The following is a 72,089-nucleotide window of genomic DNA, read 5'->3' as shown; positions in this document are numbered from 1 at the left end:
TACCCCTGGAAGAGAACTAGGATTTACAGGTAAGTAACTTATCCTTACTGCTCGTTACTCGGATTCAAGCATGTGAATCTATGAAAGATCCAATACTGGAGAAGAAAATTAGTTACTTACCTGTAACTGCAGTTCTCCAGTATTGGTATCTTTCATAGATTCACATGCGACCCACCCTCCTCCCCTCAGAGGCTCCCCTATTATACAGATATTAAACTTCACACTCCTAATAGAAAATCTGAGGGAATTCAGCCTCTGTTGGGAGTGTTTGGGAGGGGCTGAATCCTGATTGGTTGATACTCAAGTTTGGGTCTTTTCACAAAACAAAGTGGATAGACTGTAAAATACCTTATGAGGCCTACTTGGGCCTACTGGTTTATTTTTACTGACTTACTGCTTTTTATATATTTAAATTTACCGTGAGGCTCCCACCTCGACGACGGGGATGATTCAAGCATGTGAATCTATGAAAGATACCAATACTGGAGAACTGCAGTTACAGGTAAGTAACTAATTTTCTTCATGCTTATTATGCTATCAACTCCTCCCCCACCTTTAGCCCACACATAAAGCTGGGACATATTTGCTGAAAATTCAGAGCATACAAAGGAAATAAAAAGACAGATGTGATTTCACCACAAACCAAAGCTGCCAGTGATAGCTTCAGCACCAGATGAGTGGTCTGTGAATCTCTAAGGGCTAGATGAAGGGTGGTGGAGATACATATGTGGGCCAGCAAAGAGGCAATGAGTGTTTAAACTGGTAGAATAGCCTGTGTGTCTCCCAGATCTTTGAGTTGACATTCCATGTGTGTGCATGTGCAGTGGATATTTAGCTAGTGTTTAGTAATAAGACTGAGTGGTGAAAGTCCAACTGCATGGACCAATGGGATGCATTTCAAATAACGTGATAGAGAGTAGATACTTCTTCCCTAGACAGTGAAAGTGTTTTGATGCATGCCTTTGTTTGGAGGGTAGAGACCCAGACATTGAAGTAGGAAGGATTGATAAAAGGCTACCCACAGAAACCCTTGTTAACAAAAGGGTTGCTGATTAGTTCTTCATGTGTGATGATACAACTTACATGTTAGCAGTTAAGGGTAGGTCAGAGGTTTCTCTTGTTAAAGGTGACATTTCTAAGCAGGACCCCCCTTTAGTATATGTCTGATGACTGCTCAGGAAGTCTGAGGGCATCCAAGTGATGATATCTCATGCTTCATTGTGCCCTTGTTTTGGAGACTCCTGATTTGAGCCAGCACTATTGCTATTGCTGTGACCGCCATTACTTAGCACAAAGGCTGTGTGTGTGACTTAAAGCCAGAAAATGACATCTGAAAAAGAATTACTCTAAATTATTTCTGAAACCTCACAGTGGAGCCACATTCCCCCGTCTGGAAAATGAGCATACAAGTGGAACTGTGAAATGTTTGATCTGTGGGTCACAAGAACCGATGTAACAAAAATTCTCTGTTTAATTAATGTCTCAATTTTTATTATATTTGTAATGACGTCAATGAACAAAATATCTCTGTGAATTTCTTTTTTTTCTGTGTCTTTAAAGCCTATATGTCTCTCTCGGGTTTACTTCAAATATTCATTTATATTCCAATGACGTACAGTTCAATTAATTATAGTCCAATTTCTTTGCTTGTGGCTTCACAGTAGAATACTTCCTGTGGTGGCATTACAGTGTTTACCCTACTTAGGCTAAAACCTGGATGTACAGACAGGAAAAAAAAATATTACCCCAACAACCTTACAGGAGATGCCCAGCTTGGGGGAGAGGCATTAGATTATTTTTGTTTTTCAAAAACAAGCTCCTGCTTTGAAAAACAAAAAAATTGTCCGCCAATGATTTGTGATAGTATTGCCCACCAAACTCTTCCTGCATAGACAGGAACCCCTATGACAACAGTTCCTGTTGATATAGAAAGTTGTCCACAGGGCAACTCTAAATTTGGCTGGTGTAGGTCTCTAAGAGTGGCAGCGATGTTGTATCCCTTCCCCAAACTTTAAATCAGGCCCATAGTTTTTCTTCCTTTCATCATGAGATTCTGATGAAGCCTCTAAATTTTACTGTGTTGGTGACTTCATAAGGGGCTCTATGTGATTGTTTCTATTATCATAGGATCACCCTAAATATTACATGGTATTATGTCACTGAGATATAACATTTCCAGTTCTGGCCTTTTTACAAATCATTATTTTCAGGTGTCTTAGCCTCATTTGTTTAATTGATCTGAACAAGAAGCAATTGTTCCAGAGTGTACAGATTTTCAGTAGAATAAGAGGTGTTTTGATTACATGCAGCCTTTTAGTAAACCTCTACCTGTCCCTGGTATGTTCCTCTGGCATCGTGAGTAACAGCAAATACACAGCTGTAGAAGAGTAAATGGCTTCAACTAGTCTTTCAAGAATCTAATCATGTTTTTCATTAGCCACATCTGCAGGCAAACTTAAAGGAGTATAAGCACATCTGGAGCATGAGGCAACTCCATAAAGGGCTTTCCAAATAGCTGTGACTTAGCCCATGGTGCAGTGGAGTAGCATTCTGTGCCATGTCTGTTAAAATAATTTGGAATCATTCAAACATTGGGTACCTTTAAACCTATAAGTAACTTGAATAATTGGATGTATCAATTCAATTCTATTTTATTTCCGCTATTGCCATAAAAGCAAACATAAAACATTATAAAACCAATACGTCACTAGAACACTAAAATCCATAAAACATAGCAAGTAAAAGTTAAATAGAGCAGGAACATAAAAGAACCTAGCATCTTGTGAAAAAGGCATCAGACAGGGCGCAATTTCCTACATTTGCTTAAACCAAAAGCCCCCTCAAAGAGACAGCATAAAATTTATAAAACTGAAAAGCTGTTAATCAACTAAGTAAACCATTAACTCACATAAGCCTTGGGATAAGGCACTAAAATTAGAACACTCAGCCATTTTCTGTCTATATCTCCACACGTTTAAAAGAAAACGGTGGATAGCAAATACTATTGATTGTGTAGTGTCTGTCTGCAGTATCCTGATAGCAACTTTGTGATTCCTGAATCACAAATTATGGCATACTGGTGCGATCCACTTCTTCCTATAAGCATTATATTGTGAACAAAAATACAAGATATGATTCATTGTTTCGCTGGCGCAGGGCAAAAATGGCAGCTCGAATCTAGCTCAGTATCAACAAGGAGACGCTGCCACTTAACATAAATAATCAAAGAGGCAAGATCCCAGGTGAAACTAGAGGGATCTAGCAGCCGGGGGCTTGTTTGCATCCATGAAGTCTTCCAGACAGTAAGTATATATGAACTCAGGAAAGCTCAAAGTTAGGGTGCCTACCCCCTCTGACCTATATAATTTACCATCTACATGCCTCCAGTAAAGCTCTTTGAGCATAGGCTTGGAAACCCAGCATAACATTTCCGGATGTGCCCAGAAATCCTCACACCCAGTTTCTTTGAAGCAGCACCTAATGAACCACAACCATGGGATCTTAAAGGCTCCACAAAGTTTTATAATTTCTTCAAAACCCACTTAATAGGATAATAAGTCAGGTGACCAGATTCTCCTCCAATACAAAATAAGTCCAAGTCTGACTCTAGAGGCAAGAGGTCATATGCCAAGATCTAATCTAAGTGGCACTAGTGGGGTACTGACAGGGAGGTTAGTGAGGGATCGAAGAAAATGATTTTCAGCTACTTTCAAATCATTGATATTATGGTGCCCCCAGAGTTCCCCAGCATACAAGCTTCTCCCTAGAACCTGAAGATTATAAATCTGCAATGCAGGAGTTAGTGGGTGGAAACTGGAACCTTCAGTGCTCTCAAAATGAGTGTTCTAATCTGAGCTTGCTCTTGTGGATCTGGGGTGACCATCCAAAATGTTTGCGAGGGCAAGCCCCATGTACTCAAAGTTGCAAACTCTCTCTAAGAGGGAGCCATTAATCACTGGATTGGATCTTGCCATCTGGCAGGGTTTCAAGACCATGTATTTAGTTTTACTAGGGTTGCTCTCCAATTCTCTCTGCCTGCAGAAGGCAGCAAACTGGTCTGAAAGATTTTGAATGCACATTGGGGATTTCGAGACCAGCAATTGTAATATGCAAGCAGGAGTGCTAGGACCTTCCTGTTAGCTAGCTGGGTGGCATTGGGCCAGATGTATGAAGAAATGGCTTTGCGAATCGCAAATAGCGATTTTTAAGAAATTGCTATTTCCAAATCGCAATAGGCCATGTACCATAATTGCAATTTGGAATTAGCGATTTCTTACAAATCGCAATTTGTGGTTTGCGAGGCCGATTTACAGAATCGCAATTTGCATTTTCGAAAATTGCGATTCGGTAATTGAAAATCTCAAATTGCGAGAAAGCACACCTGGAGGAGCCTGATGACATCACAAGCAGGAAGTGAGTCATCCCATGCAGTTTCAGGTGCCACACCCAAACCAGCATCCAGAGAGAGCAGCCCAGCCACACTGAGCAACACTCTGAAGGAGGCAGCACACCAGAACAACCATGGACACCTCAGCCCAAGGAAATGAGAAGGGAGAAAGAAAGCGTAAGCTAAAATTTAGCGAGCAAGAGCTGGAGGTGCTGACAGAGGAGGTGGTCAGGAGCCATGACCGTCTTTTTGGCAAAAGCTCACTCCAGGTGCCTGAGAGTGAGAAAAGGAGACTCTGGGCACACATACAAACAAAGATCTGCGCAATTGGAGTGGCACAGCGCTCGGTCGAAGAAATTAAGAAGAGGTGGTATGACCTGTGGTCCCGTGCCAAGGAGAGGGTGGCAAGACGACTGCAGGAGGCCAGGAGCACAGGAGGCGGTCCACCCACAGAGTCCCCATCCACCCCGTTAGAGGACCTAGTGGAGTCCACACTCATCTGTACCAAGTACCAGCAAAGGTAAGTGTAATGTTGAATTGTAACCCCATATGTGTATGCACAAAAGCCCCTTAGGAATTAGCAAGGAATGTAAACCATTGTGAGAAGTAGTCCATTCCACATCTTAGAAGCAGCACAACAATGCATTATGGGAGTGGTAGTCCACAACCCAGAGCTGAAAGTAGCGAATACAATGTAATTAAGTAGAGCGACACCCAGAAGAACACAAAACCCACAACACAGTGAAGAGAAGTACCTGTACCTTTATTACCATTGTGTGACCTTAATTGTAACAAACATAACTGACATGCTGCATATTGTCGTTGCAGGTGGGCCAGGCCCAGCAGCCACAGCATGTGCCAGCTTAGGGGAGACTGACACCCATCCAGCCTAAGACTCCAACACGAGTGGGTCTCTGACCATTGCGCCACTCCGACGCAGGCCCAGGGCACTGCCACTGCCAGAGCTCAGTCAGGACTCCAGTGAGCAGCAGGAAGGCCCACATACACCATCCCCAACTGGCAGATGCACCCAGAGGCAGGAGGCCAGTTTGCAGCAGACCACAGCACCCCGCACAATGGCAAGAAATGCACGTGCACAGGCGTATGAGGCAGGTGAGGGAACCTCCTTCTTTGGTGGCCTGGAATCGGCTATGTTGCAGCAGAAGAGCCTGCAGAATAAAAAGATCACTGCTTTACATAAACAGATGCAGCAACATAATGCCAACATGGGGGGCCTGCATCGCCAGCTGGAGTGCCTGAATGCAAATATTGAACAGCTGCATGAGGAACAGGTCCAGGCATCGCAGGACACAAGGGAGCTAACGTCTGCTGTGCGGGAACTTTGTCAGGAGCTGCCCCATGACAGGGTGAGCCACCGCAGACAGGAGCGACGCTTCATGAACATGTTCAGGGGATTTTGTTGCTCTGTCACTAGGCTGGCTAATTCAACCTCACAAATTTCACGTCGTGCAGTGGCTGCACAGGTGGAGGCAGCACACAGGAGCAAAGATGTGGCTCACGGACTAGTCCAAATCACAAATATGATTGACAACATCATAGGACACAGGTCAGCCACACCTAGCGAGCTTGGACTGGGGGACACGGACACTTTCAGCCTCAGCAGCCTAGCTGTGCCCGCAATGGACACCAGACAGCGCAGTGCCAGGCACAGCACTGCCACTGAGGCAGACAATTGAGGTGCCAGTGAGGCAACTGGGCACCCGAGTGGTGTGCGTGGCCGCAAGAAGTAACTGTAGTGGCCAGAGGGGTAATGAGTACACTGAAGGAATAGTGCTTTACTCTGAACTTCTATTGTTTCTATTTTTTAACTCACTTTTGTTGGTATTCGTTGGACTAACATTACCTGACATTAAGGTAATACATTTACTAACTACTAGTACACATGTTAGTGCATTTGTCTTATTCATACTTACATCTGAAATGGTTGTGTGTGATGTCAACACACCTGTGCCTTCCCTCTGCTGCATTGGTCCTGTCTGCTGGCTGTAGGGGTGGTATGGGATCATCATCCTCATCAGATTCATTATCACATATTTCTACAGGTATGCCCCTGGCGGTAGCTATATTGTGCAAGATTGCACAAGTAGCCACTATTCTACATGTCGTCTCTGGACTGTACTGTAGTGCCCCACCACTTTTGTGGAGGCACCGGAAGCGACTCTTCAGCAGTTCGAAGGTGCGCTCCACCACGTTGCGGGTCGCCCTGTGTGCTGCATTGTATCTCCGTTCAGCAGGTGTAGTTGGATTTAGGTAGGGCGTCATCATGTAGGTGCGCACTTCGTAGGCACTGTCTTCTGGAAGGGACAGAGGGTATAATGAGTAAGTGAGCCATCTGACATCAGCACGCTATCAATGCGCCACTTTACAGAGGGTCAATACCTAGTAGATATCCTTCTCCAAACTCCCCAGCTAGCAGTCTTGTGTGAATGCCGCTATGGCGAAAGATGTACGAATCATGTGTGCTCCCTGCGTACCTGGCCACGAGATCAATAATGATGTAGGAGGCATTGCATATCACTTGTATATTCATGGAATGTTGGTATTTACGGTTGCAGTACACATACACTGTGGCTGATGGTGGACAGATTGCTACATGTGTCCCATCTATGACACCTAGGACGTGGGGGAACTGTGCAATCTGGTAAAAATCAATTTTTCTCTGCTGTATTTCCTGTGGGGCGTGGGGGAATCTGATGTACTGGTGTATCGTGCTCAGCATGGCGTTAATGAATGCATTGAAACATCTAGAGAGGGTACTCTGTGATACCCCTCCAGCTGCTGCTATGAACCCTTGATAGCTCCCTGAGGTGAGTAGGTGGAGGGAGCATAATACCTGCACATGGGTGGGGATACTATGAGTCCTATGTGTTCTGCGCTGCAGTATGGGTTGTAGCTCAGCTATCAGATCAAGTATCATGGCTGAGTTCAACCTATACCTCTCAAAAATGTCCTCCTCTGTCTGGTCAAAAAGTGTAATGCGCACTTTGAAAATGCGCTCCTGTCTCCTCCTCCCTCTCCTCAAACCTGCCAGGATCCTCATCCTCCTCGCCATGACATAGAGTGCTGCCATTGTGAAAAAGAGTCTGAGGCATTCTGGGCCTCTTTATATAGGTTGCACCTGGTTACCACCTAGTTTCACTTAGTGGTATTTTGCATGTGCAAAATGCCATTCTGCGAATATTCGCAATTTGTGATTTTTTGGTACATCGATTTGCGACTTGGTTTTTGCGAATTGCATTTTGCGCCTCACAATTTCCTACTGGAAATACCAAATCGCAAAATGCGACTCGCAAAACCGGATCGCAAAGCAAAAAATCAAAATTTTTTCTATTTATTATTTTTGCTCTGCGATTGCCTTTCATGCATCGCAGACCACGTTTTTGCATTCGCAAACGCCCGATTTTTGCGATTCGCACCGTTTGTGAATGCAAAAAAGTTTCATACAGCTGGCCCATTGTGATTAGAAAGCTCTAGGGTAGATACTAGGGGCGACATGTACGAATATTTTGAATTGCGATTCCATGTGAATCGCAATTAGGAAATCGCAATTCCAAATGTAAGAAACTCCATTGAGTTTCTTTTACGATTCCTGGTGGGTCGCAAATAGACCTGCCTCATTAATATTAATGTGGTAGGTCGCAATTTGCGACCTACCGAGAATCGCAAAAATCACAGGGATGGTGGCTTGCTGGTGTCAGCAGGCCACCATGTCTGTGATTGCTTTTAAATATAGCAATCTTTTTTTTTAAACGCAGCCCGTTTTCCCTAGAGGAAAACGGGCTGCGTTTAAAGAGAAAAAAATAAAACGTTTCAGTTTCATTTTTTAAGAGTAGGCAGTGGTCTGTGGGACCACAGCCTGCTTTTAATTAACGTTTTTACATGCATTCACAAAGGGGAAGGGCTTCCTTAGGGACCCCTTCCCCTTTACAAATGGGTTAGCACCAATTGGTGCTAACTCTGAATGTTTTGCGACCGCGTTCACGGTCACAAAACAATCATACATACCATCTAGATTCGGTATTAGGAGGGGACGCCCTGGACATGCCCCTTCCTAATACCGAATCGCAAAACCCAAATTGCGATTCGGTAACAAGTTTCCGAATCGCAGTTTGGGCTTTGTGCATCCCAAAAAGCATTTTTCTAGTCACAAATGGGCCAATTCTGCGACTCAGACAGTTTGCAACTAGAAAAATGCTTTGGACATCTGGCCCTAGGTCATTAATATACCACAGGAAAAGGGTAGGTACCAGAACGCACCCCTGCTTCACTCCCTGGGACAAGGAATAGGATCTGTCAACAACCCCTCTGGCCACTATCTGACCTAGGCATAATTACCTAGATGGAGCCTCCTGATAACACTGATCAAATATTTTGGGACTCCCATATTCGTTAAGACGGCCCACAGCTCCTCCCTAGTAGCTAGATCAAAGCCTGCCCGTAGATCAACAAATATGACATGCAGGCACCCGCCCTCAGCGAAATGTACTTCCACTAAATAAGTTGAAGTTGAGGCACTTGGTCAGTAGTAATTGTCCCAGTTCTAAATCCTGCTGAGTTGGAAAAGTATTCACTTGTAAAAAGACTTTCCCAATTGTTTCCGAATTCTAAATTGGAGGGTTCATGGAAGGAGTTTCCTACCTCCTCTTTCTAAGTAGGAAAGAAATGTATTGATAGTTTGACTGTCGTTGCTGTTACAAACCATTGGTGATGTAACAACCCCTAAGTTGGGGGTGATAATTAATTTGCAATGGGAAAGGAGTCCTCTTACCCTTTGTGAACCATGTTGACAGCCTGACCAGAGACCGTTTTCCATAACCGAAAACCTTTTTTTTTTTTTTACTAGCTCTGGTTCCTTTGAAGAAAATATGCTGCATTGAAATAGAAAACATTTTCCATTTTGGAATGCACTCATAGAGATAATGGTACTCCACCATCTCTGTTAAAACAACCAGTCACCTAAGACAGCAAATTGGAATCTGACTATTGCGTATTAATTAGGAAGATTGTTCTGCAACCGCCTGACTTTCAGTATTTTGTTAAATGACCAAACATTGCAAATGTCGATTTGCAAAATACTATTCTATTTGCAAAAAGTATGTCCGTAATTTGCAACCACGTTTGTAAATGAAATTATAATAGTATCCTAACTTTCATAAGGAGGTGGATGTCAAATGTGATCACTCCTTGTTTGCAGTCCACCTGCTGTAAGTACCTGTTGAAATCTACATAAGGCATTATACAACATAATGTAAACTGTTTAGACAGCAGCTAGGTAAATATTGAAGTTCCTCTGCTATTTCCATGGCTACTGGCTAGGTTGTGCACACTCTCTATTATTTAGCCAGCTACCAGGTAAATAATGAAATTTATTTCCAAGTTATTTTCGAAGCCACAAGGATTACATTACTTCATTTCGGCTATTTAGCCAGCTGCTGGGTAAATATTGGAAGTTTTTTGCTACTTGCCAGGCTAATGTTCAAACAATATAAACTTTCTCTTATTTAAACATTAGCCACATAAATGATTACGTTTATTTGCTGTTTGTATGACTGCTGACCTAATTGTACATGTCTGTCTTTTTTGCCTGTGGCCGGGTAACGAGTGAAGTGTTATTGTTTGCATGACTACTAGCCAATAAGTGCATAATCTCAGGTGTTTAGCCAGTGGCTCAATAAAGAGTAAACTGTCCTTGCTATTTGCACGACTGCTGTCCAAACAGGGCAGAATCTGTACTATTCAGCCAGCAGCCAGGTAAATAGTGGTATTTTCTGTCATTTGCATGGCTGCCAGCTGTACATTGCAAAACCAGTATGATTTAGCGAGCAAGTGGATAAATAGTGATTTTGTTTGCTATTTTCAAGGCACCGACCAAACAGTAAATCATTTCTATTATTTAGTCAGCAGCCAAGTAAATAGCAGAGAAATTTCATTATTTACCCACCAGCCGGGTAAATAGCTGCTTCCTTTGTCTAGAGGGCTTAAAAATGGCGTGAGAAGTGTTTGCGGCAACTGTATATTTTTTACACAAGGAGAACACTGTAACTTCTTGCTATCAATACCAGAATCTAAATCAGGCCCTTAGTTTGCATTACAATGGCATTGCTGAGCGTGGTGGAAATGCAAATCTAGTAAAATACATCTTGTGCATACTTGGTTGGCAGGTATGTAGTCCAGTGATTTTTTTTTTCTTTTATTATTATTAGTTTTTACTAACGTCGTAAGAAATGCCTGAGGTGCAGTTTCTAGGTGCAGTGTACAGTTGTAACTGAAAACAAACAGTTTCTTTTGTAAACAAAAATAAAATATTGCCTTTTGTAAGGCACACTACAGGTGCCAGGAGATACTTCTGGTAAAGGGAAGGGAAACTATAAATTTAGAAAGAATTAGAGGAAGGTATAGCTGACGGGGAGAAAAGATGAAGGCGATTTGTTTTCTCCAATTAGCAGATATAGTTGATGAGAGATTGAGAGAGGATTGTCTTGTGTGATAGGGCTTTTGTTTGATTATCACAGATGTTACACGCAAGAAAGGCCTGATGTGTAAACATTATTGCCGTTAATGTTAAGGTATGTAAGTATTATGCATAGCTCCTGGAAAAGTTGAGTAATAATTTGATAATGCTGACAGTGTGTGCTTGATCGCCATATTTTCTGTTTAGAAAGTTAATGTTTTTGGCACCATTCAAACTAACAAGACATAAAAGGGAAGCTTTCCACTTCTTTCATTTGGATGGTGTAATCCTCCGTGCAAGGGAGAGGAGAAAAGTAGCATTAACTTCTGTATGCTTCTACAAGCGTTGTTGTGAGTATTTTGTAACAAAGAAGGAGCCGAGCATGCGTGACCACCCCTCGCACCACAAGACTAACCGGAGATAAAGTTATTTAAGGAACCAATGTAGGGCTGGTGTTCAACACACGCACTGGTTGCTGAGTTAGATTCTGAATGGCTGAATTCTGACTGCTAACTCGCTGGCAGCATAAATCATGTATGGAAAGTATACATCCCTCGGCGTAAATGAGGCTTGATAAACTGATACATTAATATGAGTTAGATGGTTGACAACATTTAGACATTAAGGCCCTGATTTAGTTTGGTGGATGGATTACTCCAGCACAGATATCCCGGTGACGGATATCCTGTCCGCCGAAATATAAATTGCATAACATCCTAAGGTATTTAGATTTAGGCAGGCAGGACATCTGTCACTGTTGTGGCAGAGTAACCAGTCTGCCAAAATCTAAATAGTGCCCTAAGTAGGGAACGGACGAATAAAACAGGGCTGAGTGACGAAATATGATCAGGGTTACCCTAACATTTTTCCTAATTTGCATTATCTGCTCAGCTGTTTATAATAACAAGGATCGTTCTGATACACGTAATTTGTATACTAATATCGCAAAGTAAATAATCATAGAATAGTAAAATTCCACCCATTCTGTGTATTTACAACGGTGGAGCTCCACTTTATCATTGCCTGCAGATAAGATATTCTCTGATGCGTTTGTCGGACTTGTAACACTTCTGACACTCTATTTCCCCTCTTCTTTGGAAAAGGTACCATTCCTTGTGGGGCTAAGGGAATCTGTTGAGTGTGAATATAAATATTTAGGTATGTACACAACAGTATGGTACCTTTGATAATAAATGCACCTCTTAGAAGAGGTGTTTCTAATGACCATGTCCCTAAGCCTTCCCCCTCCTTCACCTGGTTCTGGTTCTGGTTCCTGAGTGTTTCATGACTGCATTTGCTACCAGCTGCTCTGTACAGTCTCTCCTCTATTTGCCCGTATGTGGTTAAAAGCATGAACGAGAGACGTTTTTGAAAAAAAAGGAAGAGCATCACACATTGGTTTATCTGGCACGTCCTTTCTGCAAACAGAAGAAGAAATTGTTTTATCTGTCACAGGTCGCCTTTTGTGCTACAGCCTTCATGCCTCATACTTAGCCTTCTCGGTGGTGAGAGGCAGTGATGGGAGCACTGGCTGGAGGGTACTGCAGACTTTGGCGTTGAGCGCCAATGATTAGGCTCCATTGAGTCTGTGTGCTGTCCTCTGTGTGCAGTGGCCATGCTGATGTGTGAGGCCAGAAAAGCTTTGCTGTGCGGGGTAGCCGAAGGAGCATGACAGCAGCTTAAGGTGACTTGACTCCTTTGCCAGGCTTGCTTCTACATGTGACTCGCACCACTGCTCCAGCAGCAAAATGGGAAGAAAATATCTAAACCACATCGAACTCACCTGACCTTCCAGCACCACATTTCTGCAGAGTGGGTCATTTCATATAACGTGAAAGACACTTCCAAACAATTGTTTAAGGTTACCGCCACAAAGCGCATCTCTGTATATATTTAATTGTTGCTGACGAGTACTGGCAAGAAGCTCAACCTATCTTCATGCCACATGTAACTGGCTTGCGTGTAAGCAGCTTTTGATTCCCATAGAAGGTTGTGGCATGTCTCCACAAGTTAGTAGTAGGAGAGAGTGTAGGTTGAAAGTACCAAAACCCATCATAAATATAATATTTACTATTTTCCCCTTCATATTTCAGTGAAATGCTACGCAGTTTCCTTTATCACATCCAAGAAAGCATTCAAGGGGTGAGTGATGACTGTAAGTCTATACGTGCATGTTTAGTAAAGTAAGTCAAGCTGTTTAAATATTCATCCATCTTATACTTTCACTCCCGTTACAAATACATAAGTAGCAAACTAATAGTAATGCGCCTTACATCAAATTTTGGCTGTTTTATCTTTTATAGATTCACATGCTTTTCTGAATTTTGCACATCACACTGGGAATGTTAAATTAAAAGAGTTATATGTACATATGAACATGTATTTTCTAAGTTTACGTGTATTTGAACAAAGCATCTTTCTACAAACCATGTGCGACCAACAGAAACAACATTGCAGTTGTTCCTCTGCCATCTTTAACTACATAGTTTTTGTTGTGTTGATATAGTCCAGTAGAACAGTCGGTCATTGGATTTTGTATTCGGGCTATCTACACTCTGGGTCCATATGGCCCCTTCCTTCCTCAATAGAGGTAGGTGCACGTGAGGATCACAGCACGGAGTGCTAACCTGTAGAGAGGAAGGGAGGAAAGTTAAATTATGGTCGGAGAAGACCCCCTACTTCAGAGCTGGTGGTTGTCTTCTGCAAAAAAGTGTGCTTTGGGTAAATGAAAAGGTAAGTGAGGTAGAGGAAGGGTCGCGAAGTATAGGAGCAAGACAGAAAGATAAGACAGATTTAGAATGCTTCCTTTAGTCCAGTGGTAATTTGGGTGGGGGCATGAGGGTGTAGATGTATACCTAGCTTCTTAGAGGGCAAAAAGGCATTAAAGACCTCATTATGAGGCTGGCTTTCTTCAAACCGCCAACCTCGAGGTGGAATTCAGGACCACCACATAAAGACCCTGGCTCCGCCAGCACTGCCGCAATCCATGATCCCGATGGCCTGGCAGTGACAGAGAGCGTAATCCGCAGGGAAGCGCTGCATGCTGTGCAGACCTGCGGATTACAACCTCTTTCTCTGCCAGCCTTTTCGTGGCAGTTTTACTGACATTAAAAGGCTGGCGGAGAACAGATGCAGGGGGCCACAGGGAGGCCCATGCACTGCCCATACACTTGGCATGAGAAGTGCAGGGGTACCCCTGCCCAGCATCCTTGCAATGTTCACTATCTGCCTTGCAGACAGTGAACATTGCAAGGGTGCAGGTGCACCCTGCGAGCTACAGCATTGCCACTGACCCGATTACGAGCCAGAGACAATGCTGTAGCCTGTTTTTCCACTAGGCCAGTGAGTAGAAACTGAGGTTTCCGCCTGCCGGCCTAGTGGGAAACTCCTAATAGGTCTGGTGGGGTGGTCACCACGAAGGCGGCAGCCACCCTTTCGGGAGTTTAGTGGACAGGCTTTCCCACCTGCCAAATTCAAAATGAGGCCCCTTAGGCCCTCGTGATACATTTTAGAATCCCAACCACATTCAGCTTTGCTATCTCTAGTGCGTTGCCTGTGGCCTTGAAACTCTCAAGTCTGGCGGGCATTTGGTTCATTTAGCTTCCTCTGAGCATAGAGGCTGTAGGAGAAGCTGCTGTCATCTTCATCTATGATTGGGAGCACTGTCTTCATCCTACCAGGACTGCACATTTTACATTAAAATCAGAATTAACTTTTAGGTCCCAGGCATCTGGAGTAGATACCAGTCCAGTCGCTCTTAGTAAGGAGTGTTGGGCAATAGGCCTCATCTCAGTCTTAAACGCAGCCTGAGCCTGCCCATCTCTTTCAGCAAATAGGTTTCCATGTGGCCTTATTTGAGCCTTCAGCCATGTTTTATCAAGGCCTAATAAGGGGATCATGGAGGCAGTAGCATGAGAGCATTTTCTTTCTGATGGATCAATGGTTTAATTGAAGGAGGACCATATTTTTTTCTCTCCCTGCTTGCTGCACCTATCGCCTGCAGTTACAGTGGTGGATAGCTTATCCCCAGAGGCAAAAGTGCTTGGTTATTCAAACTCACTGATAGACCAACACAGGCGTGTATACTTACTGACTTACTCACTCACTTATTTACCAATTCATTCACTAATCATTATGTACTTCCAAAAATATCTCAGTAACATTACACTAGCCACAGTGATGCTTGTGTTTCTGCTTAATACTGAGCATAACCTATTAGGAAGATTGTGCAAAGAAGGAACATGTATGTGAATATCTTGGCAAGTGTGGAAGACATCGTTCCAAGGGTTTTTAGGATGTGGTTAACAGGGGTTCTTCCCTGGAGATGCAGATATATTGAGAGACGTCTGTGCTTGGCACATGTGCTCCTATAGGCTGGCATGTTCCACATCTAACCAAAACTAGTCTAAGGTAGTGAATGTGGTTAAAGATATTGAGTAAATGATCTCAAGGTAGCACGATGGTGCAGAGCGCTTCCCGGATGTGGGGTTACTTGGAAGTGAGGTAAGCTTTGGAGTGAAATAAAAACATCTACAGACAATGGACTGCTCCTTGCAAGTAGGTGGCTACTATGACAAGTGGTCTCATTATAGCAGCAAGGAGTGACACTGGCTGATTTGGGGAGCCAACCTAACATCCTTATCAAACTTAAACCTAAGTTTGTAGATAGTGGGAATTTGGTCATATGTTTGCAGAAAAGAATGAGGTGTTCCACAGGCCAGTTGGACCTCTACCAAAATATTTCAATTTTGGCAGTATTCATTTTATGGGGTTCTCTGTCCGTCCATCCTGTGAGGTCATCATGTAGTCCTTGATGCAAGCCACTGTGTTGATAGAAACGCCGTTCACGCTGTATACAGTTGGGGAGTCATCGGCGTAGGTATAAATGTAAGTGCTTTTGATTTAATCGATCATTCCAAAGCATCACATACACATAAACAACAAACTGGTTTACTGATGACTTGCTCCATGTCTGAGAAATTTGGGAGCCCCTTAATACCTAGGAAACTTAAGGCCTGATTTAGATTTTGGCAGACCGATTACTCTGTCACAGCAGTGACAGATATCCTGTCCGCCAAAATATAAATCCCATAGGAAACAGTGAGATTATATTTCAGCGTTTCAATATCCCTCACTGCTGTGATGGAGTAACCCATCCGGAAAAATCTAGATAAGTCCCTTAGATGTTCATTGCAACTGTGGGTACCAGGCCACCAGGTTTGCGGAGGCTCTGACCTTTGCTGCCCTGGCAGAGCATTGCCCACCATATTTAGAGATCCCTGAAATCCTGGCAGGCATCTCTAAACCAGGGCACAAGTCGGGGGTAGACACGGGCAGACAGTGTATAGCTCACTTTTTTCACAGGGTGAAACCGTCTACCCAGCCAAGGTTTGGTCTCTCAGAAATATGCTAAACTTCTACCGACGTAATTTTTAGCAGCACCTGCACGTTGTCTGTTTTCATTAAGAGCAGCAATGTTCAGGCAGGGAGGAGGCTTATCAGATTCCAGCTGGGTCCATAACAAAGGCCGTAGTTAAGAGGTCATCAGGCCTCCTTTTGTTAGACTTTCCTGGCTGGGAGCTATCAGGAGCCTCACATCTAAATGCAGCCAAGGGGAAACAAAGGCACACCACTTATAACTTCACAGGTAGTTAAGAGAGGCAGGTTTTTGATTTTGTTCAGAGCCTGCACATAAGACATGTGCATGCACTGTAGGAATGACTGATGGGTTGGTCTACCCCAGTATTTACACAAATAACAATTTAAATACCACTAATTTCTTTATTTAGTGTATGGCGCAAGAGCGCTACTCATCCCAGTGCTTTACATCACATGTACATATTATACATTGACAATAAATCATAAATGTGTCATTCACTGTAGAGGATGTGTTACATAAGACAGTGAAGGCTACAAGGTGCAGGAGCCATATGTCCTTCATAGCTCACTATGCTGTATTACAGCGGTTCTCAACCTTTTGACTCCTGTGGACCCCCACTTAATCATTACTGGGACCCCCTATGAATCACTATTGGAATCCTGTGACCCCCACTGAATCATTACTTGAAAAGGAAACCCCAGCCTAACCATTTTCGATTATTTGAACCGTAAAGCAATACACAAAAAATACAAAAACAAGCATTTACCAACAAAAACACAAATTATTTAATCATTTATTTTATTTACAAACACACATAAAAAAAATATCAAAATTTTAATGGGAAGGTTGGACCTTTTTTAAACTCAATTAAGGCCACTAGACATCCACACTTCATTCTGTTTGATGCACTTGCACTGCTTCCATTAATTAAATCAATGAGGATGCTAACTTAATTTTGAACCTCCAGTTTTAAATTCCACACATTTTTACAACATTTAAAAATGTTCAGATTTACATTTTGCTTTTTGTTCTTAAATTATATACCCCTTACTAGCCTGTTAATATTATTAAACTTTCTAAGCGGTCACGGACACCCTGAGTAGGCTGCAGACCCCCAGGGGTCCACAGACCACAGTTTGGGAACCACTGCTATATTAAAAGGATTACAGTTTATGAACTGCAAGTAACAAAAGGTTCCCTTCCAAGGGATCCTCATCAATAGTCAATAGCAAAGGCTGTCCAGGATCAACATCAGCACTGACAGATTGTCTCTCCGGGGATCAAAGCCTGCCTGTGCTGGGGTGCTTTGTCCACAATTACATGCTTTGCACGACAGTTGGGCATGTGTTTCAAGGCCTGTTTCTCCTTAATCAGTGTATGAGAGAGCATTAAAACATTGGCAGAAAACTTGAGGATGGTTTAAGACCCAATCATTTTTACGTTGAGCATTCAAGACCCCTTCTAAATACTTTAGTATGTACTTATATATACTTCTCCAGTATTGGATCTTTCATAGATTCACATACTTGAATCATCCCCGTCATCGAGATGGGAGTCCCCGATAACTTAATAGCAGTATACATATCACTATCATAGGCTATACTGGCAATGAAAAGGTAAGTATAATAGCCCATCATGTTCTTTTTCAAAAAAGGACCAAACTTGAACGATAACCAGTCAGGGGAGGGCACCCTCTAGAACACTCCCAGCAGAGGCTGAGTCTCTCAGATTTTCTATTGCACGTCGTGTGAAGGGAGTCTCCTTGAGCTCTGCTCAGTTCTTCAGTTTTTACTTCTTTTTGGATAATCCAAGACTATTTTTCCTGTTTCATTTCTCTAACCCTGGCACTAATATGTCAGAGCAGCAGTAAACAAAGTAAAAGACTACATAAATATGTCTAACCTTTTCCTCAAAAACTCTCATGTTCTGAAAGATGAGCCTATTGCTGGGATTACAAAATCCTAAATCTGTCACTAATAATGGACAGTGAGGATTCCTTCACCTCACTAGAGAGGTCAGAGGGAGAAGTTACACAGGCTCTCCAGAAGGCATGCAGAAAAGCCATAAAAGACTTACCATGAGTCTTCATAAGGCACTTCTCACAGAGAAAAAATAAAAAGACCCTCAACTCCCTCTTCAACTCTGCCAATTCATCAGAGAGACCTTCATAACCTTACAATGGGGCATTTGAAAACAGCCTGTAAAATCAACATTAACAGGAATTACTTTGAGGTGGTTGGTGACAATGTTGTCTATTATTACCGTGTCTACGAAGGGCCTTGTCTATGATGGCCTCACCTACTAATGGCCTCATCTACGATGGTCATCTATGACGGCCTCATCTATGACGGATGTCTATGACACTCATCTATAGTGATCGTTTACGATGGTCATCTACAGTGATTGTCTACGATAGTCATCTAAAGTGGTCTATGATGACCTCATCTACGAAGGGCTTCATCTACAGTGGCCTCATCTACGATGGTCATCTACTATGGCCTCATCTATGACGGTCGTCTACGATAGCCATCTACCGTGGCTGTCTATGACAGTCATCTACAGTGGTCGTCTATGAAAGCTATCTACAGTTGTAAGAGGGAAGGGGGCAGAGTTCAGGGAACATGAAGGACTGTGAATGCATGTGCCACATGGCAAGGGTAGGGAGGGGGGGCACTTACATCGACTGTGCAGTTGGTAATTACTTCTCTTCTTCCCTTGTGCATGTCATGTAGGTCAGCGGCCACCAGAAGGACATTTGGCGTGCCATCGCCAAGGAAGTCCGGACCCTGGGGGCCCACCAGAGACGGGGCAGCCACTGCCGGAAAAGATGGGAGGACATTCGCCGCTGTAGCAAGAAGACGTCGGAGGCTCAGCTGGGGATGGCCTCCCAACGTCGGAGGGGTGCCCGTCGCACCATGACCCCCCTGATGTTCCGGATCCTGGCGGTGGCCTACCCTGAGTTGGATGGGTGCTTGAGGGCATCACAGCAGACACAAGGGGGTGAGTACACTCTCATTCTGGGGACTTTGCGCGCAGTTGAGGGGTCTAGGTGTGGGAGGAGGGCTGTGGGTTTCCCTAGGCCATGGCGACTTCCATAGGCTAGGGCCCCTCCGTAATGCAGGCCATGTGGCACTCCACCCCACCGCAGTAGAGTGCCAAGTACAGGTATAGATGCCCCTGTGGCATCCATGTGTGCAGATTGCCACCATAGCCATGTAGTCCAGATCCCAGGAATTGCATCTGTAGACGGCAGGAGCACGGCGTAGTGCAGGGGGCTGCTGTGTCTGTATTGTCCGCCAACGGTAGCGGAAAGCCATGCACTCAACCTGTCTTTCTTCTGTCGTGTCCCCCCCCCCCCCTTTTTGTGCTCTGCCTGTTCTTTTGTGCATCAGCATCATCAGGCGGAGGTACAGTGGCACCGGAGCACGAGGGAGCTGCATCCCACATGGCCATGGAGGGCCACACCACGGACTCAGAATGCACCAGTGGGACGGAGGGCGAGGAGAGCTTCACGTCGGCCACCGGATCACCAACCAGCGACACGGACTCGTCCGCCGATGGGAGCTCCCTTGTGGCCCAGGCACCTCAGGCCCTGCCTCAGTCACCCCTGCTGCCCTCAGTGAGGAGGCCATTGACCTCCTCAGGTCACTCACTGTTGGGCAGTCTACCATTGTGAATGCCATCCAGGGTGTAGAAAGGCAGTTGCAACACGGTAATGCATTCCTGGAGGGCATTCATTCTGGTCAGGCTGCCCTTCAGCGAACCCTGCAATCTCTGGCCTCAGCACTGATGGCAGCCATTTTCCCTGTGTCTAGCCTCCCCCCTCCAACTTCCTCCACCCTGACCCAATCTCCTGTACCCCAGCCCATCCCAAGCACACCATCAGACCAGCATGCACACACCTCAACACACAAAAGTGGCTCTGGCAAACATAGGCACCACACATCCCACAGGCACTCACACAAGCATCACCCACATACAGACACAGCAACATCCACTGCCTCCACTGTGTCCCCCTCCTCATTGTCTCCATCCTCCCTCCCAGTGTTGTCTACACTCTCACCTGCATGCACTACATCTACAGGCACTAGGACTCACACCAGAACACCCAGCACCACACCCCGCTCACCTGTACTCACCACCCCCACTACCATTTACACGTCCCCTGTGTCCACTCCCAGTGTGTTTGTGAAGCCCCACCCCCTCCCAAAGTACAGAAACGCAGGCACCCACACACCCAACATCCATCCACCTCACGACAGCCTCCAGTACCTTCACCTGCACCCAAAACACCTAAAGTGACACCAACCACCTCCTCTTCCTCCACTCCCAGACCCCCTCCAGCTACCCATCCCAGTGTTCGTCAGAAACTGTCTGTAATGGTCTCATTTTCCATTATTCCTTGGGACATGTTTCCTTTGGAATATGAAATGTGATGAGGTAATGTTGAGGTCAAGGATGGAATGTGGGAGACGGTGGGAGTACGGAGAGAAGGGAGGTTGGATTGTGACTAAGCTGAAGGTGTCGTGATTCCTAATCTTTTATTGAAAAAAATAAACGTACAAGATGAAAAAGGAATTATAATGAAGTGATTATTACATTGGCGACGAGGGACTGCAGTGTGCAGGCGACCTGTGCAGGAGACAGGTCAGGGAAGACACCTTCACTCCTGGATTTATTGATTAAACGGAAAACCAAAGGTAACAGTTATGTAGGAATCTGTAACAAACTGAACTTCAACTAATAATAATAATTTATTACTTTTTAAAAGCTATTAATTGAAAATGTTAAGGAGTATTTACGGCGAAAACCTGAGCGTTTTAAAGTGCGTGGAACCTTGAACATTTTAAACTCAACAGTATTTCATCGCGTGCACCTCTCGTGCCAGGTTTTCTGTGAGTGAAGCATCGCGTGTCTACGCTCGAGTCGAGTGCATTCAGCGCGTTCAATTACATTATTACATCGTTCAACTAAGTCCGTGTTATGAACAAATAAACAATTCTAAAGAAACTTTCCGGAGCTGCCAAATGTGAATGCAATTAAAGCGATCCCTTTTGAAACCAGACACAGATAGTGAGGTGTCGCGTGTCTACGCTCGAATCGAGTGAATTCAGCGCGTTTAACTAAGCGCGTGTTATGAACAAGTGAATAAATCGATTTTAAACAAATACCTTATAAAGAAACCTTCCGAAAATCCCAATGGGTACGCAGTTAAAGTAATCTTTCCAAAACCGGATGCAAACAGATTGTAGACACTGAAGAAGGACTATATTTTGCAATATAAGAAACTAACAAAGGACTGGATGATAAGGAATAATGAAGAAGGTTACAATTTTAAGTTGTGGTGAAACATAAGAAAAAGAAAAGAAGTAAAAATAAAGACGTGTAAATAAGTAATTACAGTAATATATACTACAGCATAAATTAAATATAAGTTAAAAAAAAAAAAAAAATTACAATAAATAAAATATATATATATATTTATTATATATAATAATAGTAGAGAAATGGGAGACCAAGGGATATCTGCACCACCACCGTTTCTGGCAACTCCTGGAGACCCGCCTATTCCCTGGAAGCAGTGGAAGAAGATTTTTAATACTTATATGTTAGCCATAGGTAGTGACCGATATGCTCCCCCAAGGCGACAAGCTATCTTGTTACATCATCTTGGGATTGAGGGCAGAAGAATATATGAAAATTTACCAGAAGTATCTCTGGGAATGGGAGATGGACAACCTACTAATATCTTTGACATGTCTGTACAAATGCTCGATGAACAATTCACACCAAAAACTAATCTTGTATTGCAACGCCATAAATTCTTTTCAAGGGTACAACGGAAGGATGAAGATATTGCATCGTATGTAGCAAGTTTGAGAGGTCTAGCATTGTCTTGCGAGTTTCATCAATTATTAGATTCTCTAATACGAGACCAGATAGTGAGGTGTGCATATGATAAAAGGATAAGGGAGAAACTACTAGTAAAAGATCCGAATTTGGAGGAAGCTATACGAATTGCTAAAGGGATGGAACATGCGGCTGTGTGGTTAAAAGAAATGGAGGAGGTTCCTAAAGAGACAGAACCAGGAATCATAACAGAGATCAGAAAGAAAGATGATCCACGGGTTAAAGTGGAGTGGAACAAGCCGACTAAGAATTCTGAAACAATAAAAGCAAATACTGAGGAGAAACGTAAAGCACAGGAATGGAGAGTAATAAAGTGTTACCGTTGTGATGCACCTGGGCACATAGCGTCAAGTAGAACATGTGCAGCTAGGAATGCAATTTGTCGTACATGTGGTAAGAGGGGACACTTTGCCAAAGTTTGTATGTTAAAGAGCAATGCAGGAAACAATACCATACAGGAAGTTCAAGATGTGTGTGAGACGTTGGAAGATATCATTTTGACTGTAAATGAAAGAGTGTTGCCTGGCGAATGTAATGGAACATCTGTTCAAGTGGTAAGAAAGGAGAGTACAGATGTACTGGAAAAGCCTCATGCAAAAATATTGTTAGACAATGTATGGGTCAAGCTTCTAGTGGATTCCGGGAGTTTGTTTACTCTCATATCTAAAGAAGTATATGATTCTAAATGGATGGAATCAGCGGATAAAAACCTATCAGTTCCTGACATAAAAGCTGTGGGTTATGCTGGAAAGAGAATAGATATTGTTGGAATGCGCTGGATGTCAATCTCTTTTAAAGGAAGGACCGTTAGTGGAAAAGTATATATCACAGACTATGGAACAAATCTGCTGGGTTGGCGTCATCAAAAAGACCTTGGCATAATTTTAAATCCCAACGCAAAGGAACCGGTATTACTTACCAGCGATGTAGACATTGAAGTGGTATCGGAGTCATTGCAACATAGCTTGATTGATAAGTTTCCAGAGGTTTTTTCCGGAAAATTAGGTTTTCTAAAAGGATTTTCTCATAAAATCATATTGAAGAAGTACGTTACACCTGTGGTGCATAAAGTGAGAAATATTCCGAATTTAATGAGGGAACCTTTGAGGCAAGAGTTGGAAAAACTGTTGAGGGAAGATATCATCAAACCCATAGAATCTTCTGAGTGGTTAGCTCTGGTGGTTGTAGCACCGAAGGAGGGCGGAAAAATCCGCTTATGTATAGACCTTAGGGATCTCAACAGATGCATATGGGTCGACCGGCAACCATTGCCTAACATTGCTGAAATGTTGTCAGTAAGAGCAAATGGGAGTGTATTCACTGTTTTAGATATGTCTTCTGCATACCACCAGATAAACCTACATGTAGATTCGCGACATTTAACATCCTTTGTAACTCCGTTGGGGGCCTTTCGGTATAAGAGGATGCCATTTGGGCTTGCCTCTGCTTCCGCGGTATTTCAAAGGATGATGGAGCGAATCTTTGGTAACATGACTCAAATATTATGTTTTCAGGATGACATACTGATTGTGGGTGAAAGTGAATCCCATCATGATCTTTTGTTTCTGGAAGTGATGCACAGGTTAAAAGACAATGGATTGACAATCAAGAAAGAAAAATGCCAAATTCGGAAACAAGAGGTGACGTATTTGGGACACATCATAAGTAAGGATGGTATCAGGCCCAAAAAGAGCATAGTATCGGCAATTGAACATGCAACAGAACCAAGTTCAAGAGATGAGTTGAGATCATTCCTGGGACTCGCAGAATATTGTTCAAAATTTGTGAAAAACTTTACTGAGATTGTTGAACCACTAAGAATGCTCATGAAAAAAGGTGTAACATACAAGTGGGATGAGAGTTGTAAAAATTCCTTCCAAGAATTGAAAGATTGTATCTTGAAGGTTCCCACGCTGGGTATATTCGATGTAAATGCCAAGACTTTTTTAACCACTGATGCTAGTAATGTGGGTATTGGAGCTGTATTGTCACAGGTTAAAGAGGGTGAGGAACGTATAATTGGTTCTCTCGTAGGGGATTTCCATGATAGTCATAAGCACTGAATAGTTCCGCGCGCCTGCGGGGACCCCGGAGCACTGTTGTGTAGTATATTCTTAAGTGCAATCATCAGCTCCTTGACAAAAAAGGTCTGTGAAAAACACTTAAGAATAACAATGTGCAGCCTATGTGAACAGCTACACAGGCCAAATTGTTAGAAGAAAAAACAGTTGTAGTGTAAATTCACGTTTAAACCTCTATTTATTCTATAAATACATAAATAAATACATTCTCATATTTTATTTACACCTCTCATGAGAATAAAACAATGTAGGGCAGTGTAGCCCATAGGCTGCCATTATACAGAATGAAAATAGAGCTGTGCCTTTAAGAAAGTAAAGTCTTCCTGTTTCCCATCATGCACAGCAAAAGGCAGTTGCCTCAGTTCTTTTTTCCGGCTCCTTTCTGACAGGACCCTGAAGCATTGAGCTCTACCTCACAAAATCCTTTTGTGACAGAAATTCATTTAAAATCTTTTGAATTTCATTTTCACTCGACGTTTTTAACATTGAGTGATCATTTTCTACTTTTTTCTGTTAGATTCTGACAGAATTTTGAGGTTTTTCTACTTCAGAAATGCCTTCACTATTTGACAAATGTCCTTCTTGTGGCAGAAAAAAGGCCAAAACAGATCCACATCGGGTCTGCATAATTTGCCTTCCATCCAGCCACAAACCGGAGTCGTGTGACATCTGCAAAACCTTCTCCAGAAGGACCCTTCGTGACAGGGAGAAGATCCGACTCCAGGCGAAAGAGGACAGGAGGAAAAGTGGTCATTCTACCACAGAGCGAGGAGAAGGTCAGTCTTCTACCAGGGCTCACACTGGTTCCTCTATAACTCCGACCAGACCGGCACAAAAACGGCACAGGTCTCCGACGACGTCGACGGCGAGGCAAGGAACGGCGCCAACATGCTCGCCGTCGAGGAGTGGTTCGCCGGCGAGAAAGAGACATCGCTCGCCGTCGACGACGATTTCGCCGTCGAGACGGCGTGGACTTTCGCCGTCGAGATCTGGGTCGCCGTCGACACGGCGAGGACGTTCCACGTCGAGGAGATCTGAATCCGGCTCGCCGTCGACACGGCGAGAACGATCAACGTCGAGGGGTGCTCGACGTCGTAGGCGTTCACCATCATCACGGCGACGTCGAGGGTCGTCGTCGAGAGATTCTCAACGGCGAGAAGAATCGACGGCGAAGGGCACTCGCTGTCACCGTACTTCGACGTCGAGGAGTGTGTCGACGTCGAGACAAGCAAAAAGACCTAGAAGGGTTTATACAACCTCAGAATCCTCGGCTTCACTCATCCTCCTTCCAGCGTCTCCACAACTCTCTCCTCGACAATCACCATTGCCACAGACGCCGGTAACACCTACGGCGCCTCTTCCGGCTCCGCCTTCAGAGTCTGTTTTGAGGACTCCAACGCGGTCTGTAAGACGTTCGGGACATTCCTCTAGACGCTCTTCTTCCTCTCGGCGTCATGACTCACAGAGATCTCAGCATTCACATCACAGGCGTTCTTCTTCGTCTACACGGGACTACTCTCCAACCCTATCGGACTCACCGTCCCCGAGAGTGTCCCCCATAGATGATGTGAATACGTTCCAGGAGGTCTTAGTACGAGGGGCGACCAAGCTGAACATCCCGCTGGCGGTACCTGCCCCATCGACGTCAGTGATCTTCGAGACCTTGCATCACAGGACATCTTCCAGACCTTTGCTTCCACTGGTTCCAGGTCTCCTTGAACCAGCAATGGATATTTTCCTTGCACCGGCCGCAACAAAGTCTGCTCCTTCCAGACTTATTAAAAAATATCGTCCACCAGAACAAGATCCTCTATTCTTGAGGTCGGACCCAGTACCTGATTCGGTGGTCATAGTAGCGGCAAAGAAACTGCATTCAACCTCACCATCTTCTTCTTCGCCTCCAGATAAAGAGAGCAGAAAGATAGATGCTGCAGGACGAAAAGTATGTTCTACTGCAGCCGTCACGATGAAGGCAGCCAGCGCTACTGCGTTATTAGGGCGGTACGACCGTGCCCTCTGGGACTCTTTAATGCAGTTTGCGGAACATCTTCCTAAGGATAAAAGGGAAGATTTCCTGGAGGTCGTGGGTGAGGGAGCCATGGTTTCTAACCAAATTATAAGTGCTGCAGCTGACTCTTCGGTGCTATCCGCACACAATTATGCACACGGGATAGCGCTCAGAAGGCATGCATGGTTGAGACTTACATCACTCAAACCTGAAGCGCAGCAGAGAATACAAAACCTGCCTTTCTCGGGCTCCACCTTGTTCGGTTCTCATGCCGATGACGAGATGGCTAGAATGAAGGCTGAACTAGATACCCTGAAAGCGGTAGGCATGGAAAGACCGAAAGAACAAAGAAAGGTTTTCCGGCCATGTCAACGACGACTTTTCACCCACCGGTATCAGTCGCCACACTGGATGTCTTCGCGCCCCCAGCAGCAGCAACAACAGCAGCATCAAAGGGGTTTCTCTACTCAGCGAAGGTCGACAAGGTGTCGTTCAACACCTCAAACTCAGGCAACTCGACAGGCTCCCACGTCTAAGCCCTGAATCTTTGCTTCCCCCTCCTCCGTTATCCACTCCGGTAGGGGGAAGTATCTCAAATCATCTGGACGAGTGGCTACGCATCACAACAGACGCCTGGGTATTGAATATTGTGAGACATGGTTACGCTCTCAGATTCACCAGTTCTCCACCATCTGTTCCACCCAAAACAGCCAACCACCATCTCGAAGCTCTACAGTTAGAGGTCAATATCCTATTGCAAAAAAGAGCCATAGAACCCGTTCCCATCAGCCAACAAGGGAAGGGGATTTATTCGAGATATTTCCTTGTACCGAAAAAAGACAAACAAGAGTTTCGTCCCATCTTAGATCTGAGGACAGCAAACAAATGGATTCGCAAAGAAAAATTCAGGATGTTAGCCTTACACCAAATTTACCCACATCTACGTCAGGGCGACTGGCTATGTGCGATAGATCTTTGCGACGCTTACTTTCATATCCCAGTAACCAAGAAACATCGAAAATTCCTAAGGTTCACCGTCGGAAAACACCATTACCAATTTGCAGTTCTACCTTTCGGCCTAAAATCAGCGCCAAGAACTTTTTCCAAATGCATGGCGGTAGTAGCCGCCCACTTGAGGAAACAGCGAATATTCGTCTACCCCTATCTAGACGATTGGCTCATAAATGGACTCTACAACTGCTGCAAAAACTTGGTCTTCAAGTCAATCTCCTGAAATCTACAGCAACACCTGTTCAGAGGTTGCATTACTTAGGGGCCATTGTAGATACCAGGCTAGGAAAGGTGTTTCCTTCGGAGGAACGACGGTTATCGATTCTCCAAAAGTGCAAACAACTGCAGGAAAGACCTCAAGCCACTGCAAGAATAATAGCTTCTCTACTGGGCTCAAAGGCGTCTTGTATCCATCTGGTTCCCAATGCTCGCCTCCATATGAGACCATTGCAGGAAAATCTGGAGGATCAGTGGTGTCAACTGAGGGACGATTGGGAGAACAAAGTCCTTCTTTCTCCTCACACCCTACAATCCCTCAAGTGGTGGTGTTTACCCAGCAATCTCTTGGTGGGGATTCCGTTCCAACAACGGCCTCCATCTCAAACTATCGTAACAGATGCGTCACTGCTCGGATGGGGGGCGCACATGGAACATCTTCGAGTCCAAGGCGAGTGGTCACAGAGAGAGAGTCTCTATCACATCAACCTGCTGGAACTTCGCGCAGTCCACCTTGCGCTCAAAGCCTTCCTTCCCTCTCTGAGAACAGAAACTCTCCTTCTCCAGACAGACAACGTGGCCACTATGTACTACGTGAACAAACAAGGAGGCACCAGGTCCAGAATTTTATCCAGAGAGGCTCAGACAATCTGGCATTGGCTTCTAGCCAGGAACCTGTCGCTAGTGGCAACTCACCTGCCCGGCATCCAGAATGTTCAAGCGGATGCCCTCAGTCGGGTAATGGACGAGAACCACGAATGGGTACTACACGACGACGTCGTTCATTCCATTTTCGCACTCTGGGGTACCCCCTCTACAGACCTATTCGCAACCCCAGAAAACAAAAAATGCCAAAACTTCGCCTCCAGATATTACCATCCAGGGACACTGGGGAATGCCCTGTGGATAAGCTGGTCAGGAGCATTTCTTTACGCCTTTCCACCGCTTCCCCTGATTCCGGCGGTCCTCCAGAAGCTGTCCAATGCTCAGACCAAAATGATCCTAATTGCTCCGGAGTGGCCACGCCAGTGGTGGTTCCCAGACCTTCTTCACCGGTCACTCAAACCACACATCAGGCTACCATATCGTCCGGACCTTCTCACGAAGTTCAGAGGGCAGATATCTCATCCCAACCCCTCATCGTTGAGTTTGGCAGCATGGCTCCTGAGCTAGTGCAATATGGACACTTGAACCTACCTCAGGACTGTATGAAAATTCTGAAGGAAGCAAAGCGCCCTTCCACACGATCAGCCTATGCAAGCAAGTGGAAGAGATTCTGCATTTGGTGTTTACACAACAACATTGACCCGGTTTCATGTGGAGAACAATCTATCCTGCCATACTTGTTAAGTTTGGCAAAATCGGGCTTACAACTGTCGTCAATAAAAGTTCACTTGGCGGCGATAACGGCATACAGAAAGAGTCCTTCACAAACTTCCTTTTTTCGGATTCCGATTATTAAGGATTTCCTAGAAGGTTTAAAGAAGGTTTTTCCTCCCATTAGAAAGCCTTCTCCTCCATGGGAACTGAACGTTGTCTTATCACGTCTGATGCTGCCGCCATTCGAGCCGATACATAAGGCATCGCTGCAGCATCTCACATGGAAAGCTGCTTTTCTGGTGGCAATCACTTCAGCGCGTAGGGTCAGCGAAATCCAGGCCCTTTGCGCTCAGGAACCCTACACAGTTTTTCATTCTGCGAAAGTGGTAATGAGAACTCATCCAAAATTTTTACCTAAGGTAGTCTCCGACTTCCATGTGAACCAAACAATTTCATTACCGACTTTCTTTCAGAATCCAGCTACTCCTGCTGAGAGAACTCTGCACTCTCTGGATGTAAAGAGAGTCTTGAAATTTTACTTGGACAGGACAAAAAGCTTTCGAAAATCACAACAGCTTTTTATTAACTATGGCCCAATCAGAACAGGTTTGGGCACATCTAAACAATCCTTATCCAGGTGGATTGTTTCATGTATAATGTTATGTTATCAGTTAGCAAACAAATCCCTTGGTGGTAGGCCAAAAGCCCACTCTACTAGAGGGAAAGCAGCTACTGTAGCCGTGATGAGAAATGTCCCTTTGGCGGAAATATGCAAGGCTGCCACTTGGAGGTCGGTCCATACCTTTACTAAGCATTACTGCCTTGATACAGACGCTAGGGCAGATGCTCAGGTTGGACAGGCTTTGCTCAAGAATTTGTTTGCATGATTCATGTTTTTCTCAGTATTCTTATATCTACTCCACCGCGGTTATGGGGATGGGCTTGCTAGTCTATTCAGTGCTTATGACTATACATGGAAATCCCCTACGAGAGAAGGAATGGTTTCTTACCTGTAACTCCAGTTCTCTCGTAGGGGTATTTCCATGATAGTCATAAGCAACCCTCCCTCCTCCCTGGTGGAGTTGACATAGAACATGAATATTATGGAGGTTGGTACTCCAACAAATGTTTTGTTTTTCTTCATGTCAGGTTAATAGCCTCCAAAAAAGAACTGAGGCAACTGCCTTTTGCTGTGCATGATGGGAAACAGGAAGACTTTACTTTCTTAAAGGCACAGCTCTATTTTCATTCTGTATAATGGCAGCCTATGGGCTACACTGCCCTACATTGTTTTATTCTCATGAGAGGTGTAAATAAAATATGAGAATGTATTTATTTATGTATTTATAGAATAAATAGAGGTTTAAACGTGAATTTACACTACAACTGTTTTTTCTTCTAACAATTTGGCCTGTGTAGCTGTTCACATAGGCTGCACATTGTTATTCTTAAGTGTTTTTCACAGACCTTTTTTGTTAAGGAGCTGATGATTGCACTTAAGAATATACTACACAACAGTGCTCCGGGGTCCCCGCAGGCGCGCAGAACTATTCAGTGCTTATGACTATCATGGAAATACCCCTACGAGAGAACTGGAGTTACAGGTAAGAAACCATTCCTTTTGCATCTAGAAGGTTACAAGGTGCTGAGATTTCATATTCTGTAATTGAAAGGTAGGCCCTGGCATGTTGTTGGGGAATTAACCATTTCAAATTTTACTTATGGGGCTTACCCTTTAAATTGAGGACAGATCACAAACCATTGACGTATATTTTTAAGGGAGGACGTGGACTTGAAGGTAGCGTTACGCCACGAATTTCAAAATGGTTATTATCTGTGTTGAGTTATAATTTCGTGGTGGAATTTGTGAGAGGATGTAAGAATGTTGTGGCAGATTATCTTTCCAGAGTACCCGAAAATGATGGGGAGCTTGTAGAGGATGGAATGGAAGACATGATAGGAACTGTTTTGGGTGAATTGGCTATAACGGCTCAGGAATGGGAAGATGCTATGACAACTGATCCTGTGCTAAAGATTGTGAAGGAAAGGGTTGTAAATGGATGGAGGGATGACGGTGTGAACAATTGTGGTGACCTGGTTGAATATCTTAAAGTCAAAGATCAGTTAAGTATAGTTAATGGGAGGTTGCAGAGGAGGAATCAGCTTGTTCCTCCTGCTGGTATAAGGAAACACATTATAGAAATCACGCATCAGGGACACCTTGGAAGGGGAATGATGAAGAGAAAGGTAAGACAATCGTTTTGGTGGCCAGAGATGGACAGACAAGTTGAAGAAGTGGTAAAGGATTGTTTTGCATGTGCCAATAGTGATAAGACCAAGGTTCTAAGACAGGCTCCTCTAGCACCTGTAAAGTTTCCAAGTGGACCTTGGGAGAAATTGGCAGTGGATTTCATTGGACCAGTGTTTAAGTTAGGTGTGAAGTATAGGTACATACTTGTGCTAATTGATTACCACTCCAAGTGGTTTGTCACCAAACTGGTAGATCATGTGAGAACTAAGGAGGTTATTGAGTTCTTTGAAGAGGTGTTCTTGGAAGAAGGAATTCCTAAGTCCATAGTGTCTGACAATGGTGTGCAGTTTACATCATCTGAAATGGTTGACTACTTACGAAGAGTTGGAATCAGGCATGAGAAAGTAGCTCTTTTCCATCCACTAGCCAATGGTTTAGTGGAAAGAATAAATCGATTGATCATGGATAACATCCAATTATCCTTGGCCAACCAACTTCCTTGGAAAAGAGAATTAAACAAAATGATGTGGACGTATCGCACCACTCCCCATTCTACAACAGGATTGTCACCTTTTGTATCATTGAAGGGTAGAGAGCCTGGAGTATTGGAATGTCCAATATGGTTAAAAGGAAATCAAAAAGTGATGGTTGACAGGGAATCTATAAAATCCAGGGTTGAGAAATTCCAGGAGAAAAGTGCCTTACAATATAACAAAAGAATGTGTACTAAACGTTGTCATATACAGAAGGGAGATTGGGTGGCAGTAAGAAAGAGTGGGATTATTGTGAAAGGAGAAAGCAAATATTCTCCTCCGCAACTTGTGAAGGATGTTAGAAAAAATGTTGTGATATTAGAAAATGGCTCTACGTGGAGTATGGGACGCATTTGTAAAGTTAATCGTTAGTAGGCTTATAACGTTGAATGTTATTGCGTAGGATTGTTTAGTTATGTAAAACAAAGTTCAACATTTTTGTTATATTAAAGGGGGGAGGTGTGTAATGGTCTCATTTTCCATTATTCCTTGGGACATGTTTCCTTTGGAATATGGAATGTGATGAGGTAATGTTGAGGTCAAGGATGGAATGTGGGAGACGGTGGGAGTACGGAGAGAAGGGAGGTTGGATTGTGACTAAGCTGAAGGTGTCGTGATTCCTAATCTTTTATTGAATAAAATAAACGTACAAGATGAAAAAGGAATTATAATGAAGTGATTATTACACTGTCCCTCTGCAAAGTTGACCTTTTTGCCCCCACCCCCCCTCCAATTCATCAGTCCCATCGTAGCGCCTCAGCCAAAAAGCCTCCAGTACCAGTGGTGCGTGTTCAAGGTGTGTGGAGTGCACTGGCCACCAGGGCAGGCAGTGTGACACGGAGCCAAGGCACTGCCAGTCCACCCCCTGTAAAGGCCCTGAAGTTGGAAAGTGGCTGACGGGACCGGCTGAAGACTCCTGGAGGTAAAACAACTCACAGGGGTCCCAGGGGGATTTCAGAGTCAGCTGTGACTCCTCCAAAGGTGGGGAATGGCCAGAAGAAGTCTGCACAGCCTGGTGTGAGCATCACGGCGGAGAAGGGCGGCATCCTTCCCGGCGGCCGGAACGCCACCGCCAGCACCGTCGTCACTGGTCATGAGACCACCGCCAGAGTCAGTGCCCAGGAGGGCCCAAGTATCGTCACTGGTCAGGAGACCACCGCCAGAGTCAGTGCCCAGGAGGGCACAAGTATCGTCACTGGTCATGAGACCACCGCCAGAGTCAGTGCCCAGGAGGGCCCAAGTATCGTCACTGGTCAGGAGACCACCGCCAGAGTCATTGCCCAGGAGGACAGAAGTATTGTCACTGGTCAGGAGACCACCACCAGAGTCAGTGCCCAGGAGGGCCCAAGTATCGTCACTGGTCAGGAGACCACCGCCAGAGTCATTGCCCAGGAGGGCACAAGTATCGTCACTGGTCAGGAGACCACCGCCAGAGTCAGTGCCCAGGAGGGCCCAAGTATCGTCACTGGTCAGGAGACCACCGCCAGTCATTGCCCAGGAGGGCACAAGTATTGTCACTGGTCAGGAGACCACCGCCAGAGTCATTGCCCAGGAGGGCCCAAGTATCGTCACTGGTCAGGAGACCACCGCCAGAGTCAGTGCCCAGGAGGGCCCAAGTATCGTCACTGGACAGGAGACCACCCCCAGAGTCATTGCCCAGGAGGGTACAAGTATCATCACTGGTCAGGAGACCAACGCCAGAGTCAGCGCCCAGGAGGGCCCCCGCAGCCACAGCCACTGCCACACACCAATGGCCAGTCCAGTGACCGCCATGGCAAAGCATCACTGAACAGTCCAGAGACCGCCATGGCAAAGCACTGCTGAACAATCCAGAGACCGCCATGGCAAAGCACCGCTGAACAGTCCAGAGACCGCCATGGCAAAGCACAGCTGAACAGTCCAGAGACCGCCATGGCAAAGCACTGCTGAACAGTCCAGAGACCGCCACGGCAAAGCACCGCTGAACAGGGCATGCACCGCTGAACAGGGCAAGCACCGCAGAAGAAGGAAAACACCGCCACATCAGGCATCATTATCCCATGTGCAACTGGGACTGTGACGGGACAGGAACTGTCACGGGGAGACTAATCAAGTCGGGGCACCATTCCCCCTCCAGAACCAGTGGAGAGATCCATCCACTACCTCTGTCCTTCACAGGATGAAACACTCTGGGCACCAGTCCCCCTCCAGAACCAGTGGAGGCTGTTATGTACTTGTGAGACGGTGGCTTTGCACTCCCCAGGATGGAACAGTGGGCAAACCACCCACTGTAGAGACTTGTGAGACTGTGGCTTTGCACTCCCCAGGATGGAACAGTGGGCAACCCACCCACTGTAGAGACTTGTGAGACTGTGGCTTTGCACTCCCCAGGATGGTACAGTGGGCAAACCACCCACTGTAGAGACTTGTGAGACTGTGGCTTTGCACTCCCCAGGATGGAACAGTGGGCAAACCACCCACTGTAGAGACTTGTGAGACTGTGGCTTGGCACTCCCCAGGATGGAACAGTGGGCAAACCACCCACTGTAGAGACTTGTGAGACTGTGGCTTTGCACTCCCCAGGATACATCAATGGGCATGGAGCCCCGTCGTGGATGTGGCGTGGTGCTGTAATCCGGCTGAGGTGCCCCCCCCTTCCTTTCCCCCTGAGGTGCCTGTTGTATTTCTCTCTGATGCCCCGGCAGTGTTCTCTCCGTTTGTGGACAGGTATCTTGTGTGGGCCTCGCCCATGCATTTTTGGCCTAGTGGTGCACGGACATTGAGATGTGCATATCTGCACTACTTCTCGTACTGTATATACCTTTGTATGAGTTTATATACATCTGTATATTATTGACACATGTATTTTAATACATTACGATGTTTGAACTGATTTCGTTTTGTGTTTGCATTCTTCCGGGGGGGTTGTGGGCTGTTACTGTGATGTTTGTAAATGCATTGGTGTGTGTGTTGTAATACGCAAGGGTGGGGGTGGGGGTGTTGCGTGTGTGTCCCTCTGACTTTTGCCTCCCCCTCCCCTATGTCGTAGGTGCAGTACTCACCGTTGTCTTCGCCGCCGCCGCCGCTGGTCTTCGTAGATGAGTAGGAAGAGAAGGGCAGGTAGGATTTGTAATTCCGGCTCCATGGTGTCCTCCTTCCTCGTGGGATGTGTTAAGGTGAGCGTTTTCCCATTGCAGAAACTGTTTCCGCCGTGTTTTTATCCACGGTGAATCCGCCCCGGAAAAGGTGGTGGATTGGTGTGTTGTAATACTGTGGGCGGTACATTGTCTTCCGCCTGTCTGTTGGTGGTGACCGCCGCGCTGCTTGTCTGTACCGCCGTGGCGGTCGGAGTGTTAAAGTGGCTGTCTATGTTGGCGGTTCTCGCCATGGTCATAACGTCCGCCGGCCTGTTTGCGGTATTACCTCAGCTTTAACACCATCCGCCAGGGCTGTATTGACCCCCTAAATCTTTTCGACGCTCTAATCAGCTATTCGGAGCATACAGTGCTTCTAGGAAAGGACATCCACTCTCCAAGCAGAGTATTTCCAAATGGATCGCCTCAGCCATTCGCTTCTGCCATCAAGCAGCGGGCAAACCTCTGCACTCACCTGTACATGCTCACTCCACAAGGGCAGTCTCATCGTCAGCTGTGCTGTTCGCCGGAGTTTCACTACAAGACATATGTAGAGCAGCAACATGGAGGAGCTGTCATACATTCACAAAACACTACTGCTTGGAATCTCTATCTCAGGGAGAGGTAGCAGTGGGTCAAGCGGTTCTCAGGAATCTCTTCAGGTGAAGGTGAGCCATCTCTTCTCCATCCCTCCATCCTAGAACAGGTATGCACATTGTTTATATCCCTTATATTCGCTTACACAGTTAAAAAAAAAAAAAAAAAAAGAAAGTAAACAAGAGTAAGACAACATTGTGACAGACAGATAAGTGGTCATTTTTAATGATAGTATTCATATTACATACGTGTTTTGGGATACTTTTTGCTCTGTCATTCTGGATATCTATATGTGTACGTATATATATATATATATATATATAGGTGTATACCTTTATAGTTACATAGATTTATATACAGGTATATAATGAGGTTTCATTTATCAAGGTGTTTTCGATCAAATATGTTATTATACTAAAATGTGCATAGCTACTGCTCTCTACTCTGATTCAAGCATGTGAATCTATGAAAGTTCCAATACTGGAGTAAGAAAATAAGTTACTTACCTGTAACTGTAGTTCTCCAGTATTGGAATCTTTCATAGATTCACATGCGACCCACCCGCCTCCCCTGAGAAGCTCACTTCACATCTCTCTCTCTCTCTCTTTTTTCCTATATTGTACGCACTTGTGATTGGAAAATCTGAGGTGCTGGAGCTTCTCTCAGGAGGATTCTAGAGGGTGCTGTCGCCTGATTGGTGGATGCTCAAGTTTGGTCCTTTTCACAAAATGACTCTGATAGACTGTTAAATTGAAGAGGCCTAGGGCCTTTTCTTTGTTAATATATCTTGACACTACTTGTGTAAATTGTACCGGGAACTCCCATCTCGATGACGGGGAATGATTCAAGCATGTGAATCTATGAAAGATTCCAATACTGGAGAACTACAGTTACAGGTAAGGAACTTGGGGCCATATGTACGAAAGCTTTTTCCCATAGACACAGAATGGGTAAAATCCTTTGGTACATCTGGCCCTTGTTTTCTTCCTTCCCAACACCATCAACTGGAAGAGATAGTTCATAACCACAATAGAGTATTTTCAACCAAACCTGGTACAACCCACCTCATAAAGCACTGCATTCGTACCCTAGGTGGAAGACTCTCCTGACAAAGACCCTCCCGCATACCAGAAGCTAGGAAGCAAGTGGTAGAAAAAGAAGTCATGGAAATGATAAAAGCAGGTATTATTGAACCATCTTCCAGCCCCTAGTGTTCCCCTATAGTATTGGTTCCCAAACTTGATGGGTCTGTTCGGTTCTGCATAGACTTCTGGCAGCTGAATTCCCTATCACACTTCAATACCTATCCCATGCCACGCATAGATGATCTCATAGAAAGATGAGGACTTGCAAAATACCTAAATACCTTGGATTTAACGAAAGGCTATTGGCAGATTCCCCTAGAAGCATCAGATAAGGAAAAAACAGCCTTTGCAACCCCCTCGGGGGTTATATCCATTCCCAGTACTACCTTTTGGGTTGCATGGGGCTCCCGCAACCTTTCAGAGATTAATTGATATTGTGCTGCGGCCTTATCAAGATTATGCGGCAGCATATCTAGATGACATTGTAATATACAGTAAGACCTGGGAGGAACATTTAAACCACTTGTCAGATATACTGAACGCCCTCCAACAGGCTGATTTAGCTGCTAACTCAGATAAATGCTAAATAGCTCAGATACAATCAACTATTTGGGTTATGTCATAGAAAATTGAACAATCAAACCACAGATAGAGAAAGTAGAAGCCATCACACAAATACCAGTCCCAAAGAACAAGAAAGATATAAGGGCCTTCCTGAGTATGGTTGGCTATTATAGGTGATTTATTCCACACTTGTCTGACATAGCCACTCCTCTTACGGCTTTATTGGAGAAGAGACGACCACATCAAATAACCCATTTGACCGAACTAGAAAAGCAACGGTTCCTCCACCTAAAATCCTTATTAACCACCGAGCCGATCTTACATTGCCCGGATTTTCGCAAATCGTTTCAACTACAAACGGATGCTTCCGACCAAGGATTAGGAGCAGTGCTATCCCAGGAAGGAGACGACGGCCAATATCATCCAATTGTATATATCAGTAGAAATCTTCTCCCTAGAGAAAAACATTACCCCACAGTGGAGAAAGAATGTCTTGCAGTAAAATGGGCAAACAAATATCTTCGATACTACCTTTTAGGAAGATCTTTTACCCTACTTACGGACCACGCCCCACTAACTTTAAACACAAGGATACTAATTCCTGAGTACTCAGATGGTTCTTATCATTACAACCTTTTTTATTTCAGGTACAACATTCCACAGGATCCCTTTTCTCTAATGCTGACTTTCTGTCTCGTTATCCTACCAACGGGTGGCTCCAACAGCCACTCGCAAGGGGGAGTGAATGTAATCGGCCGCAAGGATCCGGGCCGGACTGGAAGTACCCCGGAGGTACTTCTCAACATGCTGGCGTAGAGGTCAAACCTCTACGTCACGCCGGCTCGACGGAGCAGAGGGCAGGGCCACAACAAACACGACGCCGCCAGCTGGAAGAAATCGGCCACCGGTAAGAAAACGCGTTAATGGAGGAAGTGGACGGTGACGGGGAAAAGGAGGAGGTCGCTGATGTGGAAAAGGAAAAGGTCGGAGATGCAGAGGAGGAGGAGGAGGGCAGAGACGCACAAGAGGAAAACAAAGGCAGCAGAAGAGAGACAGAGACACCGGAGGAAATTGGGCTCGGATGGCAGGGAATGCCTAATTGGAACTCACGTCCAGAAGTTTGAGGGGCAGACCTCGCAAAGGAGCCGGTCATGTTCCAGGAGGAACGTGACCTCACCAGGTACAGAACACAAGCTGGGGTGGGGGTGGGACAAAAGAGGGGCACAAAAGAGGGGAGCACTAAACTTCTTTGTATTTACTAAAAGGCACATGAAAAATGACTAAAGAAAAATTAAAAAAGCACAAAACTAAGGAAAGGCACTGTGTGAAAGGAAAACACGATACTAACTTAAAAGGAAGACAAGATCTAAATAATAAGAACAAAAGAAGGTAGTTTAAAGGACAGAAAAGATAGAGAGAGAGAGAGAGGGCGTCAGACAAAGGAATTAGTGGAGAGCCATATAGAAACTAACAGAATCACAGAAAAATGGGCACAGGAAAAACAAGTAAGAAGACAGAAAGAGGGAAAGAAAAGCCAGATAGGAAAAAACAATACCTATCATAGAGACAAGCGTACCTTGTAAAATGGGCTTCTTGTTTTTCTCTCCCTCTCCTGGTGGACAGTCATCTGATCCCGGAGGCGCCAACCTGCAACCAGAAAGAAAAGAAATAAGGAACAGGAAAGAAAAAAGGGAAGAATACAATCTGAAGACATACATACAAGTAGAAATAGAAAAAAATAATACAAAGGAAGAGACATTTATTGAAAAAGATAAATAAAGAGTCCATAAACCCAATTTTGTATACTCACGTATTAATTTGTACTTACCTGTCACAAGCCCTTTATTTTTATTTGCTTTGTCAACGAGTTGCAGGCCTTGAGCTTCCTCCTGTCATTACTTTGCTTCTTCCTAGACAAGTCTGTCCTGCAAAATAAAGCAGTTTTCCTTCCTAATGTGGTATCAAACTTTCATTTAAGTCAATCTATCACTCTGCCCTCCTTTTATCCCAAGGCACATCCTATCAAGGAAGAGGAGCATTTACATCTACTGGACCCCAGGTGTACGGTTTGTTACTACATTGACCGCACATAGGCAGGCGGGTCTGATGGCTAGCTCTTTATAGGTTACACTGACAACAAAAGGGAGGGTAGTTAAAAAGAAAAGAAAACTCTTTCACACTGAATACTGCTATGCCGCACAATCTGCTATGCTCATGAAATTGGGGCCCATTCCACCATTCTAAAATCTTCCAAACAAGACTGCCAAGGCAGTACTAGTTGCTGACATAAGTTTAATGGCAACATGGGCTTCCCTGCCACACCTTTGCCAAGATTTATCAATTGGACACCTAGGGGAGGAGCGGTGGCCATTTCGCATGTTCAGTTCTTCAGGATTTCCTCATTGATCATTCCTTCAGTCTGTCCTCCGGAGAGGCATGGCTTTGCAATCTATCCAAAGGTAAGGAATCTCCGACTTTTCTTTGGAAGAAAAGGTTACTTACGTTCAGTCCCAATTTTCCTGGTGTATTCTCTATATAACTGCTGGAACACACTTCTCTAAAATAATTTCTGTCTCCATCAAAAAACTTAAAGACCAAGGACCTCATTACAAGTGTGGCGGTGGGACAGCTGAACTCCTGGCAGTCTCACCGCCACATTACAACTTTGGCAGGCGGGACTGCCTAAAGCCCGCCGTCACCGCCAGGAATGTGGTTCCTGACAGGTAGACTGCGGTCTGAGTTGTGCTCAGTCGGGGCAGCGCTGAGTTCAGCTGAGCACAACTCAGCTTTCCACCAGCTGTGTCCACGGCAGTCACCGTGGCATGTAAAGGCTGGCGGAAATCCAGTGCTGGGATCCACAGGGGGTCCCGGCAATGCCCATGCCAATGACTGCTTTGCAGACAGTGTGCATTCAGAGGGTTTTGTAGTTCTATGATATTTGGGCTCGGCTCCCTTAAGAGATCCGTCACCAATACCATAGCAGCGTTCCTGCGACTGGCAGGAACGCCGTTTTACAATGTTCCTGCTGGTCAACCTGGTGGGAACGTTGTAATATGAAAGGGAGGGATGCCACCGGCATGGTGGTGGCGTTCTTCCCGCAGCACTGGCGGTCCTGTGGTGACACTGCCTATGTCATAATGAGCCCCCAAGTCTTAAGAGCAATTGGATTTATATGATCCATGAAGTCCAGCTTACAGTGCTGGTCAGCAAAAGGTCAAGTAGGGGATGTAGAGGAAGAATCACTTTCTTCCCTCATGAAAATGAGCTGCAACAGTAACATTACAATTAACACATTACAGAGATGATGATTGGAACGGTCTTGCTTTGACTGTGATTATGGCCCTATGATGATGTACCACTAGGATATCATGAACCAAAAATGCAACAAGTACCAATCATCCAGGACTTAAGAAGTATAGTGGCACACGATAGTGGATTACTATGAAAGATATCCTCCAGGATAACCTTTTCTATGACCATTACCTACCGCCTCAGCATTCTGCACCATAAGTGCAACGTGGTGCTGTTCCTCAAGTCCATACTCTGACGCACCACCACCACCAGCATTGTCCCAAATACACCATTCCATGCTAGCTATGCCCTCACTGACTGACCGATAACTAACACTTCTCTCGTAGGGGATTTCCACCTTATTTGGAAAACTGCTTTCCTTGGGGAAATTACATCAACACGCAGGGTTAGCGAGATTCAGGCTCTCTGTGCTCACGAGCCTTACACAGTATTCCACTCCTCTAAGGTAGTGATGCAAACACATCCTAAATTCCTGCCCAATGTTATCTCTGACTTTTATGTCAACCAGTGGATTTCCTTGCCAACTTTCTTTCAAAACCCACCTACTCCAGCAGAAAGGCTCTCCACTCTCTAGACGTAAAGAGGGTTTTAAAATTCTACTTAGATAAAACCAGGTCTATTAAAAAATCTCCACAATTGTTTGTTAGTTATGGTCTGGTTCGCAGCGGTCTGGCCACCTCCAAATAATCAATCTCTAGTTTTATTGTCTCCTGTATTCTATTTTGCTACCAACTAGCTAACAAAACTCTAGTTGGCAGACCAAGAGCACATTCTACCAGAGGCAAGTCTGCCACGACTGCCTTGATGAGGAATGTTCCATTAGCAGACATCTGTAGAGCTGCGACTTGGAGGTCTATCCACACGTTCACTAAACGTTACTGTCTTGACTCTGATGCCTGGATGGATGCTCAAGTAGGACAGGCTTCTCTCAGGAACCTCTTTGCTTGACAGCGTATTTCATTATTATGTCTACTCCTCTGCTGTTTATGGGATGGGCTTGCTATTCTATTTAACGCTTCTGACTATACATGAAAATCCCTATGAGAGAAGTAAGTTTCTTACATGAAACTCCAGTTCTCTCGTAGGGGTATTGCTATGATAGTCATAAGCAACGCTCCCTCCTCCCAGGTGGAGTAGACAAAATAATATCTCAGGTATATCATTATTCTCAGCTAGGACTGCCTACAAAAAGAACTGAGGTAACTGGCTCTATCTAGGCATGATGGGATACTGGAGGAATGGCTGTTCTTAAAGTCACAGTCTCCTTTTTCTTCATTGATACTGGCAGCCTATGGGTTACACTGCCCTGCACACATTCATCATTGTTTTGCAATAGAAAAAGGTTTGTGAATGATTTTTTCTGCTAAATTTTCAACTCATTCCTGCATTTGAATGCATGTGCCCTCAACTTTGTCCTTTTTAAAGCAAACTGGATGAAGAATTTTGGACACTGTAGCCTTTCCTTTAGGCTGCATATGGACATTCTTAAGTGACTTCGCAGGCCTTCCTGAAGTAAGGCGAACATGAACACTTAAGAAGTTATATTGGAAAAAGTGCTCCAGTGTCCCTGCAGGCGGACGGAACTATTCAACGTTTATAACTATCATTGAAATACCCCCACGAGAGAACTGGAGTTACGGGTAGGAAACTTCCTTTAGATGATGATGATCCAGATGACGATGTTGATGCAGAGAAGGCTTCTCTAGGGAGTGAATCAGATTATTAAATAGCACCAATAAAAAAAAGCCGTCCACTCCTCCACCATGAGACTCACCACCACACAATATTGCCAGATTTCATGCTATAGGTGAAAGAGTGTCAAGAAATTTCTAGCAGCTGACAATCAGTATAGAATTTGTGCTCTATTATTTTCAATAACTAATCAGGAAATCAAATAAAGCCATTTTGATAATTAATCATTTGTGTCAGTAAGGACTAAAGCTTATGCAAACACTAACAATGATTGCAACAGTTGGCCCTAGAATTGATAAAAAGACCAGGGCTTGAGACAAAACTCCATTGTATCACATAAGACACCCAATAGCTGACTCTGATGTTATGCAGGTAGGGGAAATTACTTTTGCCACACAATTTTTACCACGGATAAGGTATTTAGAAGAAGATGTAAAAGTAATGTGAATATATGGTGTAAAAGAGGGTGGTTGTCTTTTGAAGACTAATTATTTTAATATAAAGTTATAAATTAGTTCAGGGAACAAAAGGGTCTGGGGTATTTACACCTCCTTTTGGAGAACATTTATGGAAATATTGAACAATGTTATTGTTTTGAAAAAAGAGTGGTTAGGGTGCTTGCCCCCACATTCTTCAAAAATTAATTTTAATACTAAGTAATAATTATGCTTAGTTAATAGAAGTGGTGAGTAAAAAGGGAAGTGATTATTAATTCTCAGATAATTTTCTTTCTACAGTATTAATGTTATTAAAACATGAAAAAAATCATTACATTTTTGGAAAAACAAATATTGTAATATATTGTTTTTGTTTTTTTTAAAGAATGGGATGTAGTGTATGGAGTGGTAATGGGTTGGGAAGTGTAATAATAATCCACTATTAATTTAAGTATTTGAGCATTAAAGTTATAAAGCATATTAAACAGTTTTAAACTTAAAATATTTGAAGAATAAGCAAAAATACATTTTAGGGGTGGGATTAAGGGGATGTAGAGGTAAAGGGTGTGAAGACATATTAATACTAAGGTATTAATACAAATACTGGAGTATTAATTTTGAATTATTTTACCAGTTTAATGCTATTTTAATAGTTTGATAAACTCGGAATAATTAATATTCATGTTTTTCAACCTAATAAACTGTAAATATATACTGTAAAACAAAAATAAAAACACAAGTATGTCTGTAAAACTTGTATTGCATTTTTATAAAATGTAAAACATTTATCTTAATTTATTTAAAATGTATAAAAAAAACTCTATTAATATTTATGATTTAAAAAATCACATTTATTTAGACATTTTTTAATAAATATCTAAAGATATTGTCCCATATTTTTCCAATGGAAGCATTGGTCCTTTTGTATTTTTACTTCACTATCACTTTTGACATTCTCAGTTTTCCATCTATTTCTACAGTAGATAATTTGTTGTGGTCAAGGTCGGTAGCACAGAGAAGCTGCAGTCGGGTAATTTGATTTTAATTTACATTTATTAATGTATAGGCAAGGTGATTTAATGTAACTAGAGAGTAAGGGAATTAGTATATTGTTGATGCATGTTAAAATGGTTGTGTTTTATGATTTAACTACTTTTACATCCCCATGCGGGTTGTTATCATGTGAGCGCATTGAGACAGTTTCTTTTATTTTTTCAAATTGAATTGTTCATATCTCTCCGTAACGTACCTATTTTTTATTTTTTTTTTAAATGTATTACAGCTTTTTGAGCAAGGAAAGACGCAGTTTTCAGATAACATTTATTCTATATTTTCAAAAAAAAAATTTTTAATTCCTTTTTTTTCAAATGTTTTTCAGCTACGCTGCAAGCAGTGACAAATTGTGTACAAGCTGACGATTTTTGACCCTCACAAGTAGAGATGTCTGTGTGTGGGTATATTTTTTAAATCTTTTTTTGGGATTGTGGACTTGGAATAATGGATTACTTGACAGTCTTGGTGGCTATACGGGTAACTCCACTAGGCGCTCCTCTATTTAGGAATACCCTCAATCCCTAGTGACGACGGACTCACCCAACAATGGAAGGTGCCAAACACAGAAAAAGGACTTTGGGCCTGATTACAACTTTGGAGGAGGTGTAAATCCGTCCCAAAAGTGACGGTAAAGTGACGGATATACCACCTGCCGTATTACGAGTCCATTATATCCTATGGAACTCGTAATACAGCTGGTGGTATATACGTCACATTTGGGACGGATTAACACCTCCTCCAAAATTGTAATCAGGCCCTATGTTCTTTATAAGAAGAGGTTCTACATACAAAACTTCTTTTGTATACGTGCTCGTGTAATTTACAAAGAGTGTCATGTCACCATTTGTAGATTCACTATATTGAATTGTGTACATGCGAATTTCGCGATTGTGTCTTTTTCCTTTTTGTTTTTCCACAGGTCTCCTTCTCCATACGACTAGTTCGACGTGTTGTTTTGTGAGTAAGTGACTGTCGCACTTAATTTTCTAGACACACTGAAGTCTTTTTTTTCAATTGAGGATAAGTGTTTTTGTTTTTGTTTTCTGGTCCTGATGAAGCGCCCTTGGATCCGTATGTAGGGATTGAGGGTAATTCCTTAATCCTCAATTATATGTTACTAGGTAGAGTGATTGAGCATTATCTCTCTGTTCACTCCGATATTTTCTCTTTTAACCTTGACCAAAGCCTTGCCTTGATCTATAAATTGTGTGTTTTTTGGAGGGTTTTGAGCCAATTTTATCTTTCCCTTTTTTGCTCTCCTGTTCTTTGCTTACCTGTGGGTTAGAATCCTTCCCTACATGTCATACTACGGCATATAGTATCAATATAAGATCTCCAGCAAAGAGCCCCCTTTGTCCCATTGCAGCGCCAGTCTGACGAGGAGCAAGCCCTATGATGAAGCATGGCATCCTATTGGATGTGTGAGGGCATTTGCTTCTAATAGAGGAGCGCCTAGTGGACTGACTCTTCTTTTTTGCAACAGTGTACTCTTATGTATTAGTATCATTATTCGGGAGACTGTACGTTGGACCATTAATCTCCCTGTCCCTCTTATTATTTTGTATACAGGTAACTAACTCATCATCAAGGAATGAACATGGAAAACAACTATATATAAATAAATGTGATTTATTTAAAAAAAAAAAAATTTTACAATTGCAATTGTTGAATTTTTTTGTGGTACGCAAAACAGGAAAACAATTTTTTGTTTAAAATTCTGATTGAATCATTGAAGTGTAGAATTCATCTACAAATTCAAAATCAAAGGGCCTTATTGCTAGATTGGTTGTCAACATACCGCCAGACTCGGGGTGGTAGTCAGACCGTCGTGGCAATGGTGGTCTGACTGCCACATTACAAGCTTGGCGGGCAGACCCGCCAACCTACTGCCATCACCGCCAGGATCTCCTATCCCAACAGGATGACGGCAATGCAGGTTGTAATCAGCCAGGGCGGGCCTTAAGTCAGTGCCGTCCTGCTGATTACAACCTTGTTCTCCACCAGCCTTTTCATGGTGGTTTACCACCATGAAAAGGCTGGTGGAGAACAATTGCAGGGGCCCTCCTGCCCAGCACCCTCAAAATGTGCATTGTCTGCGGGGCAGACAGTGAGCATTTCAAGGGTGCTGGTTCCCCCTGCATGAGGCAGGATTGCCATTGGTTCTTTTATGAGCTGGTGGCAATGTTGCCACACCTTTCCCAACGGGCTGAGGGGTGGGAACCTTGGGCTGGTTCCCCCTGCATGAGACAGCATTGCCATTGGTTCTTTTATGAGCTGGTGGCAATGTTGCTGCACCTTTCCCACTGGGCTGACTATTATGACTTTTCCACTGTAAGCCCAGTGGAAAAGTCATAATAGGGCAGGCGGGCAGGCGGGCAGACAGCCATCGAGGTCTGTCAGTCGGAAACGCAGACCGCCAAACTCATAATCAGGCCCAAAGTTGTTATTTTACTTAGGGCCTTATTATGAGTCTAGTGGTCAACAGACCTCCAGACTCGTGGTGACGGACAGACTTTTGCGGTTCTGTCGGTTGGACTGCCACATTACGAGTTTGACGGGCAGACCTGCCAACCTACCATTGTCCCTACCAGGATGTCCGATCCCAACGGGATGATGGTAGTACATATTGTAATCAGCCAGGGCGGTGCTGAAGTCAGCACTGCCTAGCGGAGAACAAGGTTAAAACCTTGTTCTTCTCCAGCCTTTTCATGGCAGTTCAACCGCCATGAAAAGGCTGGTGGAGTACAAGTGCAGGGGGCCACAGGGTGGCAGTGCAGGGCCCCCCCTGACTAGAATCCTCAAAATGCTCACTGTCTGCTGTGCAGACAGTGCGTATTTCGAGGGTGCTGGTGCCCCCTGCATGCAGCAGCATTGCCGCTGCACCTCTCCCACTGGGCTGACCGGCAGGAACCTTGGTTCCTGTACAGTGGGAAAGTCATAATAGGGCCGGTGGGGAGACCGCCACCTTGACGGTGGTCTCCTCTCCACGGGTCTGGCAGTCGGCAAAACCGACCACCAAACTCATAATCAGGCCCACAGTTTGAATTGTAATTTGCTATTGACCTGTATTCCCCAACTAAGGATGATTTTGAATTTTTCCAATATGCCTGGGGCAAATGAAGCAAAGCATCCTTGAATTTGGAAATCTGGATACATGTTTTAATGGTGTTTATCATCTGTAAGTCAAACAGTTATTTTCTTCCCTATGACTTTTGTTTATTGTTTCAGGTTTGATTACTGACAAAAATTCAGTAGCTGTCAAGGACTGTTTGTCAGGTAGCAAACTATACACTAGGGGTATTGTTGAATTATATGTATTAGCATGAACATTGTAAATCCTGGAAAATGTGTGGGGTGTTGACTTAACTGACACATCTGTCATCCAGATGGCACTATTCTCTGGCATTACATTGTGCTGTAGCGTTGCAAAGATTAGTATTCTTTGTGAGTATCTTTGTCATCATACAGAAGGAAGGGTTTGTGATTACATGAGACTTTTAGCACTGGGAGAATGTTGATATCACCAAATATTTTAAGGGGGTTTTGATCTGCATTACATGCCTGTTATCAGTCTGAGCACCGTTTTTCTTAAATGTTGTACATACTGGTGGCAGCATGCGTGGGGATGGTTTGGGCTACCTCCCTTAGTACTGAGCCAAAGAGGTCATTGTAGGTAGTACCAAAAATATTTATGTGTTGTACTTTTTCTCAGACTTCCAACTCTGTTGCAGAGGCAGAGTAGTCATATTTGGTGGTCTTTTCTACCAAATCGCCAAGGGTATTCGACGCACCCCCAATGACTCCCAGGCTCAGTTTGCCTCTCGTTACAGTAAATATACCAACCAAATTTTAGAAGATGGTTCCCTCGTTTTGAGAGTATGGTAGTTTTATGGTAAGACCGCAGTGGTGGCGGCCGCCAAAAGACTACCATGTTGATGGTCATACAGACCGCCGTATTACAAGTTACACAGCCAGGTCTTTCAAAATTCAGCAAAAATCCCGACACCGCCAGGACTCTGGCAGGTGGGAAAGAGATGGTCGCACCATCAGCACCGTCAGCCCGCCAAAAAATCTCTGAGCCTATTATGACCCACAAATCACAATAGCAGTTCTTTCATGGCGGAAGACCAATGGCAGCTCGTAACACGGCAGTCAGCACAGTAATACACTACACCACATTGGATAGTTTAAAATCCCCACACCTGACAGACATCTACACACCCTACACACATACAAATTGCACTATAAAACACACCCCTTCACAACCCACAATCCTTTGCAACCAGAACGCCATACACAGCAAGATAGAGGCCGCACACAGAAATAAGGAACCATAGAATAGGCACATCTACACACTTCACATAACACTCATACCACACCTGCACAACACACCCAATACACAAATTAGTACCACACACATTAGACAACAACTGTCACCCACGCACATCACAGCACCCATAATTCATCACCTATTTTTGTTCCTTTTTGTATTGTCCACATCTGCCATGTCCACACAAAAACATCCTGTTTCACAGATGATGAATTGAGGATCATGGTGGATGAAATCATCAGAGTAGAGCCACACATATTTGATGCACAGGCCCAGCAAACATCTATTGCCAGGAAAATGGAGATGTGGCAAAGAATAGTCAACAGGGTGAATTCTGTAGGTACGTATCCACGCACAAGAAATGACATCAGGAAGAGGTGGAACAACCTCAGAGGGAAGGTGCGTTCCATGGCTGCTAGTCACCAGGTGGTGGTCCTCAAAACTGGTGGTGTGCCCACACCTCCTCCCCCATCTTTTACATAATCGGAGAAGAAGGTCTTGGACATCCTGCATCCTGAGGGCTTGACAGGAATACCTGGAGGAGTGGAGCTGGGCAAGTCACAACAACAATAGTGCCACCAGAAATGTTGTCTTGCATGCTCACTCATCACCTTTTGACATCTTAACAGCCAACTCACTGACCACCCCTGTGTCCAACTGTCGAAATAGCCCTCTCTGGCATCCCACATGTCAACTAAACTCACCTGGGGTCACAGTGTCTGTGTATGGCATGGGTAGTATAGGGACTGACAGCACTACAACTCCCACCAGGCACTGTTCCATCTGTAAGAAAACCAGAACAGTGTACTACAGTTTCTCCAGTATTGTGGTATCTTTCATAGATTCACATGCTTGAATCATTCCCCGTCGTCGAAGTGGGAGTCCCACGGTACATAGAAAGCAATAAAGAAATAAAGAAAAAACTTCTTCTTTTTTTTTTTCTTTTTTTTTTAGTCAATAGGAAAAAACACATTCAGTTTTGTAACTATCAGCCTCATTAGAAAAAGCCCAAACTTCAGCCAATCAGGCGAGACCACCCCTTTAGAATCCTCAGCACAGAGGCTCAGTCTCTCAGATTTTCTACCGCACGTCGTGTGTAAGGGAGTCTCCCTGAGCTCTGCTCAGTTTACTTTCTCTTCAAGAGATATTCTTCAACTTTCACTTTTTGTTCTTACTGTAGTACTTCTTCCATCATGTCTACAGCAAGAAAAGGTTTGTTTAGACCTTGTGGGGCCTGTGGAAAGTTAAGGCTTCATTGTGAGGACCCTCACAAGGAATGCATATACTGTCTCCATCCAGAGCATAAGGTCAAAGACTGTAAAATCTGCAGGACCTTTCCCAACAAGACTCTGAGAGACAGAGAAGCCAGGCTCTTACTTTGGCTTCAGAAAAGAAAAGCCAGAGAATCTCTTTCTGAGGAGGAGGACAGCGACACATCAGTGACCTGAAAGAAGAGGAAGAGGTCTGTGGAGAGCTTCTCCCCCAAGAGCAGTAAGTCAGCCAAAAAGCTGCATGCATTTAAGGACAAATCTGAGGAACAAGCTTCAACATCCAGAGAACTTGCTGGTAAGGTTCGTTCAGAGCCATCGACACCTGCTCCCTCCTCTAAAAAGCTCAAGAGATCTTCAAGTTCTCTGCCACCGTTGACGTCCAGGATATCCACACCGTCGACGACACTGTCGACGAGCGCATCGTCGACGGCAGGTCTTCCTTCATCGACGACAACAGCGATGGCCACGTTTACGTTTACGGCTCCGTCGTTGCCAATGATTGTTACCTCGTCTCCACTGTCATCTACGACTATAACGTAGGTGAGCTTAAAATACGGTCCATCACATGCTCACACCTTGAAGATTGCTAAGAAACCGTTGACGGGTAAGAAGATGAAATCTCTATCGTCGACGCACTCATCGACGGGGAAATTCCGGGGCTCTTCGTCGACTATCCCACCGACGGAAGCAGCGACGGCGACACACCCGTCAACGGCACCCCCGTTGACGACAGCCCCGTCGACGGAAACTTTGTCGACATTGGCACCGTCGACGGCAGCTTCGTCGACGCTCGCATCGCCGATAACGGCTCCAATGACGACGACTCCGTCGATGCCTACACCGTCGACGAGAACACCATCGACTAACGCACCGTCGACGATGACTCCGTCGACGGCTCAATTTCCTGATCCTATACCCAAGCATTTTGGAGCATCTCCTTACCTGCCTCAGAGAATTCTACCAATTAAGAGCAAGTCTTCTCTCCTACTTCCATCCCATACGTCACATAGTAAGGTCACACCAGTACCTCCGCAACATCTCTTTGCTGACGAGGAGGAGGAGGATGATGTATATTCCGATGATGGTTTTTTCCCGGTGGCACGTAGCCCCTCAGAACTACGGATTAAATGTCAGGAGGAGGATGAAGAAGAAGAAAGTGACCAGCTTTATTTAGATCAGCAGAGGCAGAGTCACCTACAACCTCAAGAGCAGCAGGAGCAGACGGTTCAGATGCCTGTCTCTTTGATAGCTAACCTACAGCAAATGATGCAGGACTATTATTCTAGATTTCCTCCACCTGGCTCCTCTACCCCGGTGCAACCTCCGCATACACCAATATCCACCCCTGCTCGTCCATCTGAATCTACGGAACCTATCCCAGCTCCTTCATCTAGACAGGATGTTGATCCACCTTCGTCTGAGGATGAGCAGGAAGAAGGTGAAATTCAGGACACTGACTCAATCATTCCAGAATGGGATGAATATCAAATTCAAACACCATCTCCTTCTCGCCTCCACCAGTAGACTCTCCACCGCAGGATATTGGTGGTTTTCATAGTGTGATGGAAAGAGCTGCAAAAAGATTTCAGCTGCCAATAACATCAAAGCAGTCAGACTGTTTTCTATATGACTTCAAGGAGGATACTAGGAAGTCAGTAAGAGCTATACCCATTGTTGACTTCATTTGGGAAGAGGGCCTTAAGGTCATGCAGACTCCATCCTCCATACCAGCAGTATTACCGAGACTTGAGAAAAAATATAAAGCACTGGACAATTCTCCAGCATGTTTGGTTTGTCACCCTAAACCAGACTCCGTCATATCACAGGCAGCCCAGAGAAGGTCCAGAAATCCATCTGCATCTTTGACTGCCCCCCCAGATAAAGAAGGACGTCGGTTGGATTCGATTGGGAAAAAGTTCTCAACGATGGCGGCCACTACAGTTAGAGCAGCAAATTCCCTAGCAATCCTAGGAAGGTACGACCGCCAGATGTGGTCCGATATGTCGCAGTTTATAGATATGTTACCTGAAGATAGTAGAGCAGAAGCGCACAAGATTTTGCAGGAGGGTGAGAAGATCTCGGCTGAGATAATAGACTGCGCCATAGACGTCTCGTCTACAGGTTTCCGCCAGCTAGCCGGAGCGGCCGTACTCAGGCGTCAAGGGTGGCTGAAAGCTACATCATTCAGACCAGAGGTACAATTAAAGATACTGGACATGCCATATGATGGTGAACTCTTATTTGGCAAGCATGTGGATGATGCGTTGCAATCTATTAAAACAGACACTGAGACAGCCAGATCTCTGGCAACATTACAATACAAGAGACAGCCCTTTTGGGGAGCGAGAGGAACCTTTTCTTATAGAGGCGGCGCACATCAGTACCGTCAATACTCCTCTTACCAGGGACAGTTTCGTTCCACATTTGGCCAGCAACAACCACATTCCTTTAGACAACAGTCATCCACACATTTCAGACAGCAAGCAAGAGGAAAGTCGACTTACAAAGCCAAAGAGGCAGCAAGAAAGCACTGACCTTCATCAGATGCCTGCATCCAACCCCTATATCAACACTCTAATAGGGGGCAGAATTTCCAAGTTCCTCCACCAGTGGTCCAAAATTACTTCAGACAAATGGGTGCTCGATATTGTCAACCGAGGACACACACTAGAATTCAATCAGCCTCCCCCTCATGTACCACCAAGAGGTCCCCCGCCGGCCCATCTCAGCGAACTTCTGGCACAGATTGCTATCTTAATGGAGAAGGGAGCAATAGAGATCGTACCAAAGTACCAGAAGGGAACAGGTTTTTACTCCCGTTTCTTCCTTATAAGGAAAAAGACAGGAACTGGAGACCTATTTTAGATCTTCGTTCTCTCAACAAATACCTCAAGAAGCAATCTTTTCGCATGATATCCCTTCAAGACGTCCTACGCCTACTCAACCGGGGAGATTTTATGACATCCTTAGATCTCCAGGACGCATATTTCCATATCCCCATCCACCCCAGTCATCGGAAATTCTTACGATTCAGGGTTGCAGGCACTCATTACCAGTTCAGAGTGTTGCCCTTTGGCCTCAGATCGGCCCCAAGAGTGTTCACCAAGGTTTTCGCACCAGTTGCAGCCCACCTCAGGCGACTAGGGATACAGGTGTTCCCGTATTTAGACGACTGGCTAATAAAAGCACGAACAGCGTCAAAAGCTGCCAGGGACACGAAGACATGTCTGTCTCTCTTCGGGACACTAGGCTTGACAGTCAATTACCCCAAGTCTCATCTAGATCCTTCCCAGAACATCACCTTTCTAGGAGCCGTCTTGGACACAGTCCAAGCAAGAGCCTTTGCTTCGCACGACAGACAAAAGAGACTTCAAGATCTAGCAACACGTCTCAGCAAAAGAAGGTCCGCTTCTGTTCGGACTTACAAGTCTTTTCTGGGGATGCTTTCGTCTTGCATTCCATTGATAGAAAACTGTCGTCTGCACATGAGAACACTTCAACAGCAATTAGACAATCAATGGAAACAAATGGAAGGATCTTTCGACGATGTAGTTCGGATAACCCCATCAGCAAAACAAGCTCTCAAATGGTGGAAGGATACCCCCCTCATCTCGGAAGGTCTCTCATTCCTGAAGGACAAGCCAGTGCATATTATAACAACAGATGCATCCTTAGAGGGATGGGGCGCACATTTGCAGAATCTGTCAGTGAGAGGGAAATGGTCCACTCAGGAGTCGACTCTTCACATAAACGTATTGGAGTTAAGAGCAGTTTCCTTGGCACTCAAGTCCTTCCTCACCAACATCAGGGGTTCTTCAGTCTTGATAAGAACAGACAATACCACAGTCATGCATTACCTCAACAAACAAGGGGGCACAAGATCGCAGGCATTGTCCCTAGAAACACAGAAACTGTGGCATTGGGTGATTCAACATCAGATATCCATCAGAGCAGAACATCTCCCGGGGATCACCAACACCTGGGCAGATGCCTTAAGCAGGACTCGAACCAACTGCCACGAGTGGGAACTCAATCAGTCAGTTCTCAACCGCCTCTTTCATCGTTGGGGCAAGCCCAGTCTGTATCTGTTCGCAACCAGAGACAACAAGAAATGCCAACGCTTCGGAAGCTGGCGACCGCAGAAGGGATCAAAGGGGAATGCGTTTTTGATCAGATGGTCAGGGATTTATGCATACGCTTTTTCCCCGCTTCCAATCATCCCGAGACTTCTGCAGAAAATGAAGAGGGAGCCATGCAGACTTCTATTAATTGCTCCCAAATGGCCACGCCAGTTTTGGTTCACAGAACTTCTATTACTCTCGGAGCAGCCTCACATACGACTGAGAACACTGCCGGACTTGTTAACAAAGAATCAGGGGCAGGTCCGTCATCCCAACCCGACATCTCTTCGATTATCAGCCTGGCTCCTGAATTCTATGAATTTGACGGCCTAGATATCCCTTCAGATTGCAGGGAGGTACTTGCCTGTGCCAGGGCTCAGTCTACAAACAGGACATATAAGTTCAAGTGGAAAAGGTTTTGCATATGGTGTTCAACTTCCAGCGTTCATCCTCTAAATTCCTACCATATCTGTTGCATTTAGCTAAAATCAGGCCTTTCCCATTCGTCTCTAAGGGTTCACCTTGCTGCTATATCCCGTTTCCGACGAACATCTCATTCACCATCTTTATGGTCATCCAGGATAATAAAGCAGTTTCTTAAGGGCTTGTTCAGGATGTTTCCGCCGATTCACCGTCCTCCACCTCTGTGGCATTTGAATATTGTGCTCTCCCAATTAATGAAACATCCGTTTGAACCCATTCATAAGGCAGACCTCAAATACTTTGAAACAGCCCTCCTTCTGACCCTCACCTCTGCGAAGAGGGTTAGTGATATCCAGGCTTTCACAGTCTCACCACCTTTTCTCCAATTCAAATCAGAGGTGGTCATTTCAAGAACTAATCCGAAATGTATCCCCAAGGTTCCATCGACTTTTCATCTAAATGAGCCGGTGGTTTTTCCAAATTTTTTTCCAAATCCGCAAACTCCAGCGGAGCGCGCATTACATTCTCTAGACATTAAACGATGTTTAAAATTTTATATACAAAGGACTAGCAGTTTCCGTAAATCTGAGCAACTGTTTATTAGTTATGGACGGATCAATAAAGGCAAGGCAGTTACTAAACAGACCATAGCGCGCTGGATCTCTTCTGCCATACAACTCTGCCACCAGTTAGCAGGGAAACCGTTGTCATCCAATGTCAGAGCACACTCCACTAGAGCGGTATCCACTTCGGCAGCTCTATTCGCAGGAGTCCCTCTGAGCCAGATCTGCAGAGCGGCAACGTGGACGCGTGCCCACACCTTTACCCAGCACTACTGCCTGGAAGCTACTGACAGAATGGATGCCGTGGTAGGACAAGCAGTGTTACGTAATTTATTTGCATAAGGTGAGCCGATAATCTCTTTACCCTCCATCCTCTATGTATTTCCAGGCTAATATTTTCATGTAGGTATATATATATAGCTATGTATATCTGTATATCTATGTATTCATATATATATATATAATCTTTTGCAAGGTTGATTAGCATAATTTCACTACCTATGTGAGTCCACATAGAAAGAATTGTGAACAGACATACTACTGATGTTCAGAACTCAACCATCTTTCTTACTGCTGACTATTCTGATTCAAGCATGTGAATCTATGAAAGATACCACAATACTGGAGAAGAAAATAAGTTACTTACCTGTAGCTGTGGTTCTCTAGTATTGGTATCTTTCATAGATTCACATGCGACCCACCCGCCTCCCCATAGGGGCTCACCTCTTTAATTTTCATATATTCACTACTGTGGGAGATAAAGCAACTGCAGAGGGACCACCACCAGGAAGTGATGCAAACGTGGGAGGCCCACAATGCCTATATGGGCTTACTGAGAGGAGAGACATCAATACCACGCTGAGTGGGTTATGCATGTGGGTATGGTTGATGTGGTATATGTGTCTGTGTGTGTTGGGGTGGTGTCTGTAGGCAAGAATTGATGAGGTGGATGTGTCTGTGTTGGGGTGGTGTATGCGAGTATGGCTGTTGGGGTGGATGTGTCTGTGAGTGTTGTGCTGGTGTCTGGGAGTATGCTTGATGTGGTGTGTGGGTCAGTGGTGGTGGGGGAGTCTGTTGTAGCGGTGTCTGCTGTGGTGTCTGTGGGTGAATGTTGAGTGCCTGCGTGCCGCTGTGTCTTGTGGTGTTTGTGTCGATGTGTGCTGCTTGTGTGTGTTGAGGTGGGTGCGTGTGGGTGTGCTTGGGACACGTAGGAGACGAGAGAGTTGGGATTGTGAAGAGGGAGGTGGAGGAGGGGAGGAACGTAGGGGTGGATGGCTGCAGTCAGTGAGTAGGCCAGAGCCTGAAAAGATCTCTGTAGGCCAGACATGTCACTATGAATGCCTTCCAGGAAAGCATCCTGAAGTTGGCTGGCCAGCCCCTAGATGGCATTCACAATGACAGACTGCCCCATAGAGATAATCCTCAAGAGGTCAATGGCCATCCAGCAGGGGTAACAGGCTGTGGCAGAGGTGCCTGGGGCAAAGGAGACACCTGCCTCCTCGGGTGAGTGGGCATAGAACTGGGGGTGGCAAATAGTGATGGCACAGGAGCAGATCCTGATGAGTCTTCCACCACTAGGGAATAGCCACTGGAGGTACAATCCGAAGATGAAGAGGTTGATCCTGTGTCCTCCATGGCACTTCCCTCACCCACTGGCCCATTGGGTCCCTCTGTATCAGTGGTGTCATGACTGGAGGTACCGTGGCCAGATGCTTCCCCACTTTGTTGTGTGCTGTCTCCTTCGCTTGCCTGGGATGATGCTGCAAATACAAAGGGGAAAAGGGTCACCACATGTTCCTGATCACACTAGGACAGCAGCTGTGATTAGCAAACATTGCCATGATGTTAAGTAGGCCCCAGCAACAAACCACATCAAAGTGGCTCCTACATTTGCCATACCATATGCATGCATGGCACCTGACCTGTCAACAGTGTCCCACAGGAAGATCAGGATCTCAGACAACTCCAATTTCATGGGTGAAGTTGGGCACTCAGCGTAACCATTGAACAGGAAAAGAGACCACATCACCTTCAATGCTTTGCCTCATGGAGCATACCTCAGTTACATCTTGCCATACAAAAGTAGGCCAATGCCAAGGTAATTCACTCTGATCCCACACAAATCATACACACATCTATTTGTCACATACACACTAACACAACAATAAGAAATTATCCTAAAAAATCCTGCCATGTTGCTGACAGCAGCAAAGTAGCCTGAAGAAGGTGCCATGGAAAATACTCATGTCACACTGGAAACATATCAACAATGCACACTTCACCATGTGCAATTTGTCCTAATGGAGTCTTGGAGGTAGTGCTAATGTTGCTCGGTTATACGTTATTTTAGCAAACTAGGCCTGTTGTTGTACACTTTAGCCCATTACATTTTATTCAGCATCACTTTATTTTTCTAGCATTAGCTACATCTGTGGTGTTGTTTTATTTTCTCTATCTGTTCGTTCTTTCGCCTAGGAAAGCATCACGTTCTTAGTATTGCATTCATTTCACTTAATTGCTTTCCTTAAGGCTGTAGTCAGATAGGGTTGCCGGCAAAAGTGGTATGCTGTGTCTCTGACATTCACAGAAACATACATATCATTATGTGGGGACCTTTTCTTAGAACATAAGTTGTTTACAAGACATGTTTGCAGCTAAACACTTACCCAGAAGGGACAAAAAAAACTCTTGGTCATCAGAATGACTGCCGGTGCCATTGGTTTCTCCTATGTAACGTTCAATGAGGTTGAGACCGTCCCGACTGCATACAAATCACATTTGTACTCTACAGCAGAACAACGGTTTGCTCCCATTGAGAAAATTCTCACTGCTATTCAGATGGCTGTCATCAAAGAGAGACCTCTGGCCCAGGGGAAATGTATCATTGTCGTATCCTCCATCTCAGCCCTTGAGGCTGTTACTAAAGCTAATGCTTCTAATGCTAAAGCACTACCTCCACGTTGGATTCAGTGGGCAACGTCTCTGACGGGCACTGATGTTGCCTATAAGTTTGGCTCAAAATTACAAGCTCAAGAATTTTTGCAATACGAACTTGAATACTGAGTTCCAGCAAACACATTGCCTATTGAACAATATCAAACAATTATGTACACTGATGGTTCAGCCCAACCAGCTATAGGCACAAAACATCAATACTCCGCAGCTTGCGCAGTGGTGAGTAGCTACATAAAGGATGGTGAGTTTCATCCACAGCCTACTTATACGCAGACGTTAGGGGAATGCACTGCACAGATTGCAGAGCTTAAAGGTCTGGTGATGGCACGGGAACACATAAATCCTGAGCAGCTGACGTTGATTGTCTGTGATTTGTACTATTGTGTCCAGTCCTTCAATGAATATCTGCATTAGTGGCGCCAGAATGGGTTCAGAGATTCAAAAGGACACACCATCAAACACAGACTTCTGTGGGGGAAAGTAGCAGATCTGAAGGAAACACTACCTAATGGCCATGTTGTACATACACTAGGACATCAGCGTGTTGCAATATACGTTCTCTTCCAGGGGATCCTCATCAATAGTCATAAACATTGAATATTCCCGCCCTTGTGCGGGGACCCCGGAGCATATATCAAATATACACATATTATACATGTGTAATAAATAATCATGCAGGCTATCATGTTAAAAACAGGCTAAAAATGCTTTATTTCTATGAAGTTTTTTTAAATTTTTTATTTTTTATATATTTTTTTTTATATTAAATACTACAATAGAGTATAAATATGTGCCCAAGCTCCTAAAACTAGGATTAGTGAAGTGAGCAGTAGCAAACTCTAGAGAAGAAATAGAAAAAACTGCATTGAAAAACACTGAAGCATTCTTAGCCAATAGGCTGCATGCAGGTTAACACAGGAGAACCATAAAAACTTTGGCACCGTGCCTTTAAGACCCTGAGCACCTCCAGTATCCCACCATGCCTCAGGGGTGAAGGAAAGGTGACAGTTGGTTCACAGTTAGGTCAGTTCTTTTTTCCGGCTTCTTCTGAGAGGATCCTGGAGCATTGAGCTCTCAGTTTTTCTGAGTTTTTCTCAGAAAAATTATTTAAAAAAGCGTTTTTTCATTTTTCACTCGACAAATAACATCTTTGTCTGAGCTAGGAAGGTTTTTTCTGACAGAAAAATGCCTTCTCTTTTTGTCAAATGCCCTGCTTGTGGGAAGAAGAAGGCCCAGTCAGATCCCCACTCTCTGTGCATAGTGTGCCTGCCTCAGAGTCACTGCCCTGACACTTGTAAGTACTGCAAGAACATGTCTAGGAGGACTCTGAAAGACAAAGAGAAGATCCGGCTTCATGGGCTTCAGGAGAGGAAAAGAACATTGTCCTCCTCACTTCCCAGACATCCAGAAGGCCATTCTCAGGACAGAATGGCCCGGTCGACGTCGACAGGTAGGAAAGTACCTTTTTGTTCACCGTCGACGTCGTCGCTACCACCGTCTCACCGGCATAGATCGCCGTCGACGGCGACACACCCGACGTCGAAGGGAACGGCGTCGAGGGAACATCAGAGCAGGGGCAGGTCTCCGTCGACGGCAGCCCGCCGATCGACGTCGAGCCATCGCCGGCGTGCCCGGTCGCCGCCAAAGGCTGTGCGCCCCCCGACGTCAGGACACACGGCGTCGTCATCGCCACGACGGCACGAGAAACATCCGCCGTCAACCTCCCATCGCTCCACGTCGAGGCACACGACGGCGAGCAGGTCGAGGTCCAAGGAACGTCGTTCGACGTCAAGGCACTCAACGTCGAGGCACTCAACGGCGAGACAGGAACAAACGGCTGGGCGCCCCTCGACGTCGAAACAGCCATCGACGTCGATGCAGGTTTTACCTGTCCCACAGGGAGCAGAACATCGCCCCACGCCAGACAAGGCACCATCTCCAGTGGTCTCCATACCGAGCGGCTCTTCTCGGTCGAGAGCGGCATCATCTGGGCATGTCTCGCCCATCAATCTATCTCCGAGATGGCTGGAGAGCCTCAACAGACCAGTGGCATCCCCAGATTCGCAGTATTCGCGAATGTATTCACCTACTGCCTCCCTGCCAAGAACGCCATCACCGACAGCCAGGGCAGAACGGGCTTGTTCAGCTCCTCGCCAACCGACCACGAGGCCTAGACGCTCTGCTACAGCGTCTCGCAGCAGATCTCGCTCTCAACGGAGATCCAGGTCGCCGTCAAGAAGAAGATCACCCTCTTGGTCTTCATCAGGTTCTTCTGTCGGGCGTTACTCACCCACCCTTACAGATTCACCACCTGCTAGAGTCTCACCGGTGGATGATATTACCACATTCAACGAGGTGCTGCTAAGAGGAGCACAGAAACTCAACATAGAGGTTCCAGAACCATCTACCTCCTCATCAATCATCTTTGAGACTCTACAACAGAGATCAGCGTCGAAAAAGTTGCTGCCTCTGGTGCCTGGCTTGCTGCAGCCAACTATGGACACTTTTCTGGCCCCAGCCTCGCTTAAGTCTGCACCGGCTAGGATTCTCAAGAAATACAAGGCTCCAGAACAAGACCCTTTATTCCTTAGAAAAGATCCGCCACCGGACTCGGTGATCATAGCTGCCGCCCGAAAGACCCACTCGGTGGCTTCTTCATCCACGGTACCCCCGGATAAAGAGAGCAGGCATTTAGACTCTCTAGGGAGAAAGATATGCGGGACGGCGGCTTCAGCAATGAAGGTCTCCAGTGCGTCTGCGCTCCTGGGCAGGTACGATCGTTCTCTGTGGGATTCCCTCAGTAGATTTACAGAAAAATTGCCCAGAGAAGACAGGCAAGATTTCCAGGAGATACTACAAGAAGGATGCCTGGTATCCAACCAGGTTATCAGCGCGGCAGCGGATGGGGCGGATTTGGCTGCTCATGGGTACGCACATGGTATCTGTGCGAGGAGATCTTCCTGGCTGAGGCTCACAGGCTTGAAACAGGAAGCACAACAACGCATCCTGAATCTCCCATTTGCCGGGAACTCTCTATTCGGTGCCCATGCAGACGAAGAGATGGCCCGCATGAAGACCGAGGTGGATACCTTGAAGGCGGTGGGCCTCGAAAGAAAGAAAGATTTCAGGCGGAGGTACAGGCCGTATGATAGGCGCCCTTTCCAGCAGAGGGTTCAAACCCCTCATTGGTCGCAAAGGTTACAGCAGCGACAGGGACGCCCTCTTTTTCAACGAAGAAACACAAGGGAGCGAGGGTCAAGCAGACCTCAACAGTCCACTCCGAAAGCACCCACCAAGCAATGAAATCTCGCTTCCCTCGACACTGTACACCACTCCGGTGGGGGGAAGTATTACGGCTTATCTTCACAAGTGGCACTCTATCACAAGAGACAAATGGGTGCTCAATATTGTCGAACATGGCTATTCTCTTCTTTTCAAACAGCCTCCACCACGCTTGCCACCAACCAAAGACAATCCATCTCATCTCAGCTTGCTACGCAGGGAGGCTCTCACCCTCCTGAGAAAGAACGCCATAGAAAAGGTTCCACCTGCACAAAGAGGACAGGGGGTCTACTCCTGTTACTTTCTAGTGGCAAAGAAGGGTCGAGAGGGCGTTTTCAGGCCAATTCTGGATCTACGGCTGCTGAACAAATACATAAGGAAGCAGAGGTTCAGAATGCTAGCGCTTCACCAGATTTTCCCTCAACTGCATCAGGGAGACTGGATGTGCTCCATCGACCTGCAGGATGCGTACTTTCACATCCCAATAGCTCCAAAGCATCGGAAATTCCTGCGCTTCCGAGTAGCGTTACAGCATTACCAGTTCAGAGTTCTACCCTTTGGCCTGAAATCTGCCCCAAGAGTTTTCTCGAAATGTATGGCAGTGGTGGCGGCGCATCTCCGAAGACAAAGGATATACATATATCCATACCTAGACGACTGGCTACTAAAGGCTTCTTCTCCGGAGCAGGCGAGAAGCCATCGGGACATTGTACTAAGAGTTTGCGAAGCCCTAGGTCTTCAGGTCAATTACCAGAAGTCAACCTTGACTCCAACGCAGAATCTTCACTACCTAGGAGCTATCATAAACACAGAAATACAAAAAGTGTATCCTTCGGAGGAACGACTATCCTCAATAAACAAGAAGTGCCAGGACTTGTTGAGAACCAGCGCACCTACGGCACGTCAGGTGACATCACTACTAGGCTCCATGGCATCGTGCATTTTTATTGTCCCAAATGCCAGACTCCACATGAGACCCCTCCAAGAGGCATTGGAGACCAACTGGAGCCAAAGAACAGGTCGCTGGGAGGACACGGTGCGGCTACCGGAGGTAGCACTTCAGTCATTGAGATGGTGGATGCACAGACCTCACCTGTCAGTGGGTGCTCCGTTTCACCAGGTGCTTCCATCCGACACCCTAGTAACGGATGCATCTCTTCAGGGATGGGGGGCTCATCTGGGTCCTTTTCAAGCGCAGGGTCTGTGATCAGACAAGGAAAAGCAGTACCACATCAATCTGCTAGAACTCAGAGCGGTCCATCTCGCTCTCAAGTCTTTCATACCGCTAATTCAGGGGAAAACTCTCTTGATACAGACGGACAATACAACCACGATGTATTGCTTGAACAAACAGGGGGGAACGAGGTCCCTACCCCTATCGCGAGAGTCCCAAGCGATATGGCATTGGCTCCTGGTCAGAGGAATGTCAACTACAGCAGTTCACCTGCCAGGTCAGCAGAACGTGGAAGCAGACTTTCTAAGCAGACACCTGGAGGACGTTCACGATTGGGTCCTGCACGGCGAAGTCGCAGAATACATCTTCGCGCAATGGGGTCGGCCTCAACTGGACCTCTTCGCAGACGAAGTAAACAAGAAATGCCCAGACTTCGCATCCAGGTTCTACCGTCCGGGATCTCGAGGGAATGCCCTGTTGATCGACTGGTCAGGGATATTTCTTTACGCCTTTCCGCCGATTCCCCTCATTCCGGCAGTGATCAGCAAACTTTACAGATCCAGGACCAGAATGATTCTTATAGCGCCGCAATGGCCCCGACAATTCTGGTATACGGATCTCCTCAACCTGTCGGAAGAACCTCACAGGAGGCTGCTGTGCAGACCGGATCTTCTGAGCAGAATGGAAGGCAGGATTCTACATCCCAACCTACCCTCTCTGAGCTTAACAGCATGGCTCCTGAATTCCTGCAGTATGGGCACCTAGGGCTCTCACAGGAGTGCATGAGCATCTTGAAAGAGTCCAAACGACCTTCCACGCGGCGTTCCTACGCTTTTAAGTGGAAGAGATTCTACATATGGTGCTGTCAGCAAGGTCATAATCCCATACGGGCGCAGGAGGATGTCATACTATCCTATTTGCTTCATCTAGCGAAGTCCGGTCTGCAGGTATCATCTATTAAGGTACATTTGTCTGCTATTACTGCCTATTGCAAATCGCCTTCTCAGGAATCCTTCTTTACAAAACCTGTAGTCAAGGATTTCTTAGAAGGTTTGAAGAAAGTTTTTCCGCCAATTCGGAGGCCTCCTCCTCCGTGGGAACTGAACATAGTCCTGGCAAAACTTATGGGCCCTCCTTTCGAGCCTATCCATAAGGCCTCTTTACAACACCTTACGTGGAAGGCGGCTTTTCTAGTGGCCATTACTTCAGCGAGGAGGGTCAGTGAAATCCAGGCCTTGTCTGCAAAACAACCGTACACGGTTTTTCATGACAATAGAGTGGTTCTACGAACTCACCCATCTTTCCTTCCGAAGGTGGTGTCAGAATTCCATATTAATCAGACCATAACTTTACCGACGTTCTTTCCCAATCCGGAGACTCCGGCAGAGAAAGCATTGCACTCATTAGACTTGAAAAGAGTGCTAAAACAAGACGAAGACAAGACGAAGTCGATTAGACACTCTAACCGTTTGTTTGTAAACTATGGTCATTTAAGGACAGGAGAGGCAGAATCTAAACGTACAATATCAAGATGGATAGTTTCTTGCATTGTTAATACTTATCAGCTAGCCAATAGACAATTGCTAGCGCGGCCTAAAGCGCATTCCACAAGGGGTAAAGCGGCTACTGCTGCTCTCCTTAACAATGTTCCAATATCTGAGATTTGTAAGGCTGCTACATGGAAGTCTGTCCATACGTTTACAAGACATTATTGTTTAGACTCAGATGCAAGAGCGGATGCCCAAGTGGGGCAGGCCTCTCTAAGAAATCTATTTGCGTAATACCTATCTATTCCTGCACTTCTATCGGACAGTCCGCTGGGTTTAAGGATGGGCTTGCTAATCTATTCAATGTTTATGACTATTGATGAGGATCCCCTGGAAGAGAAGGATAAGTTACTTACCTGTAAATCCTAGTTCTCTTCCAGGGGTATCCTCATCAAAGTCATAAACAACCCACCCTCCTCCCCGGACGCACGTCTCCTAGAAGTGCAGGACAGACTGTGTTTTGAATCAGTTATGAAAATTGTCACCGTAAAAAGAACTGACCTAACTGTGAACCAACTGTCACCTTTCCTTCACCCCTGAGGCATGGTGGGATACTGGAGGTTCTCAGGGTCTTAAAGGCACGGTGCCAAAGTTTTTATGGTTCTCCTGTGTTAACCTGCATGCAGCCTATTGGCTAAGAATGCTTCAGTGTTTTTCAATGCAGTTTTTTCTATTTCTTCTCTAGAGTTTGCTACTGCTCACTTCACTAATCCTAGTTTTAGGAGCTTGGGCACATATTTATGCTCTATTGTAGTATTTAATATAAAAAATTAAAAAATTAAATAAATAAAACTTCATAGAAATAAAGCATTTTTAGCCTGTTTTTAACATGATAGCCTGCATGATTATTTATTACACATGTATAATATGTGTATATTTGATATATGCTCCGGGGTCCCCGCACAAGGGCGGGAATATTCAATGTTTATGACTTTGATGAGGATACCCCTGGAAGAGAACTAGGATTTACAGGTAAGTAACTTATCCTTACTGGCAATACCTTGGCTGATGAAGCAGCCAATTCAGCAGTAGCTACGGCTTCTGTTGCTGCAGTAACTAATTCTAGAACAAAATTGGATGATGAAACACTGGCTGCTGTGAAAGTTTCGGCTGACAGCACGCCCATGGCAAAGGCATATGCTGCCAAATATTCATTTTGTATATCATGCCCTAGTAGTAATACCATGGGTGGACAATTGTGTAATTCCCAACAGAGATCACAGACCAGAATTGATCAAAGCAGCCCATGAGGGAGTTGCTTCTGCCCATGCTGGCGTGGCGGCTACAATATCAAGCACGTTACTGGTGGCCAGGTCTATATAAACAGACCAAGCAGTATGTCATTTGTTGTGGAAAAAAGTAGTTATTACAAAGTGTGGTGGAGGAGGGGCATTGGGACAGTGAGTAAAGTGGTCCATAAGTAAGTGCCTTGATTTTCCTGAATGGGATAGTCTGTAACGATGCGAATGCACCAAATCAAATCTATATCCCATTCCTTAATCCTCTCCCTGCAGTGCATCACTTTTCTCACCGCCTACTTATGGCAGACAGGATGGCTGCTTGATTGATTATATTATACTATATGGACTGTTTCATTCTTATTATTCATCTGCCTTGTAGTCCAAAAACAAACAAGAACAGGGCTGTTGGAAAAAAATAATTTTCTAGTATAGCTGCCCCAGCTGCAGACAGTGACAAGTACGACTAGGGTGCCTGCGGAGCTAGCACTACCACCATTAATTTAGCACAACAGGAGAGAGAAGAATACTTACTCCTGTATTAGAACTTTCATAGGTTTACATGCTTGAATCATTCCCTGTCGTCGAGACGGGAGTACCCAGTACATTATAATAGCAATGTAATGATAACTATAATAATGTATGAAGGCCTAAAGCCTCCCACTTTAGTAATCTATCCATGTCAATTTGAGAAAAGAGACCAGACCTTGGTTTCATCCAATCAGGCTGCCCTTCCCTCTAGAACACTCCTGTGAGAAGCTCCAGTCCCTCAGATTTTCTACCACACGTCATGCCAGCGCTCTGCTCAGTCACACCTTTCAAAAATATTTTCTAGTAACTTTTTTCCTCAGAATATGATTTCTCCCAGTTGAAAGCTTGTAAACCTCTTTTCTGGTCTATCGGTAATCTATTTTCTCAGTCAATCACCATGTGTGACAAGGAGACAAAAAGTATTTTCAAAGCCTGCAAGACCTGTGGTAAGAAGAGGCTTCACTTTGAGGATCCACACAGGGACTGCGTATATTGCCTTTATCCAGATCATGCTGCAAAGGACAGTAAGATATGCAGGACATTTTCTAACAAAACCCTTAAGGACAGGGAGGGCAGGCTGCTCATTTGGCTCCAGAAGTTCAAATCCAGGACAAACCCTGTTTCTGGTTCTGATAGTCATCTACATCCTCAAGAAAAACTCATAAAAGGAACAGATCACCTCAAGCTCCTCGTTTTGAGGATCAGCCTAAGAAAGCTTTAAAAAAAGACTAAGCAAGAGTCTTATGAAGTTCTAACCCCTTCTAGGTCCCCTCACAGGAGGTCTGCATCCTCCCATAGAGAGAGAAAAGAGCATTCTGCCTCATCAGAATGTCATAAAAAAGCTTCTTCTGAGCCTCTAACACCACCTCCTACGGTTCGGCATTCCTTCAAGAAACCATCTGGCAAAACAATAGTGACGACAACATTGTCACAGTGTCAGGGAAAGTGTGTATGGCATCGTCAATGACCTCTACAGCAACGACACAGCGTGCAGTACTTCAATGTGCACACCACCACAACGTCATCGTCGATGGCCCTTTCAGTCATGTCGACGCCTGAAATATCCATTTCCTCACCTCCGTCGCTAAAAGCGACGACAAAACCATCGTTGATGACTACATCTCTACTGCCGACGACTGCCTTGTTGACTGGGATCGCACCGGCGTTACAGCTGGCACAGTCGCCGACGTCATCCGTCGCCGACCCCACCGATGATACCGTCGACGACGGAAAATGTCAAAAGACATATGAAATCTCAATTCCTTTCACGATCACACGTCTCCAAGTAAGGCATCACCATTAATCTCTATGCACCTTTTGGAAGAGGATGACTCGGAGGAGGAAGGGGCGCTTGGAGTTGCTCACAGCCCTTCCGAGTTGCATGTAAAGTGCCAGGACAAGACGATGACAATCAGTGTGATCCTCAATCCTATCATTTACCTAAGGAACAGTATTCTTACCTTGAGCAAATGTTTCCTATGGCTGGATCCCTTATCTTCGATTTGCAATTAATGCTAGAAGACTACAGGAAGAGATTCACACCAGTTCACTGAGGCCCAGCAGGCATTGCTACCTTCATCAGCGCCACCTCCTTCCACACGTGTGAGGTTGTGGATATTGCCGTTACACCTACCTCCACATACACCTATGTCAGTTCCAGCACAAGATCCGTCAATATCGGATGACGATAGGGAAGTTGAGGAGTTGCCAGACGCTGTTGCGGAGTACGATGATTATCAGATACCTACTCCATCTTCGCCTTTCGTTGTCCCAGTAGACTACCCACCGGGTGACTCACAGTTTATTAGAACGGGCCGCAAAGAGATTTTCACTACCTATGCCAACAAAGCAGATGGACTGCTTTCTTTAACACTTTAAGGAACCCTACCAAAAAAGTGTGAAATCAATGCCCATAGTTGACTACCTTTGGGATGAGGGGCTGAAGGTAATGAAAGAATCCTGCTACTGTTACTGCGGTTTTGCGTCGCTTAGATAAGAAGCATAAGGCACCTGATGCCTTATAAGGCCTCACTAGCTTGACACCCTAAATCGGACTTAGTTATTACTCAGACAGCGCAGCGCAGATCTAGGAATCCTTCAGCACCAATTTCTGCTCCGCCTGACAAAGAGGGGAGAAGACTTAATAATATAGGAAAACTCTTCTCCTTGACGTCTTCTCTTATGGTAACAACAGCTAATTCATTCGCTGTAATAGGCAAATACGACAGGCAGCTATGGGCAGACATTGCTCCTTACCTGGACCAACTTCTGGAAGAGTCAAAGACAGAAGCAAGCAAAGTTTTGCAGGAAGGAGAAAGGGCTTGAAGTCGTGGACTGTACAATGGATATCGCTACCATGTGTTTTCAGCAGCGGAAAGGTGTTGCTGTTTTAAGAAGGCAGGGTTGGCTCCGTGCAACTTCTTTTAGACCCGAGTTACAAAACAAAATTCTCAACTTGCCTTTTGATGGAGAAGCCCTTTTCGGGAAACAGATTGATGATGCCCTGAAGGCTATAAAAAGTGATACGGACACAGCCAAGTCCCTTGGAACCCTACAATTTAGAAAAAGCCCTTCCGGGGTACCAGAGGATGGGGATATCCATCTTACCGAGGGGGATTTCAGCAATATAAATATCCATCTTTCTCCTTGGCTTACCCTTTCGTCCTCAATACCAACAGAGGCAACCTCCACAGGCCGCTTATACTAGAACCACTAAAGGGCAAGAGCTGGGCAGCAAGCAAAGGAGACAAGACGCAGGAAATGACTTCCCACTAAGTCCGGCACATACCTTTCCTCAAATTCAAAAACAGGAGGAAGCATTTCCCAATATTTTCACAATTGGCAAAAAATTACTTCAGACCACTGGGTGTTAAACTTTAGCCAATTTGGTCATACTCTGGAGTTCTTACAATTTCCACCAGCAAGACCTCCTCCTCCACGCAATTTAAAACACCTAAAATCTTCTAAAAAAAGAAGTAAAAAACGATGCTCCAGAAGGGCGCTATAAAAAAAAGTTCCTGTTCAGGACAAAACGAGAGGATTTTATTCACGTTTCTTCCTGGCCCAGAAGAAATGGAAGGAATGGCATCCAATCTTGGATCTCAGAGCCCTGAATACTTACCTTAAAAAACAGTCATTCCGTATTTTTACTTTGAACAATATTCTTTCCCTTTTCCATCCTGGAGATTATATGTTCATTCTTGATTTCCAGGACGCATACTTCCAAATTCCTATACCTCCATCCCGCAGCCTGTGAGCATTTCCAGTTCAAGGTTCTTCCTTTCAGCCTGAAATTGGCCCCCAGAATTTTCACCAAATGCCTAGCTCCAGTTGTAGCTTTCCTCAGAAGACACCAACATCAGGCGTTTCCATATCTAGACGACTGGCTCATCAAGGCTTAGTCCAGGTCGCAGGTGCAGAGAGCGGCAAAGGCCTGTGGGGAGTTATTTGGAAAATTAGGCATAACTACCAACCACAGCAAATCAGCTTTTCAACCCTTGAAAAGAATGACCTTTCTGGGTGCAGTTCTGGACACACCCAACAACAAGGCAGCTCCTACAAAGAAGAGACAGAAAAAAAGAATTTCCTTAAACAGACTGGTTCAAAAAAGAAAGTCTGTTTCAGTTCGCCTCTTCAAGTCCCTATTAGGAACGATGTCTTCCTGTATCCCACTTCTGCCATTCTGTCTTCGCAGAATGCGACCCGTTCAAGAGCAACTGAACAGTCAGTGGATGCAGTCCAAGGTGTTTTTCGACAATATAATCAAAGTAACAAACTCCATGATAACATCTCTGTCTTGGTGGCCCCAGGAATCTCACCTGTCAGTGGGTCTCTCTTTCCTTCTTCAACCAGCCCAATGGGTGATCACTAATGATGCGTCTCTGGAAGGTTGGGGAGCCTTCCTCTAGAACTTATGAGTCCGAGGCATTTGGAAGCCACATGTAGGAAAGTACCATCTTGCCTAGCATGTTACACCCATATTTCACTGTATATATGTTGTTTTAGTCTATGGGGGTCATTCCGACCCCGGCGGGAAAGCCCCAGCAACGATGAAGCCGGCTTCGAATGGAACCGGCGGAGTTGCTGGTGTGCGACGGGTGCAGTGGCACCCGTCGCGATTTTCAGTGTCTGCTTTGCAGACACTGAAAATCTGAATGGGGCCCTGTTAGGGGGCCCCTGCAGTGCCCATGCCAGTCACGACACCCGTTCCCACCAGCCTACACCGCCAGGAACAGGCTGGCGGGAAGGGGGTCGGAATCCCCATGGCGGCGCTGCTTGCAGCGCCGCCGTGGAGGATTCCCTGGGGCAGGGGAAAACCGGCGGGAAAAACCGCTGGTTCCCTTTTTCTGACCGCGGCTTTACCGCCGCGGTCAGAATTGCCCCAGAAGCACCGCCAGCCTGTTGGCGGTGCTTATGGACCGCCAGGGTCGGAATGACCCCCTATGTGTCACTGGGACCCTGCCAGGCAGGGCCCCAGTGCTCATAAGTATGTGCCTTGTATGTGTTCCCTGTGTGATGCCTAACTGTCTCACTGAGGCTCTGCTAACCAGAACCTCAGTGGTTATGCTCTCTCTGCTTTCCAAATTTGTAACTAACATGCTAGTGCATAAAGTTACCAATTCACATTGGCATACTGGTACACCCATATAATTCCCTAGTATATGGTACTGAGGTACCCAGGGTATTGGGGTTCCAAGAGATCCCTATGGGCTGCAGCATTTCTTGTGCCACCCATAGGGAGCTCTGACAATTCTTACACAGGCCTGCCAGTGCAGCCTGAGTAAAATAACGTCCACGTTATTTCACAGCCATTTACCACTGCACTTAAGTAACTTATAAGTCACCTATATGTCTAACCTTCACCTAGTGAAGGTTGGGTGCAAAGTTACTTAGTGTGTGGGCACCCTGGCACTAGCCAACGTACCCCCACATCGTTCAGGGCAAATTCCCCGGACTATGTGAGTGCGCGGACACCATTACTGTGGGTACTGAGGGTACTCACTGAGATACTTTTGGCATATTGTCATAAAAATAAAGTACCTTTATTTTTAGTTCTTCTGTGTATTGTGTTTTCTTATGATATTGTGCATATGACACCAGTGGTATAGTATGAGCTTTACATGTCTACTAGTTCAGCCTAAGCTGCTTTGCCATAGCTACCTTCTATCAGTCTAAGCTGCTAGAAACACCTCTTCTACACTAATAAGGGATAACAGGACCTGGTACAAGGTGTAAGTACCTCTGGTACCCACTACAAGCCAGGCCAGCCTCCTACATTGGTTGTGCAGCGGTGGGATAAGTACTTGTAACTACTTACCACTTTGTCATTGTGTACTTTTGATAAGAGAATAATATACAAAACAAGTTCAGTGTATATACACCTAACCAAAAAGTTTTGCTTTTCTTCTCTCAAACTTTTTACAAAGTTCTGAAAAGTTTCTCTAAACTTCTAAAAGTTAGAAAAAGTTTTTTCTCTGTTCTTTAAAAAGTTCTGAAACTTTGTCTTCCTTCTCACTGTCTCTAAACCTTCTTCTATCATGTCTGATGTAGAGTCTGCTCTTAAAATGGTCAATACTACCTATGACAATTTGAATTACAAGAGCCTAAGGAGCCTCTGCTTAGATAGAGGTTTAGTGATAGGAAAGAACCCTACAAAAGAGTTTCTATATAACATGCTTATTGTGAATGATGAGTCCCTAGGAGGCACTTCAAATGAGAGGTTAATAGAAGGCTCCCATTCTGACTCAGGGGATCTCCTTGAGGGAGGTGGGGAGGACTCTGTCCCAGATCTGTCCCCTGGCAGACCACCTAGTAATGCTGGTAGTAATGGAGGTTCCCATCATAGTAGGGGTATCTTTATTCCTGGAGGCCAGGTTAATAGGGTTCAGTCAGTTAGGGACAGATCTCCCTCTGTTGTTTCCAATTTATCTTCTGTGTCCAAGCATTCCCAACCCACCCACCCTGAAGACATCATGTTAGAAAGGGAACTCAAAAAGTTGAGAGTGGAAGAGACCAGACTGAAGCTTAAACAGCAACAGCTGGCCTTAGATAGGGAATCCCTAGACCTGGAGAAGGAGAGACAGAGATTGGGGTTTGGACCCCATGGTGGCAGCAGCAGTATTCCTGATAGTAATCCTGTTAAAGAGCATGATTCCAGGAATCTGCACAAGATAGTCCCCCTTTACAAGGAGGGGGATGACATCAACAAATGGTTTGCTGCACTTGAGAGGGCCTGTATGGTACAGGGGGTCCCTCAAAGGCAGGCGGCTGCTATATTGTGGCTATCTTTCAATGGAAAGGGTAGGGATAGGCTCCTTACTGTTAGAGAAAGTGATGCTAACAATTTTGCAGTTTTGAAAGATGCACTCTTGGATGGATTTGGCTTAACCACTGAACAATACAGGATTAAGTTCAGAGACACCAGAAAAGTCCTCACAAGACTGGATAGACTTTGTTGACTGTTCAGTGAAGGCCTTGGAAGGGTGGTTATATGGCAGTAACGTTTCTGACTATGAAAGCCTGTGTAATCTGATTCTGAGAGAGCATATTCTGAATAACTGTGTGTCTGACTTGTTACACCAATATCTAGTGGACTCAGATCTGACCTCTCCCCAAGAATTGGGAAAGAAGGCAGACAAATGGGTCAGAACAAGAGTGAACAGAAAAGTTCATACAGGGGGTGACAAGGATGGCAAGAAGAAGGATGGTAAGTCTTCTTACAAGGGTGGGGACAAAAGTAAAACTGAGTCTTCATCAGGCCCACAAAAATCCTCTGATGGGGGTGGTGGGTCCAAATCCTCTTCCAGTAATCAAGTTAAAACGCCTTGGTGTTATTTGTGTAAAGTCAAAGGCCATTGGACAACTGATGGCAGTTGTCCAAAGAAAAACACCAAACCTCCTACTACAACAACCCCTACTGCAAATTCTAGTGCCCCTAGTAATAGCAGTGGTGGTGGGAGCAAACCCACTAATAGCCAATCCAAGGGAGTAGCTGGGCTAACTTTTGGTAATTTAGTTGGGGTTGGTCTTGTTAGGGAGACCACAGAGGCTGTGTTAGTCTCTGAAGGTGCCATTGATTTGGCCACCTTGGTTGCTTGTCCCCTTAATATGGATAAGTACAAACAACTTACCCTAATAAATGGTGTTGAGGTTCAGGCCTACAGGGACACAAGTGCCAGTGTTACCATGGTAATAGAGAAACTGGTGCACCCTGAACAACACCTACTTGGTCA

The sequence above is a fragment of the Pleurodeles waltl genome, chromosome 9 (genome assembly GCF_031143425.1).
Source record: "Pleurodeles waltl isolate 20211129_DDA chromosome 9, aPleWal1.hap1.20221129, whole genome shotgun sequence".
Taxonomy (NCBI): domain Eukaryota; kingdom Metazoa; phylum Chordata; class Amphibia; order Caudata; family Salamandridae; genus Pleurodeles; species Pleurodeles waltl.
Note: the sequence above shows the minus strand (reverse complement) of the source record.